At 43.3% G+C, this 72089-nt stretch overlaps 1 protein-coding gene across 1 annotated transcript; it reads left to right on the top strand.

The window, feature by feature from the left end:
- Positions 1 to 37872: 37872 nt before the first annotated feature.
- Positions 37873 to 70997, top strand: LCA5 (lebercilin LCA5). The gene is made up of 8 exons (XM_082251960.1): positions 37873 to 38063; positions 46812 to 47179; positions 51231 to 51760; positions 51904 to 52041; positions 57838 to 57934; positions 62452 to 62585; positions 68816 to 68969; positions 70101 to 70997. The coding sequence occupies exons 2-8, from the start codon at positions 46831 to 46833 to the stop codon at positions 70868 to 70870; spliced, it is 2172 nt and encodes a 723-aa protein (XP_082108086.1). The 5' UTR covers positions 37873 to 38063; positions 46812 to 46830; the 3' UTR covers positions 70871 to 70997.
- Positions 70998 to 72089: the final 1092 nt, after the last annotated feature.

Genomic DNA, 72089 nt, shown 5'->3' with positions numbered 1-72089 from the left:
ATACATACACTTTTTTTGATCATATTTCCTATTCCGCTATTCAATAAAAACCTTTGAGGATCAATTGAATTGCGGGATAGTCTGTGTCGGTACGTGTGAGAGAGATCCACCTTTCCAAGTTGTTGGGGTTCATCTCATACTTCTGAAGGTTTGAGGGTGCTGCCTGTTCCATACTCCCCCTACTCCTCATCTAGCCTTTTAGGGGTACAAACAATAGTAATTGGGGCCCAGTGTGGTTGTGTACGTGTGATATACATACACTTTTTTTGGATCATATTTTCTATTCCGCTATTTAATTTAACTGGGCCTCCATGCGAGACCTGTGTGCCTTGTTGCGCTGTTTTGAGTACTCCACCAACATGGCCAGTGGCAATGACGCCGTTCTCAGCTTAACTATCCCACTTCTATGCCTCCTTGAAAAAACAATTCGGGCGATGATGGAAGAGGATGTGGCACAGGATGAGGAGGAGGAGGAGGATGAAGAGGTAACATTTCCAAGGCTTTCAGGGCAGTCATTCGCAAGGGGCTCCGAGGGTGGGTTCCTGCACACGCAAACGCCAGGGACGCAATTGTCCAGCAGGGGCACAGTTCTGGAGGATGAGGAGGATGAGGAGGAGGAGGAGCTGGAGGAGGAGATGGAACCATGTTCACAGCAGGGTGGCACCCAGGCCAGCTCATGGCCATCACTGGTGCGTGGCTGGGGGGATACAGAGGACACGGACGATACACCTCCCACAGAGGACAGCCTTTCGTTGCCTCTGGGCAGCCTGGCACACATGAGCGATTACATGCTGCAGTGTCTCCACAACGACCGCCGAGTTGCCCACATTCTAACTTGTGCTGATTACTGGGTGGCCACGCTGCTGGATCCCCGTTACAAGGACAACGTACCGTCCTTAATTCACTCACTGGAGCGCGATCGCAAGATGCGCGAGTACAAGCGCACGCTGGTAGACGCCATGCTGCTGGCATTCCCATCTGACAGCGGGGCCACAGTGGAAGCACAAGGCAGAGGAGGAGGAGGTCGCCAACGCAACCAGGGCACCGCCAGCACCTCAGAAGGCAGGGTTAGCATGGCCGAAATGTGGAAAAGCTTTGTCAGCACGCCACAACAAACAGCAGCACCAGCAGCTCAGATGGAACGTCTTAGCAGGAGGCAGCATTTTACCAACATGGTGGAGCAGTATGTGTGCACACGCCTACATGTAGTGAATGACGGGTCTGCCCCCTTCAACTTCTGGGTCTCCAAATTGGGCACATGGCTTGAGCTTGCCCTTTACGCCTTGGAGGTGCTGGCGTGCCCTGCAGCCAGTGTATTATCTGAACGGGTATTTAGCACGGCTGGGGGCGTTATAACAGACAAGCGCAGCCGCCTGTCCAGAGACAATGTGGACAAGCTCACGTTCATTAAAATGAACCAGGCATGGATCCCACGGGACTTTTCCGTACCTTATGCAGAATAGCAATGGATACCGACCTTACCCACCCATTGTTCCATTTTTGCTCTTTCTCACTCTTTTGGGGTGTACCCTCATTTAAAATTTTTGAAAAGAAGCAGTGTTGGCTACCTCGTCCTCCTCCTCAGGGCCAGATTAATGTAGGGGCTATTGGAGCTGCAGCTCCAGGCCCCTACCTTTTATATAGGCCCCGGGTTGGCCATATTCACTGTTACCGCTCTTCTGTCACTTGTAAACACAGAAGTCTGGCTTCTATGCTCGCTTCCCCAGGCAGCACCCTCAGAACCTCCCCACACAGCGTGAAGGCCGGACAAGGAGGGACAGTTGGCGATGCATGGATGTGTTTATGGGCTTCAGAGACAGCATCCCATGTTGAATTAGGCATGCATGGCTGCACCCTTCCTCCTCTGGGTGCATGGCAAGGCACGGCCCTTAAGGCCCTTCAAAATCCTCAGCACCAAGCCCATGATGCTGTTAATCCGGCCCTGGTCCTCCTCCACCGCCGCTTCCACCTACACCGCCCATAGGTGTGCGCAGCCTATTGCATTAAGGTGTGCACCCCAAAGTTGAAATACACATGCATGTGTTTGCCAGCAGGGAGAGTAATGTATCGGGGCCATGTACCTGTAGGCAAGGAGAAATAGAGCAGAGCAGGTCCCAGGGAGATCTTTCCCATCTCCTCACTGGCAATGCTATGTGCCCTAGGTGATTAGGGTGTGCCCAGGCACACCCAGCACACCCTGTGCGCACGCCTATGTCACCGCCACATCCACCACCACCTCAACCTCCCTCCTACTCCATATGGGCCTCGTCCTTCAGAGATGAAGAAGAACATTGTTTTATTTTTCTGTTTTTTTTTTGTTGTTTTAAGTTATTTCCCTATCCACATTTGTTTGCAGAGCACTTGCCATGCTCTTAATTACGTTTTGCTGCCATTTGCAGCACTCTAGCCCTTTCCTTTGGTGTTTTAGAGCCATTTTAGTGCCTTAAAGTTCGGGTCCCCATTGACTTCAATGGGGTTCGGTGTCCGGGAAAAGTTCGGTAAAAGTCCGGGACACGGACCCGGACTTTTTTTTAAAGTTCGGCCGAACCCGTCGAACACGGACATCTAGGTGTTCGCTCAACCCTACTGATGATATTTATTACTTATTTATTTTATAAACCTGTTAGCTCAAGTACAGCTATTGAGTGATACTATTTATATTTGCTCATTTAACACTTAGGTTTATTTTATTTTTACTAAAGTGGTTAAAGCGGAGTTCCAGCCACAAAATTTTTTTTTCAATAAAAATACCCCTGGGACAGTCAGGGGGACATACTAAAAGGAATGACAGAAAGGAATGCCCATAGACTTTAACATGAAGATGGAATGCCCATAGAGAATAATGGAACAAAATGGAATGCCCATAGACAACAATGGTAAAAAAAAATTCAATTAGCGACAGAACCTTTAGACATATCAAATAAATATTTAAGAAACATACTTTTCAATATCAGTAGAGATGTATAATATTCAGATTAGGTGGGATTATTATTGTTTTTTTTTTTTTTAATGACAGGTGAATGACAGAAGGGAATGCCCATAGAGTCAGGGCTAGTACATTCCACAATGGCTAGCCTCTGTACTGTCCCAGGTCACACTTACCTTTTAGAAGAAATACTTACCTTGAAAATTTCTTCTCCAGCGCTGCCATCTCGGATGTGGGCAGCTGAAGCCAATGCGTCCTCTTCTGCGTCCTCTTCTCCCAGGAATCAATACGCCTGCACCGGCCCTGCTCGTCACTTCCGGTGCGGGCACGTCATCCTGCCACAGCTTCTGGGCATGCCCAGAAGCTGTTTAGCAGGGAATGTGGCGCCGCACCGGAAGTGAGGAGCGGGGCCAGTGCAGGCGCATTGATTCCTGGGAGCGATGACGCTCAGCTCCCAGGAATCAATGCAAAGAGGAAGTGACGGCGCGGCCGCAGAGGGAGGAAGCGGAAGAAAAGTGAGTATATTTTTCTTCAATAACAAGGTAAGTAAACAAATCCATTTCTTTTTCAGGTGACCAATAGCAAGCGGATGGCCCAAAATCGATTATGTCGATTTTGTGGCCGGAACTCCACTTTAAGTGCCGGTTCACATTTCTGCGATCACAGAGATCGCATGTAATTCGGAGCGCACTGCTCCTAAAATGACATGCGATCTCTGTGCGGTGCAAATTCAGCCATACAGTTTGTATGGCTGAATTCGCACCACAATCGCACCCGACTCGCACAGGACCCTTTTTTTGGTCCGCAGCAGAATCGGATCGTATGGCGGTTCACACTAGTGTGATCCGATTCTGTGCGAACTTTCAGATCACACTGCGATATGCATCTGATCTAGGGGTTCCGTTAACTTTTAATTGACACCCCCAGCGTATCACATATGGCAGTGTGAACTGCCAGGGGTACAGATGCGATGCGGGAACAAGCTGTATATTCGCAGCGTTCCCGCATTGCAGAAATGTGAACTGGGACTTAAACTCAAACACAAAAACGTAATGCATTGCTGCTTACATATTTTTGCATTTGGTGGCTGGAGTCGTTTTTTCGTTTTTTTTTTTTCAGTCTGGGGGGAGGGTAGTGTTAAGGCCCATACACACGATAAGAAAATTGGAAGTAAAATTTAGTACGACGTACGATCTGCCGATTTTCTGATCATTAGTATGGTGCTTTTGACAGCCAATTCCGACTTTTCGGATGACATAAACTGAAGGTGCAGGCTATAAAATTTTTATCATACGTGAACACAACATCCCATTTTCATTTAATTAGTACAGTTTTAGTCTGAGAAAAATCGTAAGAGCAAGACTACGCATGCTCAGAAATAAAAGACTACATACAAAACAATTCAACACATGACATCACTTCTGAAGTAGTATTCTGTCGTACGAGAATTTTCGTATGTTGAGTAACCTCTTCACTTTCCATATGAGACTAGCATGCAACAAAAAACGGACAAATATTCGTCCAATAATCTGATCGTGCGTGCTAGCTTTAAGACTAGCCGATTTACATAGACTTGGCTAACACATTGAAGCCAAACGCCAATTAACTCTTTATAAGCAGTTACAGTAGCAGTTATTTTCCTTTTAGGATAAAGGTTTAAATAAAAGCTGATCATTGTAAGCACCTTTGTTAGTTTTAAAGCAGTAACAAATCACAGGAAAAAAAAGAAAGCCCCTGCAAGACAATGGCATAATGTGCTAGTATGCATCGCACCGCTGACAGGGCTATCATCATTGCCAGGTCTTCCCTCCAGGTTTGAGTACTCTGGCCATCTGATTGGTCAAGCTGCGATGATGTCTCTCCTGTGCATGCGCACGGGAGTCACAGCGGCAGCATGGAGCTCTGAAGGGATGGCACAGTTATGCCATTCCTTCACAGCGCATGCGCCGGTAATGTCACCAAGTGAATGCAGTGTGAATATCTCCTAAGCAGTGCATGTTTAGGAGATATACACAGTACCTACAGGTAAGCCTATAATAAGACTTAAGTGAAAGAAAAAAAAAAGACTATACTACCACTTCAAATGGTTTGTCCCAACACTGTAACTACTACTTTGTATGAACAGCTTGGTCTGTTAAAGGAAGAAAATAACAGACTTACTGGCCTGATCCCCAGGTAAAAACAAAGGAAAAAAGCCTAAAAGAAGAAAATTATTGCAACCACCACATCTAAGAATTGGTGAGCTGCAATTTAATCAAGTTTTGGTTTTATTACCACTTTAAAAATACCTGCTTACATAGGCTTCAAGGTGGCTTGGGGATTCCTAACATCTCTACATGCTATGCAGCGGCACAAATCTCTTCGCTGGCCATGCCTCACACGGTCTCGGATGTTCCTCTTCGGGCATTTTTCTAATTGCCCAACTGTGATCTGTCTTCAATACAGGCCTTGCTCTGGCTCCCTCATAAGTTACACCCCCCTTTTTAAACCCTCAAGTTCCCAATATATCTGGAGAACTGGAACAAGGTTGGAAAACAGTTACAAAATGCTCCTTTAATACAGATATGCTTGAATCTGCATATAAGGTCCTTTTCAGGTGGTACTGGGTTCCTGCCCAACTTGCTCATGCCTACCTTGGAAGTAGTGACAGATGCTTTGGTAACTGTGGACAGACAAAGGGGGGATGTCCTGCATACCTAGTGGTCCTGTCTCAGACTGGTGGGGTTTTGGTCCCAGGTCTTCGGCCTGCTCCAGACCCTGTTCCATCTAACAGTCCACAGTGACGCAAAGCTGGCACTTTTTGCATTGCCCCATACCTGGCTTATATGTGTCCCAGCAGAGGCTGGCCACTTACCTTTTTAATCTCTACAAAATGGACCATAGCACAGGCCTTGCCTTTCAAGGGGTGAAGTCACGTATGACCGTTTTAATGCTCCACGAGCAGATGTCCTTTACTGTAAATGGCTCACATTCCAAATGTCTCAAGATCTGGGAACCATGGATCTGCTATGAATTTCCCTCTCTCCAACTGACTTGTTCGGCATTTATCTGATTGCTGCTGGCGGAACTTCTGAGTCTGAGTTATCTTCTTTCCTTTTCTTTCCCTTTCTCCCTTCCACTTTCTTTCTAGCTTCTCCTTTTTGTTTATACAAATGCCATCCTCTGGGGTTGGTTGCAGGAGATGGGCCACCCCTAGGACGACTATGAAAAATAGCCTTTTTCATTAGCATTTATTATTCTTTGATACTATCTCAATAGTATAGAGTTGTTTATGGATGGTTGCTATGTTCATAACTCTTATGGGTTCTTCTGTAATACCTAAATGTTTCTTAACCCCCGCGTGGGCGATTTAGGTGCTTGATTTGGATCTTCTACACTGACTCGTAAAACCAATAAATTCATTGAAATAGAAAAATACATGCCTAACCAGTTGCCGATGGCCTTATAGTACATTTACTGCTACAGGGTGGGCTCCCTGTGTGGGATCATGTATGTATACGTCAGGGGCGTACCTTGAGCATTTGGCACCCGGGGCGGATCCTATATCTGGCACCCCCCAACTTTAAAATGTAAAAACACCCACCAAAATTTGTAATGTTTTCAAGAATATTTATTGCACAATTTCACAGGAGGAGATGAGCGGCACCAGTATGGGCTTGACGCCCCCCCCAGTGTGTGGCACCCGGGGTGGCCCACCCCCCCCCCCGCACCCCCCGTTGGTATGCCACTGGTATATGTAATCGATGCTCACTGCATAACCCAGAGCCTGGGGTGTACGTGCCAGTTTGGTTCTGCTGTGATTCGTATCAGCACCAATCAATTAACAGGTCCAGGCCAATAATTTTTGGCCTGGACCTGCTGATCGGTTCTGATGAATCAGCAAACAGCATGTGCCTGTGTTTACAAAATACAGACCCAGGAAGTGATGCAATCTTCTCTCCTGGAGCCCTTTTCGGTTCCAGCATGAAAATCATCAGACTGTCAGTAAAAGCACTACACTGACACCAATTCACAGTTAGGCACGTTTAACCCCCTGATACCCCCCCCCCCCCAGTAAACACTTTCACTCCACTGCCACAGTGTTGTTGAGTACAGTGAATAGATTTTTTGCTGATCACTCTATTAGTGTCACTCGTCATGCTAGATAGCGTTAGCAGCAGTTATAAACAGTCCTAGATAGCATCAGTTTGCCTGAAAGATATTCCCTAATACATTTTTACCCCTGATTGCCCCCAGTTAACCCTTTTACTGCCCTGTTACAGAGTCAGGTGATTTTTTTTTTTCTGATCATTGTAATAGTGTCAAGGGTGATGCTAGATAGTGTTAGTGTCAGCATCAATCCCAAAAAGAGTCAGTTTGCCCGCCACATAGTCACTAATAAATTTTAACCCTTTGACTGCCAGTAACACTCACACATGCACACTATACACCTCCATTAGTCTAGTGTCTGAGCAGATCAATATCTTTGATCAGATCAGAACTTTACTAGTGTCCCCAAAAACGCAGCTTCAGCAGTATCAGCCCCGACACCTGCCAACACCTGCATTTAACCCCACCCAAGAAGTGCAGTGTCAGTAGATCACTGTCACTTCTGATATGCACAAAACCGTAGAGTTATGGCACTTTTCCACTGCAAGTACCGGCTAGTACCGGCTCGACTCTACTCGGCCCTGCTTGGCCCGGTTTGCTTTTCCACTGCGGTACCACATGGTATAGTGTCGGAACGGTTCGGTACGGTACGGTATAGGTTTGCTTTTCCACTAAAGTAGTACTAAAGTTAAGTGGTGGGATAACAACGGGGTGGGTGTGATTCTCTGACCAATCAGTGGCTAGTAGTGACTGCATGCAAAGGATTGTGGGATATGGTACCAGTTTGGTACCTGTTGGAACCACAATCGAGTAGGTACTGTTTTTTCAGAGCCGTACCGTACCGTACCGTTCGGTTCCATGCAGTGGAAAAGCAAACCTATACCGTACCGTACCAAACCGTTCCGACGCTATACCATGCGGTACGGCAGTGGAAAAGCACAAAAGGGTGCCGAACCGGTACGGTTCCATGCAGTGGAAAAGCGCCATTAGAAAGATCAGGCCTGATCTCTGCTAGCACTAGCAGGTACATTTTTCTGTAGCATCATATTAGCAATCCCACATTTGGTATGTAACATAGGGGATAGTGAGACATGCATTGGACACTATGTGAATCCAAACAGAAAACTGTACTGTCTGTAGTGTTAATAAGGTCTGAGTCCCCCACACAGTCAGAAATACCGTAATACCCTTATTCGGTTTAAAGAGGTTGTAAACTCTGAGTTTTTTTTTTTTTTTTTTTACACCCTGCAAAAGAAAGACATAATGAGCTAGTATGCATCGCATATTAGCTCATTATGCAATACTTACCTCAGAACGAGCCCCCGCCGTGCCGCTCACTCACCTCTATGACGGGCGACATGTCTAGTCGCCCGTCTTCCGGGATCGCGGCATCCGGCCATCTGATTGGCCGGAGCCGCGGTGACGTCACTCCCGCGCACGTGCGCTAGAGCCGACAGTCACGGCACGGGGCTCTGAAGGAACGGCACGATCGGCCGTTCCTTCAGAGCGCATGCGCCAGTGACGTCACTGGCGACATGTAAGGTAAATATCTCCTAAACGGTACATGTTTAGGAGATATTTACAGTACCTATAGGTAAGCCTTATCATAGGCTTACCTATAGGTACAAGTTGTAGAGGAGGGTTTACTTCCTCTTTAAAATAAAATCTTTAGTCTGTAGGATCATCATACACCGGGGACACAAATATCTGGAACTCAGTCCCGCTAGACAATTAAAGGGTTGGTTCACCTTTACCACAAAACTGCCTATGCAGCCATGGTGTGCATGTGGATAAAACCAAACTGTGCAGCATGAAACTAAAGTTGGATAATGCGCTTGCTATAGTTGTAGCCCTTTTAAGTACCTCCCAAAGCCTGACTAGAGATGGCATTATCCTGTCCAACCTTGTTGCTAGGATGATACTAAGCCACTTTCAGCCACCCCTACCATTACAAGAGTGAACTCTCAAATACCCCCCCCCCCCCCTCCCCATACATGTATGGTCCACTACAGTTCCTTGAAAAAGTATTCATACCCCTTGAAATTTTCCACATTATTTTATTGGGATTTTATGTGCTAAACCAACACAAAGTGGCACATAATGTGAAGTGTAAGGAAAATGCTAAATGGTTTTCAAGGCACTGTATCTCCTCCATTGCAGCATGTCTGAGTTCAGAGCTACTGTGACAGGGAAGAGAGCCCATGCAAGGGGCTTTGAATCAGCTGGGAGTGTCTTCAATCTAGCAACAAGACAGAACAGGATGATGCCATCTCTCCGAGTTTTTCAGTTAGGTTTCTGGAGTTATGTAAAAGACCTACACCTATACAAAGGTTTTTTTTTTAAATTTTGATCAAAACTGCACAATTAGTTTCTATCTACAGTTGACCCTTACCTGCATAGGAAGTTTTTTGGTAAACAACGACGGATTACAGCGCACGGGATCTGGCAGGCATGTAAACCAAAGGAGGATCCAAAGTCAACAATAAATGACAATGGAATAGTTTATTGGAAAAAAACAGGAAGATAGAAGCACATTACCACACCAGGTCTAGGAGCGGGCAAAGGCACTGATGGAGTTAAAGGTGCCTGGTGAAAGGATCTCAGATCCCAGCGCGTGGTGAAGCTGTAACCGGGTTACCGAGGCAATCGTGCAGTAAAGCGCATGCCCGTGAAATCCATAGTCACGGCAACTGGTTCCTGGCTTTTTTCTGGATGAACGGCCTTCCTTCTGCTTACTGGCGTGGCTAGTCTCCTGATCAACAGGGAAATACTGGACGGCTTTTATAGCGGTTATCCAATCTCCAACATGTATAACTATCATAGCGAGGCACAAGTGTACCTATAGCACAGCGGCTATAGGTACACTTGTGCCTAATGCCTTAACCACTTCTGGACCGGAAGGATATGCCCCCTTAATGACCAGGCCATATTTTGTGATTCGGCACTGCGTTATTTAACGGACAATTGCACGGTTGTGCAACGCTTTACCTAAATAAAATTTATGTCCTTTTTTTCCCACAAATAGAGCTTTCTTTTGGTGGTATTTGATCACCTGTGTGATTTTTATTTTTTGCGCGATAAACAAAAAAATAGTGACATTACTACAGAACTCAGTGCTAAAAATATGCACTTTTGCTGTAATAATGACACTGGCAGGGAAGGGGTTAACAATGTGGGTGATCAAGGGGTTAAATGTGTACCTAGGGGCGTGTTTCTAACTGTGGGGGGGGCGTGGCTTGTGAAATGATCACAGAGACCTGTGTTCCTGTATATAGAAGGATCACAGGAGCTCTGTGATCATTCCAAGGAGAAGAACGGTCAGCTGTGTTTACAACAGCTGACCGTTCTCTCTCAGCGGTGAATGATCATGGGTGTCAGGCAGCAGTCGGAGCCATCTGCCCTGTGCATTGGCTTTCCCGCTGACGAGTGGGGGCGGGAGCATGCCGCCGGTGGTGCACGCTCGCCCCCCAGCTGCCTGCGAGCGACCGACGTATACCTACGGCGGTTCACACAGGAGCGGCTGCGGAAGGCGGTCGTAAAGGGGTTAAGGAAAGGGAAGGGCCCTAAACCTGTTAGTAAAGCCAAGGTATGTGCCATTGTCACATCCCAAAACTGGGATAGTGAGGATGAGGAGATAAAGTTTGATATTTCAGATGATGATCTGCTAGTGGGAAAGAAAACGTGTGCTAGACCTCTCATTACTAAGCATAGGAAAAGGCAACATGAAAGAGAGGATATGGCAGATAGGGAGGTGCATTACAACCCTAGAGAGTTGGAATTTGAAGAATTAGGGGGAGTTTACACAAACCAAACTCCATGCGCTGGCAAGACAATACAAACAGAGGTCCGGGGAAGCCTTATTGAGTTGCCTTCTAGGTTTTTGGGATGAAGGGGTGGACGGTGTTTTTTTGTCAGGCAAGAAAGTAGTGGCTATGGGAGTGTTAACCCATGATACACAATTGCGTCAGGCCATGTAAAAAGCCTGAGAGTTTACTATGAATCTTTCACTGTTAAACCTTGTGAGAGATGGGATAATCTGAGTATACGCTATTCCTAGTGATCTAGAAAATACCTACTCATGGAGAACAATAGGAGAAGGTATTTCCAGGTTACATGAGATGGGTTGTATAACTGGATCAAATACATTTCCAGAATGGATGGGTCCAGATATGAAACCCTTTATGTCTGCTTTGAGCTGTAAGCTAATGAAGTCTGTGCCATTTAATCTCAGGACTCCTTTATTGTTCTTGCTGGGAGGCTTGGGATAAACAGCAAGATTCATGAAGCCACTATCCTTTTAAGCCAGTTGGGTGAGCTAGAGGAGACTAAAACAAAACCCTTCAGGGCATATAAGGGTCAAGGCCAGACAGAAAGAAAACAGGCAGAAAAGAACAGAGAAGAAAGAGAATGTGGGAGTGAAGCAGGCTAGTTATCTCTAGGAAACAAATGTGGATGGATTTATTAAAGGCAAGAGTACCTAAAAATGAGATAGATGGGTATTCTATTGCAGTATTGCTGAAGAGGTGGAATCATTTAGTAAGGAAAACTGTCAGGGTTAGAAACACTACTTCTAGTCAGGATTACACCAGCCTCCGTTTAAAGAAAACAGAACAGACCCCTCCTGTTAGCCCCAAACCAATTCCCAAAACTGCACATAAACCCAAACCCAAATCCCTTTATCCTGCGAGGAGTTAGAGAGACACAGAAAAGGGGATTGGGAGATTCCTTATCCTTTATGAAGGGAAGGTGTGTCTCCTGTAAAAGCAGGAGGGACAATGAGAGCTGGAGACTGACCCCCTTATGCACCTGTCACTGTCTGGTGGGGAAAGTCATCTTCTCCTACACATGTGATGGCTTTAGTTGATACTGGGGCTGAAGTTACACTTTTGCAAGGAAAGTCTTCCCATCACAAAGGAGAAGTGATTCATGTAGAAGGTTTGGGAGAGCAAACCACACCAGCAGTTAGGACACGGGTGAAATTGGCTATTGGCAAGGGACCAGGATTTTGGACAAATGTTTTGGTGTCAGAGTTACCTAAAAATATTCTTGGGATGGATGTACTTCAAGGTCAGTCTATTCAGACTGAATAGGGTCCATTGGACCCTTGTCTAGATTCTTCCACCAGAGAATCTAGTCTGTCTCAAGCAGTACTGGAGGCCACAAAGAAATTGGGGACACTATTAAAGAACTGTTGAGAGTAGGGATCCTTAGACCTGCTGTAAGTCCTTTCTCCTCTCTGGTGTTCCCAGTAGAGAAACCTGATGGGGCATATAGATTGACTGTGGATTACAGAGGTCTAAACAAGGTGGCACCTCCATTTAAGTCAGCTGTACCTGATATTATCTCAATCATTGAGAAAATTGCTAAAGAGGCAGGAGAATATTATGCTGTGATAGACATTGATAGTTTCTTTTCTATTTTGACAGACCCAGAGTGTCAGAACCAGTTTGCCTTTGTGTGGGATGCCCACCAGTACACTTTCACCGTGCTTCCTAAAGACTATTTTCATTCTCCAACAATTTGTGTTGGACTGATTGCCCAAGATTTAAATACCCTGAATGTGAAAGTTGCTGTGTTTCACTACATCAATGAAATCATGATCTCTGGGAGGAAAGAAGATGTAACTGAAGCACTGCATCTGCTAATACATCACAGATGGACTGGGCCACAGAGGAAAATTCCAGAGACAGTTGTGCATACTATCCAGGCACTGTCACCCCCTACTACCAAAAAGGAGGCACAGAAGTTCATTGGAGTTGTGGGATTCTCGAGATCGTTCATTCCACATCTTGGACTGATCCTGAGGCCTATATATAATGTCACCAGAAAAAGATTGCGTTCTTATGGGGTTCAGAGCGACAGACCGCATTCCTTGCTGCTAAAGAAGCCATTTTGCAGCATCAGGGATTGGGACTTGTGAGACGGGTACCATTTAAGCTGGATGTAGCGGAGCAGGATGGTACCATATCTTGGAGTGTGTAGAAGCCAAATGAAAAGAAGGGACTGAGAGCAATACCCATTGGATTTTGGTCCAAGCAACTGACAGGGGCACAAAAGAGATACACGCCCCTAGAGAAGTACCTGTTTGGGGCCTACACAGCACTTCAACATGTAGTGACCATTACAGGAAAGGACACAGTCACCATCCATACTGCATTGCCAATAGCAGGATGGTTGAGAGATAATGGACTGACCACTAGGGCAGCTGTAGCCCAGAACCAGACACTGATGAAATAGAAGTGGTACCTTTAAGAAAGGGGGGGGTATTGCAGCTGGGGATGTCAGAGACATTTCAAAACAGTTGGCAGGGCTTGTTACTTTTACCAGCACGCAGCCAGAAGAATAAATTCCTGTGCTGCAGTCATTCCCTATTAAGGATGCTCCACCCTTTGAGTCTCTGTTGGAAGACATGAAGGAGTCAGCATGGTTCACTGATGGTTCAGCCATAGTCACCTCATCTGGGCGTTAATGGACAGCAGCAGCCTACAACCCAAGTACACACATAGTCCTGCAGGAGCCAGAATTGGAGGGTCCAGTCAGTATGCAGAGTTGAAATCTGTAGTGATGACTGTTCAGGAGGATCCTTCTTCCCGTGTCACTATTTACACTGGGCGGTCTTTAAACGACTGACAACTTGGATGCCCATGTGGAAGTCCAATGAATGGATGATTGAAGGAAAGGAGGTGTGGGGAGGCAAGGAAGTCTGGGACTTCATCTGGAAGGAAGCTCACTCCCGCACCATAAAAGTGGGGCATGTTGACGTACATGTGCCCCTGGTCCCAGACTTTGAGAACTATAACAGGGTGGCAGACGAAATTGCCAAGGTGAATGCAGTTGTACCAGTTGATCCTGTGTTAATGAACTTGGCCAACTGGGCCCATAAGCAATCTGGATATTTGAAGGCAGAAAGCAACATGTGAATGGGAACAGCAGAGAGGGTTGCTCTTTCTAATGGACATGATAAAGACTGTAAAAAGGAACTGTACTGTGTTTGGAGAAGTGTGACAATGGCTATTGCAAAAGTATTCCACTGGGTCCTTTAAGAGGGAAGAGAGGCCTACAGAGATTTGGCAGATTGACTTAATCGATCCCCTGCCCCGGGAAACAATGGACTGAGATATTGTTGCACTGCAGTGGACACCTATTCAGGACTTTTGCTTGTTCATTCTTGCAAACGTGCAGAGCAAGCAGCAACGATTCAACTGCTCCAGAAACTTGTCGTTGCTTATGGTTGCCCCAAACAAGTCCAAAATGATAAGGGCTCACACTTCACTGGATCAACAGTACAGCAATGGGCCAAATATTTTGGAGTGTACTGGTTGTGCCACGACCCATACCAGCCAAAGGCAGCTGGTTTGATTGAAAGATAAAAAAGGACTAGAAGGACCAGATACACAAATTTACACCCACACTTACACTAAGGCGGTGGGATCAGGTCCTCACACGTAATAATTTTGTTAAACTCTAGGCCAATAGCCAAAAGCACACCATATGAGAGGATGGCAAGGGGCTGGGGCACAAATTCCGCAGCTGGTATGTAGAGTTCAGTATTCATGTAAGGTTCCTGAAAGAACAATGGCTTAACAGGTACAAAGTTACTGCTTCCAATGACATAGAAACCAAGAATGACAGTGGCTGGGACTCTGATTGGTTAGTGGATACTTCTAAGCAAGAGTGGAAAGTGAGGCTCTATAACTATAAACCTTGCAAAATAAACAGCAGTGATCTTCTGGGAAATATAAGTATATACGTCCCTATCGATGGGAGGGTCAGAAGTGGATACAGGCAGGTGGCAAAGTGTTGGTCAGAGATCCAGGCAAGAAGCCAGTTAGAGGAGAGATTGTAGCTGAAGGGCCGAGGTCTACTGTTTATGTTGTCAGAACTATTGTTAAGAAATAAATATATTTTCATAATTGAAATATGGATGTTTAGGACTGTACAGGTCCCAGAGACAATAGTCATCTTCAGGACACGAGTCACCTATGTAGTTTTTATCACTCTGATGGATGTCTGTAAACAAGCTGTTTGCAGAACTGGGAATAAAACAATGTGTATGTACTAGGGATAGACCGATATGGTTTTTTCTGGGCCGATACCGATACCAATATTTTGGTCACAACGTATATGTATCGGCCGATATGGGCCGATATTTTGTACATTTAAAGTTTTGAAAATTAAAGACAATTTTTGACACAAATCTGGTACTGAACATGTTAATTTTTGTTTAATTCTTAATGGCTGGCTTGCTGGCACCCTGTGGTGGGTGACTGGCTGGCACCCTGTGGTGGGTGGCTGGCTGTCTGGCACCCTGTGGTGGGTGGCTGGCTGGCACCCTGTGGTGGGTGGGTGGGTGGGTGGCTGGCACCCTGTAGTGGGTGGCTGGCTTGCTGGTACCCTGTGGTGGATGGCTGGCTGGCTGGCTGGCACCCTGTGGTGGGTGGCTGGCTGGCACTCTGTGGTGGGTGGATGGCTGGCTGGCACCCTGTGGTGGATAGCTGGCTTTCTGGCACCTTGTGGTGGGTAGCTGGCTAGCTGGCACCCTGTGGTGGCTTGCCGGCTGGCACCTTGTGGTAGATAACTGGCTGGCACAGGGCCTGTGGGTGGCTGGCTGGTACAGGGCTTGTGGGCGGCTGGCTGGTACAGTGCCTGTGGCTGGTACAGGGCCTGTGGGTGGCTGTCTGTCGGGCACCCTGTCTGTGGGTGGCTGGCTGTCTGGCACCCTGTGGTGGGTGGCTGGCTGGCACAGGGGCTGTGGGTAGCTGGCTGGTACAGATCCTGTGGGTGGCTGGCTGGTACAGTGCCTGTGGCTGGCTGGTACAGGGCCTGTGGATGTGGGTGGCTGGCTGGCACCGGGCTGCTGTGGGTGGGTGTATGGCTGTGATACACTCCCGCGAGACTAGTCCTGACTCCAGACGAGGCTGTCCATGGCGAGGGAGGCGGCCTAAGAAGGCAGAATGACATCACAAAAATATCTGCAATATCGGCCAGTTCCGGGGCCAATATCGATATATCGGGGAAAGTGCATTCCGGCCCCCGATATATCAGCCTTGCCGATGATCGGTATATCCCTAGTATGTACCTTCTTGCTCACTTAAAGCCAAAGAGAAATGTATTTTTATAGTCGCCAAATAGAATTTATTTAAAGATCCTTGGACCAGTAATAAAACCTCGAAAACAGCAAACATCAATTGGCTTTCCAAGCCGAGACTACAACATATTCAATATCAGACATTATTTAAAATATATGGAAACTACACAACGGAAATCCAACTAGGAACATTATCATGTTTATTGATGTACAACCTCAATAATCCATAATATGATAAGATAGAGCTATGGAGTTTTTATTCATGTATCTATGATAATATTCTAATAAGAAGCGCACCATCTCTGCATGTACATAAGAGTGTAGGATTATGACTATCACTTAATTTATCATATGCCCTGAAATGGATTCAAGTCATGATTTTATAGTCGGTTGGTATAATATTCATAATCTCCTTATTATTACTCCTTAGTACCCGTATCTAATCTATGTAGAAATATCCTATATGTAGAAATAGTTTAAATATACAAATTATTGTGTTTAGATATATACAGGGCTTTTTTTCTCAGAAAATAGGTGCAGGAACTACCTCTTTTCTCCACCCCCTACCCACCTCCAAGCACCGTTCCTTGGTTCCATCCCTTACCCACCTCCCCAATACTGCCCTTTAAGACAATACGGAACCAAGTATCATTTTGTAGTGTTAAGTAATGTGTATGGAATTTGGGAATGATAACAAGAAAAGCATTAAAATAAATCCCCTGCAGCCAGCAACAATAGATCCCTCTAACAACAATGGACCACCCGCAACAAAATATCCCCCTCAACAACAATAGACTCCCAGCAGCAACAACAACATATCTCCCTACAGCCAGCATCAATAGGCCCCTTCCTCAACAATAGATCTCTCCCAGCAACATAAGACCCACCCCCAGCATCAATAGATCCCACAGCAGCAACAATAGACCTCAGTAACAACAGACCCCCCCTGCAAAAATATATCCCTTCCATTTAGAATAGATCCCAAAGCAGTTATTATCAATAGACCCTGCAGCACACCCCAGCACCCTTTGCCATTACATACAGTCAGTCCTGGAGGTGCCGGAACTGCGTTCCCCCGCGTTCTCGCTGAAAAAAAGCCCTGGATATATATACTATAACCACATATATTCATAGAGTTCTCTTCCTTTACCTAGATGTATAAATGATCATAATATATATAGGTAAAAAATGTCTTTGTAATCAATATATGATATTTAAAATAGTGCTGTAACAGGAATGTATGCTCATATGTTAGCATTACCAGATATCCCTAACAGTATACATATATATATATATGTGGCCATGTGATATATTGTTTGATAAACAATACAGTCAGGTCCATAAATATTGGGACATCGACACAATTCTAATCTTTTTGGCTCTATACACCACCACAATGGATTTGAAATGAAACAACCAAGATGTGCTTTAACTGCAGACTTTCAGCTTTAATTTGAGGGTATTTACATCCAAATCAGGTGAAAGGTGTAGGAGTTACAACAGTTTGTATATGTGCCTCACACTTTTTAAGGGACCAAAAGTAATGGGACAATTGGCTGCTCAGCTGTTCCATGGTCAGGTGTGTGTTATTCCCTCATTATCCCATTTACAAGGAGCAGATAAAAGGTCCAGAGTTCATTTCAAGTGTGCTATTTGCATTTGGAATCTGTTGCTGTCAACTCTCAATATGAGATCCAAAGAGCTGTCACTATCAGTGAAGCAATCATTAGGCTGAAAACAAAAAACAAAATAAACCCATCAGAGAGATAGCAAAAACATTAGGTGGGGCCAAATCAACTGTTTGGAACATCCTTAAAAAAAAAAAAAGAACGCACCGGTGAGCTCAGCAACACCAAAAGACCCGGAAGACCACAGAAAACAACTGTGGTGGATGACCAAAGAATTCTTTCCCTGGTGAAGAAAACACCCTTCACAACAGTTGGCCAGATCAAGAACACTCTCCAGGAGGTAGGTGTATGTGTGTCAAAGTCAACAATCAAGAGAAGACTTCACCAGAGTGAATACAGAGGGTTCACCACAAGGTGTAAACCATTGTGAGCCTCAAAAACAGGAAGGCCAGATTAGAGTTGGCCAAACAACATCTAAAAAAGCCTTCACAGTTCTGGAACAACATCCTATGGACAGATGAGACCAAGATCAACTTGTACCAGAGTGATGGGAAGAGAAAAGTATGCGGCAAGAAAGGAACTGCTCATCCTCCAAAGCATACCACCTCATCAGTGAAGCATGGTGGTGGTAGTGTCATGGCGTGGACATGTATAGCTGCCAATGGAACTGGTTCTCTTGTATTTATTGATGATGTGACTGCTGACAAAAGCAGCAGGATGAATTCTGAAGTGTTTCTGGCAATATTATCTGCTTATATTCAGCCAAATGCTTCAGAACTCATTGGACGGCGCTTCACAGTGCAGATGGAGAATGACCCAAAGCATACTGCGAAAGCAACAAAAGAGTTTTTTAAGGGAAAGAAGTGGAATGTTATGCAATGGCCAAGTCAATCACCTGACCTGAATCTGATTGAGCATGCATTTCACTTGCTGAAGACAAAACTGAAGAGAAAATGCCCCAAAAACAAGCAGGAACTGAAGACAGTGGCAGTAGAGGGATGACACTTGGTGGCTAAGAGAGGCAATGCCTGAACAAATAACAGAATTAATATTTAGCCACATGAACCAATGAAAAGAAGTTCCACCTACTGGGCTAGGCTTATTAAAATTTATATGAGCCTACTGTCCAGAACGGTATATAGGGCCAGGATAGGAAGCCATTAGGACTTAATTCGACAAACACACTCCACTTCACGTCACACACTTCATACACACTTCATTCGACACGCACACAGACATCTAAAACATACTGGAGAGCCTTTACATCTGATCATCTATCACTCTCACACGATCCAGAGAGACACTCATCATCACGCCTATTCATATGACATAGGCAACTATTTTGGGGGACTCTGGTAATGATCATTGTAAGCCAGCAGCCATTTTGAAAGGGTAGTTATAATACATTGATCTTTTTATGATTCATTGATTATTTGAAAATACCTGTTATTGTTTTATTGTGACATTTAGATTGTTGTTCCTCCGATATAATAACCATTTTAGATTTTTCTTTAATTTTATTTTTGTTTTTCCAACTTTAATCCTTTTTCTTTTGCGGTATAATAGCATACCATTTTACGTAGTTTAACCCTTACTCTTCCTACAGGAGAGTAACTATTGGGCTGCGTAAAACGCAGACTTTTGTCTTAATTATATATACACGGTTATTTTGTCCACGGTGGGTACTTAATCCTTTCGTTCCATTCATATTGCATAGCAAAACCCATTAGCAAGTGTTACATATAATGTTGTTATTTTTTTTGTGTAAGATTGTTGTCTATGTCCATCCACAAATTTAACTATTTATTGTGAATACATGTTTAATGAATAAATATTAATTTAATTAAATATTTAGTCTGTATTCATATTGTTCAACCTGTGTTTTTTTAAAAGAAATTTGATTGGTGAAAATTACTCAATATAATTAATCAGTCAGGCAATTCCTGACGCAAACGCATAACAATGTATTATTAGAAGAAACATATAATCTGTTTTGTTTTCCACTCCACATGCTGTCTCCTATTTGATCCATAGGAAGACCAGAGAAAAGTGGCTTAATGATGGACAGAATAATGAAAGACAGCAAAAGCTATGGAAGCAAGGCTTTTGATATACAGTATTACAAGCCTGGACTTGTTTCTAATGGACTTTCTAAAGAACTTTTGCAATAGATTGAAACACCTTCTCAGTGGCAGGAATATGGGAGGGGGGTTGCATTCAAGGTTAATTATTGTTTAGAATGAGTTACTAGTAATGAAGTGATTTTCTGTGTGGAGTCTGAGAGAAAGAAAAAGTCAAGAGTGGAATGTGTTGCGTTTGATAAACAATACAGTCAGGTCCATAAATATTGGGACATCGACACAATTCTAATGTTTTTGGCTCTATACACCACCACAATGGATTTGAAATTAAACAAATAAGATGTGCTTTAACTGCAGGCTTTCAGCTTTAATTTGAGGGTGTTTATATTCAAATCAGATGAACGTAGTAGGAATTACAACAGTTTGTATATGTGCCTCCCACTTTTTAAGGGACCAAAAGTAATGGGACAGATTAACAATCATAAATCAAACTTTCACTTTTTAATACTTGGTTGCAAATCCTTTGCAGTCAATTACAGCCTGAAGTCTGGAACGCATAGACATCACCAGACGCTGGGTTTCATCCCTGGTGATGCTCTGCCAGGCCTCTACTGCAACTGTCTTCAGTTCCTGCTTGTTCTTGGGGCATTTTCCCTTCAGTTTTGTCTTCAGCAAGTGAAATGCATTCTCAATCGGATTCAGGTCAGGTGATTGACTTGGCCATTGCATATCATTCCACTTTTTTCCCTTAAAAAACTCTTTGGTTGCTTTCGCAGTATGCTTCGGGTCATTGTCCATCTGCACTCTGAAGCGACGTCCAATAAGTTCTGAAGCATTTGGCTGAATATGAGAAGATAATATTGCCCGAAACACTTCAGAATTCATCCTGCTGCTTTTGTCAGCAGTCACATCATCAATAAATACAAGAAAACCAGTTCCATTGGCAGCCATACATGCCCACGCCATGACACTACCACCACCATGCTTCACTGATGAGGTGGTATGCTTTGGATCGTGAGCAGTTCCTTTCCTTCTCCATACTCTTCTCTTCCCATCACTCTGGTACAAGTTGATCTTGGTCTCATCTGTCCATAGGATGTTGTTCCAGAACTGTGAAGGCTTTTTTAGATGTTGTTTGGCAAACTCTAATCCGGCCTTCCTGTTTTTGAGGCTCACCAATGGTTTACATCTTGTGGTGAACCCTCTGTATTCACTCTGGTGAAGTATTCTCTTGATTGTTGACTTTGACACACAAACATCTACCTCCTGGAGAGTGTTCTTGATCTGGCAAACTGTTGTGAAGTAGTACAAAGTACAAAAAATGTGTAGCGCTAAACCCAAAAAGATCACATATCAAAGAAAAATGTGTAAATAAAACAATGATGGCAATTAAATTAATAGTGGTCACCAATAAAAATATGCGAAGTGAATGTGTACACAAAAAACACTCCAAAAACAACAAAAAAAAAGGGAAAAAAATGGTTTTGCAACTAAATATAGTCCCTGCGATTTTAAGTCGCTAAATTGAAAAAAGTCCCACTGTATTTCAAGAGGTGGATGTTGTCTTCTATGGCAGCTTCAAAACACGACTAATGATAACCAAAACTGCCTACCAAATGAAGTTGGTCTACCAAATTAATTTACAGACCTTGGCTCGCTTTTGATACAATGATGACAGGATCCACTTGCTGAGCTTCGCTTTAGTATGAGGGAAGAAAGCTCTCAAAGGCAGATGTTCAAAGGACCATATGGATTGGACAAGAGAAAAAAGCACATAGTGTAACACCGTAGGAATATTGGCAAAAGAAAAGGAAATGTAAGAATAGCACTCACAGAGTATCCTAATGCTTAAGGTGTCTCACAGGTGACCCCAATCAGGGGAAGGAGAGAACCGTAGATCCCAAGAAAATGGCAAACTACCCATGCAAAGCACTTGTGAAAACAAGCGTACACCCGTGAAATGTCACCAAAATAAAGGCAATTTAGTGAGCCTCTTACCAAATGCACATGGTCACCCAATCAAGGGATAGACCTCACCCAGTATGTATAGTTGCTCAAGGGATACCTCAGGTACATGGAGCGATGAATGGACATTCAAATCCCTCCTCCGCAGATGTCAGTCCTCAGAGTGTCCACTCTCTATTATTTCTGTCTGCCCTTCCACAACACAGAGATCCTATTCCTGAGAAGCATAACAATCCTCACCATCTGTACACCACACTGCTTCCGGGTCTCCGGTCACAAAACCAGTGACGTACAGGTCGTCTAATTCTGGTCCACATGAGGACCTGTGGACCATCTGTCCGTTCTCATCCGATCCCATCTGATCTGGTCCAATGGGCGGATGGAAAATAGGGTTTCCATCCGTCCAGATTTGACAGATCGGATGTCAGTGAACATGTCTCAGCTGACATCCGATGCCCCATAGAGATACATGGGGCGTCCGTTAAGATCTGCCAAAAAAACTGACGGGGATCTGAATGGTCCGCCTGTGTGAAAGGGGCCTTAAGCATACTTCTACTGTTTACAGACCATAGTCTCTGCCTATTTGCTAGGAAGTAGGTAACATCTTGCATTGTATTCCTAATAGTGTAATAGTTTTACTATAAAAACGAAACGAAAAGATGGCTGTGACAGTGTTCACCGTCACTGGAATTTAAGGACAGATGGGTGATGGTTTGGATTGCTTCATATTTGTCAGCAATGTCTCCATGTAGAAATATTGAGATTTGTTCCCATTTGCCATGAGGTCTTTGGCCAGGAAGTACAACTCCTAATATGGTTATTGCAGAAAGTTCAATGAGGAGACGGACTGTCTAACAATGTTGCTTTTGTCTGAGGTGGCTTTCCATTCACCTATTGTCGGGTGTGCTAATGAACTTACCTGCTGTCTGCTAAGGGATGTATTGACACTCAGAGTAATGTGTATTGGGGGCTCGATAGGGAACCATTGTTCTGTGTCTGGCTATTGTGTACATTGATTGCCCCCTGGGGATTCTGTCTCATTACACATAACAGTCCTTCTGGTCAAGCTATCCAAGCTGGACCAATCCCTGCTGACTCATTTTCAAGTCCTCATTTGCATGGCTAAAGAGGACCTGAAGGGGAACTGCAGGTACTTTGCAATTGACCAATAGGAGGGCGGTTGTTGGGGGCAGCATGTTCCAAATTCTGTATAAAAGTGTACTATGTTCTTCCAATAAATGGTCTTCCTGTTTGAACTTACATACAGCCTGCTTGGTGTTTGTTTTAATGGATTCGGATCGGCACATAACTGTAGTTCTGATCCCGGATCCTTGGTTGACCGAACCATCAGACGTTGCGATCTGCAAGCTGACTCACTGGTAGCAGAGGAGTGTCGGGAGAGCGGAAGCAAGCGAGCAAGAAAAAAAATGTAAAAAAAAAATAATTAGTGTAATAAAGATCCAAAACAAAATAGAAATCATGTGCTGGTTGTTTTTTGTGCTTCTTAAATATATAAGGAAAAGCATGCGTACATATATGTGTAAGGCATGTGCACATGAACAAGCGCAACTGCAAGTGATGCACATGTGCATGAACCAGCGCAGACGCATGTGTACACAAACATTCACATGAGCACTTAGACATAAGGAATTAATGCGCACACACGTGTGTGTGTGTGTGGGGGGGGGGGCACAAAAATTGAAATGATTACTAAAAGTTAATACATTAAACATAATAATGAAAGCTCAAAAGTCAATGCAACACAAAACTAAAAGGCAAAAATTAATAATAATAATAATAATAAATAAAATACAATAAAATGGAATAAAATGAAATAGAATAAAATAAAATAGTGTAATATACTGATGATGGTGATCATAAAATTTAAAATGAGATTTAATGTACAACTCTGATGTACACTCATCGGAATGAATGAAAAAATGGTGAATCTATGTCAGGCGCCCCAGCCAACTGGATTATTGGCTGTAGTCCCTGAAGAGTTGGCAACTTAGTGTAATAGTTTTGCATGTACAGCATTTTTGTTTAGTAAAAGCACATTCATACACTGCAGAGGTCTGAGCTTTCTTGCTTATACCACAAAGAAACTTTACTAGATGGACGCAAGCAAAATACTCCTGGACAGTAATGTTAAAATCAGCAGTTGCAGCTCTGAAGGTTGATCTCCAGGCCCTGTATTTCTCTGAACAGCCATCGAAGAGACTGATATTATTTAGCTCATGACGTACTGTATATCTGGTGAAGTCAGACAGATCAGATTTCTTACTCTTTGATGCCAAAACAACTTGTGGAACCCCATGGGTTTGTAAGTTGTTTGGTGCATTAAGGTGAGTTATGCCAGGATAAAATGATGTTGCAAGAGCGTTAAGTTGTGGTATAGTCTCTAAAGCTTCTGCTGCCTGTGGCTTTACACTGCCTTATTGATGGAGGTGATGTATTTTGCTGTGTAGACACATCTTTGTGGCAGATTTTAAGTGGCTCCTGCATTTGCAGCTAAGAGGTCTCAGTATTGAGAGTCAGAACAGTGTAGCTATTAGGTGGTACAAGAGACACCTCTGTATCATTGCCAGTATTGGGCTTTAGGTTGTATTCACTGGTGTATTCAGCTGGATCAATTGTTCTGCTGGGATAAAACAATCTAGATTGTTTCTTTCACCCATTGCTTGTTGAAGGACTTCCAACTTTGCCAGGGCAGCTGCTTCTTCCTTTTCCACTTGGAGCATCTTCATTTGACTCTATATCTCTGCTCCCTTTGCTTTCATCTGAGCCTTTATTGCCTCCATCTGAGCTTCCATTTCTGCTTATTTTCTAGCAAGAAGTTTCACACTTTAGTTGCTTCTGCATTTGCATGGGCCTCTATAAGCTTGTCACTTTATGTTCATCTCCTGCAGCAAGAGGATCTAGAAGATAATGCTGGGAACCTAGTTAATGTGGATCTGTGAAATCTGGTTTCCTGCAGATGAACAATGCAGTGTATAGACTGGTGATCTATAGAGTCTCTCATTTCTGCTGCGGCATTGTTAACTGATCACAGAGATGTATAGTAACTAAGTAGAACTACTTCACTACTGTACTTAAGTACCGAAAGGCGGTATCTGTACTTTCCTAGAGTATAATTTTTTTCTCCTACTTCCACTTTTACTTCACTACATTTTTTCAATGATTTCAATACTTCTACTCCAATATTTTTTTTTGTGCTGCATAGTTACTCGTTAACAATTATAAAAATTACCACTGCCAGAACAGTAGATGGCAGGTTTCACGAAGCTCAAAACATGTGTATTATCAGCGCATAAGAAAATAAAAGCTACTGTATGTATAAATAAAAGCTGCATTTAAAATAATAAAAGACAATATGATGTTCAAACTTTTGACTTCTTTCTTGAATAACTACATAACACAGTACTTGTACTTTTACTTTCAGTACTTGAGTAGCAATTTTTTTTTTCAAAACTACTGGTACTTTTACTTTCAGTACTTGAGTAGCAAAATTTAAAAAAAAAAAAACTACTTGCAATACTTAAGTACAAAAAATGTTGAATACTGTAGTACTTCTACTGAAGTCACTTTTTGATCGAGCACTTCCACTTCTACTCAAGTCACTTTTTGATCGAGCACTTGTACTTTTACTCAAGTATGGGTTTCGAGTACTTTATACAACTCTGCCTGTAGATGGACAATGTGGAGTTCTGCCTTTTTCCTTAGCACATTGCACTAACTGATCTCTTTGTTGGTTCAAGGCTTCAGGTTGTAATGTTCTGGTACCTCTGGTACCCTTATTCCACTTTCTAATTCAGTGTATGCGTCCCACCATTCTCTTCTGGTAGGTGCGCATACACCTTTAAGACCGATGCTGTCATCACTGAGCGCCGCAGAGCGGCTATTTCAACCGCCGGCGTTCTCACTCACATGTTCGTTCAACCGTCATGGTTGGATCGTCCCTGTCTGAAGTCGGCATACCAGATGTTACTCGCTCCTGTATCTCGCTACCTGAACTTGTTTCATATCTGATCCTGTGTCTCGCCACCCGATCACTCCCGGCATGCTGCTTTCAACCTTCACTCTTCAACCTGCCTTGAAGCTCATATGCTTACAAGCTTACCTCGCTGTCGGAACCTCGCTACTGATCCCTGTATCCCGCTACCGGATCACTCGCTCATACCGAACCTCTCTACTACTGCTTGCTATTAGTGATAAGTACCCCGCAGGGGAATCCTCCATAACCTTCCTACTATGCTTATACTATCTAGCTCTGCATATTAAGGACTGTTACTATCATCTGCACTATTATTTAGATTGCTAGCTCTTGAGCCTACTAACATCTATCCTTGCACTGGGTTAGTCTCTCCTGTATGTCATCTGCTATCCTACCACCTACTACCATACATGATTGCTAACCTATCTGCATCCTACCTGTTACCATCTATACTCTAATGAACATTTCTCTCAAGTGCTGTTCACCTATTGTCACTGTTCATACCTGTCTCTTCAGCTCATCACCACTATACTGCTATATACATCTATCACTCCAGGAACATCTTATTGAGTGTGTATATTTGTATGCTGAATCAGACAGACCACAGTGATGAGTCTTGGGAGTTGGAATTGGTATTTCAACGTATCTCTACATGACTGCTGAATGGAGTTTTTCTGCAGCTGCAAATCCATCTTGTTTCAGAAAACGCAGGAGCGTTACACAGGTTTGGTTAGCCTGCTTAGGAAGTTCTCTATATTAGTGCCCCTTACATAGGCTGTACATGTTGTAGACAGCCACTGAAATATAGCAGATAGACAATCTATAAAGTCTCCTATTTCTGCTGCTTCATTGTTAGAATGTAAAACAACTGACATACAGTGTGCAGTTATATCCCTTAAGTCTGACAGATTGCTGGAGAACTCATCTTTCGTAGTTTCAAAGTTTTCTCTGAGCTTCTGAGTTGGTTTTATGGTGCGATTGGATTTTACATGATGCTCTGAATTATATGTAGAATCTGCTCTCTGTATGGCTGTGTGTCAGAAACATGATGTACCTACTTTGCTTCAACAATAGAGGAGGTCATGGATCCTTGTGTAGACATTTTATACTTGTTGCTGAAAATGAGTACTGTCTCTTTAAAGTGTTTGTAAAGTCTTGATTTTGTTTTTTTTCTATTAAAATAACAAACATGTAATACTTACCTGCTCTGTGCAGTTGGTTTTGCACAGGGCAGCCTGGATCCTCCTCTTATCGGGTCCCTGGCTGGAGCTCCTGGCCCCTTTCTTCTGTTGATTGTCCCCACAGCAAGTAGTTTGCTATGGGGGCACCTGACCCAAGCTGCAGCTCCGTGTATCTATTCAGACATGGAGCTGCAGTTCAGCCCCGCCCCCTCTCTCTCTCCTGATTGGCTAACTAAGTTTGATTGACAGCAACAGGAGCCAATGGCCCTGCTGCTGTTGTTTCTCTGCCAAGTAGAAGAGAGAGTCCAGGAAGGCTGAGGCACTTGTGGACATCAATGGATAGAGAGGTGGCTCAGGTAAGTATTAGGGGGGCTGAGGGGGGCTGCTGCACACAGAAGGCTTTTTTATCTTAATGCATAGAACACATTAAGATAAAAAACCTTCTGACTTTAAAACCCCTTTTAGAAGATGAACAGCAATTTAGACAGGCAGGGTAGCACAGTTTAATGTAAAGAAACAGTCTCAAACACTCTCGAGGATGCAGACTTGTATAAAGTATTCAAAATTTCTACTTGAGTAAAAGTACAAGTGCTCGATCAAAAAGTGACTTGAGTAGAAGTGGAAGTGCTCGCAGAAAAAGTTACTTAAGTAGAAGTACTAAAGTATTCAACATTTTTTTTACTTAAGTATTGCAAGTAGTTTTTTCAAAAAATTTGCTACTTAAGTACTAAAAGTAAAAAGTACCAGTAGTTTTGAAAAAAAAATTCTACTCAAGTACTGAAAGTAGAAGTACAAGTACTGTGTTATGTAGTTATTAAAGAAAGAAGTCAAAAGTTTGAACATCGTATTGTTTTTTATTATTTCAAATGATTTATTCAAATGATTAACCTAAAGGACAATCACAATTCCTTAGGCTGTAACTTTTTGTAAACAAAAAACGGATAAAGTATGTCCCTCCCTTCCCCTTTTAAAGCATCCACCTTTTAAAGCCAGGGGTGGTCTCCTTCCTGAGCTTCCTCACTCTCACAGCCAGGCAGATCACTTGAAGTTGAAGTGCCAGGGGTGGAACGTGGTGTTTTTGGTTCGTCCATCTTTTCAGCTGATCAAAAGGCAGAACAGGAGCATGCGCAGTCTTCTTAATCGCGGTTTGATTTGATTTGCTCAAATGATGATGATGTGCCAGGCCAGCTTCATCAAACCTACAACACTTAAAGTGAAAAATGCATCAAAAACTACTAACAAAGTGGCTGTGCTAAAAATGCTAATAAAGTGCCTGCAATTTTATATATATATTTGTATTGTATATTTGTATTTGTATATTTGTATTGTATTCAAAATCATCGCCCACAGTATCAAAATTAAAGTGACATGTCTGTGCTAAATGCAGTGCAAATTATTCCCACAATGTAAATTTAATTCATATAAAATATATATGACAATACCACAATAAAATAAGTTGTGATTGTGAATAATTTAGGTGCAAGTTTAAGTGTGTAAACTAAACTTTATAACGAAAAGTCCATAACTGAATTCCAGTGTGCAATCTAAGAAGTGCTTGTCACTTGCTGTCAGATGCTTCCACCTTTCTTCTGTGATCTGCTCAAGTAAAGTGGTGGACTGGATAGCCTCTCTCTCTGCCTCTCACCTTAGTAGCACTGGCACTGCACTGGTTCAAAAAGCTGTCTATATTATTTTCATTATAAGAACTTGTCAGAACATGCTTCCACCACCTGTCCTTCACACCAGTAGTGCTCATTTGCTTTGCTCAAGTCAAGTGCCACTGCCAGTGGCCACTGCAGTGCAGGCACAGCCGCACAGGCAGAGGCAGGCCGCAGGAAGCACAGGCACCACCACAACACAACACTTATGGTCCATGGACCATGGATGGTTGGATAATCATTATAGCCGTCAGTCTCACTCTTCTTGGTTCAAAAAAAGCCACCATGACCCGTGTGTATATAATATATTAATATTTTATATTGATTATTTGTTTCTCAAATGGCACATTGCCATGGCAAGGATTAGGCCCTCTCCACTGTCCACCTTACTCACCTCATAGAGAAGAAGATGAGATGACGAAGAAAATGCTCCGAGTCCTGCTCCCGCGTCCCGCCGCCCGCGTCACAACTCCTCTCAGTAAGGGCCCTAAGGGGTGGAGTCTGAGTGACACACAACACGTTTAGAGGCGGAGACCTCGAGCGGGAAGACGGCAGCATGTCTCCTCCAGTGCGGTCTTAACTTGATGATCATGACAGTGATTCCGCGGGCCGCGGCGCGAGCGAGGCTGTGGGATTGATTGAATTGAGTTGTGCTGCCTACTGCTACACGCTACCTACTACTAAATTGTGAGTCAGTATATTTTATTTCATTTTTATATATAAAAGCGGTATTGTTGAGCACTACTAGCCGCTAGATCTCCTGGCTGTCACTTTGTCACATGTTGGGGAATCACAGCGGCTCGGCTCCAGAAGTGGCGGGTGTCCCCGTCATCCTGCCAGGGCCGCCAAGAAGTTCATCACCTAATCTTAAGTTATTAATATCTTATGAGGAGAGGACCTATGGGATTGAGAATTGAAATAATTAAATATATATGGCTTTTTGAACCAGTGCAGTCAGTGCCAGTGCCACCCAGACGCTATCCACCAGTGCCACCACCATTAAGTGTGTTGGTCGGTCACTCGAGCACTGAAGGAGGTGGAAGCATCTGACAAGTGAAGTGACACTTTAGATTTGCACACTGGAATTCATTTATGGACTTTTCGTTATAGATAGGTTTACACACTTCAACTTGTTGCACGCACCTGACCTAACTTATTTCATAACTTATTTTATTGTGATTTATTGTCATATTTTATATGAATTGAATTTACTGTAACATTGTGGGAATAATTATTTTTACTGCATTTAGGCTTTAGCACATTCATGTCACTTTATTTTTGATACTGTGTGGAGTGTGGGCAGGGCACTGGGGGCAACAATGATATTATATCGATTGCACAGGCACTTTATTCGCACAGCCAAGTTGTGTTTGTTAGTAGTTTCTTGATGCACTTTAAGCGCTGTAGCACCATTTATTTGTTTGTTTCATATTTTCTTTTTATTGGAAAGATTTGGTATAGCAGCTTTTATTATACACAGCCTTTATTTTCATATGCGCTGATTTACAAATGACATTATACACATTTTACCTGCCATCTACTGTTCTGGCAGTGGTAATTTTTTTAAAAGTAACGAGTAACTATGCAGCACAAAAAAAAAATACTTGAGTAGAAGTATCGAAATCATCGAAAAAATGTAGTGAAGTAAAAGTAGAAGTAGGAGAAAAAAATTCTACTCTAGGAAAGTACAGATACCGCATTTCGGTACTTAAGTACAGTACTTAAGTAGTTCTACTTCGTTACTATACATCTCTGCGAGGATGGCACATAGTGTGAGTGCAGATTTTGCAGAAACACATACAGAAGGCTGTTGGAATTCTACACCCTTTTGACTATGCTGAAACCAATTGTTGTACTAGTGACTATACCTTCCTGAGACCTCTATGCATGGCATGAATATAGCAGATACACTCACCACGGACAATCTTCTTCAAATAGTTGAACTCACGAAACATTTGAAATCCACAAATGTCTTAATTGCATGCAGAAAGCTGTGCCAATAAAATGAGATGCTGTAGACCTAGAAGTGTTTTAGGTGGTCATAAGGGAGTATTGCCTTTGCTATCCCCAATGTGTGTGTTGTAAGGGAGGAGGGATGAAAAAATAGCATATAATACAAAAATAGTCACAAGGTGTCAGCATAATAAAAAAAAAAAAATTAACCACAAAACAACAGGCTGTATACACAACTATAACTGTATTTTCTACATACTCATACTGTAGCTCCCAACTGTTCCTGATTTTGGAACAAAGTCCCTCTGTCCCTCTTTCCTCCCAATTTGTCCCTCATTTTGGTCTGATCTATTTAGTTGTATATACAATGCACTTTTTATCTTTCAAAAAGTGTTTTCCAGTACAAAAAATGTCATCCAATTTCTAATGTGCTGCATTTGTAAATTTCAAAAGCCAGTATAAAGGAATAGTAGTGGTTAAAAAAAAAAACACTTGTGGGTTTAACTAATCAAAATTCTCCTTTAAGGGGGCATGGCAAGGGGTATGTCCTTTACCTAAACGCTGTCGCTAATAGGTGCACCTTGTTCCCATCTCAAAAATTTGGGAGGTATGTATACTGCAGAGGCTGCACAGTTGTCACGCACTCCCTTTGGTGCATAGGGACCAGTTAGCTGCAGTAATGTATGGAAATTGGGGAACTGATCAACTAGGCCAAACTACGGCTCAGGGGCCAGATTCGGCCATTTTCTTGCTTTTATCTGGCCCTTGGGACACTATTCTTCCCATTGATACAAATGATGGGGCACTATTCCTTCCACTGACACCAATGGTAGGGCACTATTCCTCGCACTGACACCAATGATGGGGCACTGTTCCTCCCACTGACACCAATAATGGGGCACTGTTCCTCCCACTAACACCAATGAGGGAACATTATTCCTCTCACTGACACCAATGATGGGGCACTATTCTTTGCACTGACATCAATGATGGGGCACTATACCTGGCACTAACACAAATTATGGGGCACCATTTTTTCCTCTGATACCAACAATGTGGCAGTATTCCTTCCACTGACACTAATGATGGGGATACTATTCCTCCCACTGACATCAATGATGAAGCACTATTCCTCCAACTGACTTCAATGATGGAGCACTATTCCTCCCACTGACTTCAATGATGGAGCACTATTCCTCCCACTGACTTCAATGATGGAGCACTATTCCTCCCACTGACTTCAATGATGGAGCACTATTCCTCCCACTGACATCAATGATGGAGCACTATTCCTCCCACTGACATCAATGATGGAGCACTATTCCTCCCACTGACATCAATGATGGAGCACTATTCCTCCCACTGACATCAATGATGAAGCACTATTCCTCCCACTGACATCAATGATGGAGCACTATTCCTCCCACTGACATCAATGATGAAGCACTATTCCTCCCACTGACTTCAATGATCGAGCACTATTCCTCCCAATGACTTCAATGATGGAGCACTATTCCTCCCACTGACTTCAATGATGGAGCACTATTTCTCCCACTGACTTCAATGATGGAGCACTATTCCTCCCACTGACATCAATGATGGAGCACTATTCCTCCCACTGACATCAATGATGGAGCACTATTCCTCCCACTGACATCAATGATGGAGCACTATTCCTCCCACTGACATCAATGATGAAGCACTATTCCTCCCACTGACATTAATGATGAAGCACTATTCCTCCCACTGACATCAATGATGAAGCACTATTCCTCCCACTGACATCAATGATGGAGCACTATTCCTCCCACTGACATCAATGATGAAGCGATATTCCTCCCACTGACTTCAATGATGGAGCACTTTTCCTCCCACTGACATCAATGATGAAGCACTATTCCTCCCACTGACATCAATGATGGAGCACTATTCCTCCCACTGACATCAATGATGAAGCACTATTCCTCCCACTGACTTCAATGATGAAGCACTATTCCTCCCACTGACTTCAATGATGAAGCACTATTCCTCCCACTGACTTCAATGATGAAGCACTATTCCTCCCACTGACTTCAATGATGGAGCACTATTCCTCCCACTGACTTCAATGATGGAGCACTATTCCTCCCACTGACATCAATGATGGAGCACTATTCCTCCCACTGACTTCAATGCTGGAGCACTATTCCTCCCACTGACTTCAATGATGGAGCACTATTCCTCCCACTGACTTCAATGATGGAGCACTATTCCTCCCACTGACATCAATGATGGAGCACTATTCCTCCCACTGACTTCAATGATGGAGCACTATTCCTCCCACTGACTTCAATGATGGAGCACTATTCCTCCCACTGACTTCAATGATGGAGCACTATTCCTCCCACTGACTTCAATGATGGAGCACTATTCCTCCCACTGACATCAATGATGGAGCACTATTCCTCCCACTGACATCAATGATGGAGCACTATTCCTACCACTGACATCAATGATGGAGCACTATTCCTCCCACTGACATCAATGATGGAGCACTATTCCTCCCACTGACATCAATGATGAAGCACTATTCCTCCCACTGACATCAATGATGAAGCACTATTCCTCCCACTGACATCAATGATGGAGCACTATTCCTCCCACTGACATCAATGATGAAGCACTATTCCTCCCACTGACTTCAATGATCGAGCACTATTCCTCCCAATGACTTCAATGATGGAGCACTATTCCTCCCACTGACTTCAATGATGGAGCACTATTTCTCCCACTGACTTCAATGATGGAGCACTATTCCTCCCACTGACATCAATGATGGAGCACTATTCCTCCCACTGACATCAATGATGGAGCACTATTCCTCCCACTGACATCAATGATGGAGCACTATTCCTCCCACTGACATCAATGATGAAGCACTATTCCTCCCACTGACATTAATGATGAAGCACTATTCCTCCCACTGACATCAATGATGAAGCACTATTCCTCCCACTGACATCAATGATGGAGCACTATTCCTCCCACTGACATCAATGATGAAGCGATATTCCTCCCACTGACTTCAATGATGGAGCACTTTTCCTCCCACTGACATCAATGATGAAGCACTATTCCTCCCACTGACATCAATGATGGAGCACTATTCCTCCCACTGACATCAATGATGAAGCACTATTCCTCCCACTGACTTCAATGATGAAGCACTATTCCTCCCACTGACTTCAATGATGAAGCACTATTCCTCCCACTGACTTCAATGATGAAGCACTATTCCTCCCACTGACTTCAATGATGGAGCACTATTCCTCCCACTGACTTCAATGATGGAGCACTATTCCTCCCACTGACATCAATGATGGAGCACTATTCCTCCCACTGACTTCAATGCTGGAGCACTATTCCTCCCACTGACTTCAATGATGGAGCACTATTCCTCCCACTGACTTCAATGATGGAGCACTATTCCTCCCACTGACATCAATGATGGAGCACTATTCCTCCCACTGACTTCAATGATGGAGCACTATTCCTCCCACTGACTTCAATGATGGAGCACTATTCCTCCCACTGACTTCAATGATGGAGCACTATTCCTCCCACTGACTTCAATGATGGAGCACTATTCCTCCCACTGACATCAATGATGGAGCACTATTCCTCCCACTGACATCAATGATGGAGCACTATTCCTACCACTGACATCAATGATGGAGCACTATTCCTCCCACTGACATCAATGATGGAGCACTATTCCTCCCACTGACATCAATGATGAAGCACTATTCCTCCCACTGACATCAATGATGGAGCACTATTCCTCCCACTGACATCAATGATTAAGCGATATTCCTCCCACTGACTTCAATGATGGAGCACTATTCCTCCCACTGACCAATGATGAAGCACTATTCCTCCCACTGACATCAATGATGGGGCACTATTCCTCCCACTGACATCAATGATGGGGCACTATTCCTTGCATTGATACCAATGATGGGGCACCATTTCTTTCCTGATACCAACAATGAGGCACTATTCCTCCCACTGACATCAATGATGGAGCACTATTCCTCCCACTGACATCAATGATGAAGCACTATTCCTCCCACTGACATCAATGATGGAGCACTATTCCTCCCACTGACATCAATGATTAAGCGATATTCCTCCCACTGACTTCAATGATGAAGCACTATTCCTCCCACTGACATCAATGATGAAGCACTATTCCTCCCACTGACATCAATGATGGGGCACTATTCCTCCCACTGACATCAATGATGGGGCACTATTCCTTGCATTGATACCAATGATGGGGCACCATTTCTTTCCTGATACCAACAATGAGGCACTATTCCTCCCACTGACACCAATGATGGGGCACCATTTCTTTCCTGATACCAACAATAGGGCACTATTCCTCCCACTGACACCAATGATGGGGCACCATTTCTTCCCTGATACCAACAACGGGGCACTATTCCTCCCATTGACACCAATGATGGGGCCTTATTCCTTGCACTGACAATAATGATGGGGGACTATTCCTCCCTCTAATGTAAATGATGGGGCATTTTTACTCCCATTGAAACCAGGGCATTTTCTACTCTAACAATGTTCACAGTCCGTCCCCCACAAACTGGCCCTTTGTTTAGAAAGTTTGGAGACCCCTGAACTAGGACACTACAAACTGTAGCCACAACATGTGGACCCATAGTTACAAGTTAAAGTAATATTAAAATCTTGCTTTTTTTAATAAAATAAAAAATAAACATGTTATTCTTACCTCCTCCGTACAGTGGTTTTGCACAAAGCAGCCCAGATCCTCCTCTTTTCGGGTCCCTCTTCGCTGCTCCTGGTCCCTCCCTCCTGCTGTGTGCCCCCATAGCAAGCAGCTTGCTATGGGAGCACCCGAGCCGAGACGCTTCTCTGTGTGTCCATTCAGACACAGAGCTGTGGCTAGGCCCATCCCCTCTCTCCTCATTGGCTCACTGACAATGATTGACAGCAGCAGGAGCCAATGGTGCCTGCTGCTGTCTCAGCCAATGAGGAGGGAGAGTCCTAGACAGCCGAGGCTCTTGTGCAACATCGCTGGATTGAGATGGTGGTATGTTATAAGGGGGCTGCTGCAAACAGAAGGTTTGTTATCATAATGCATAGAATACATTAAGATAAAAAAACCTTCTGCCTTTAGAACCATTTTTAAGGCAAACAATAAATGGAATATTACTACACTAAAACCTAGTTAAGCAACAAAATCCTTTGAAAGCATGTGTAGCACCCTCCTAGGCAGGTGCTAGTGAGAGAGTATAGTTTGAGCTCTGTCTGCTTACCAGAGGGGCTGCAGATAAATCTTTATTGCTTTCTGTCTACCAGAGAGCAACATCTGGTAGTGAGGTCTGCTCGTTGTGCTCAGTATGCGATTCATTCAGTCTAGAGAGTGTTTCATACTGGTCCAATAGGGAGGCATGTTGGACAGTGGAAGGAAACGTGACGAATAGGTGCAAAGGATTTGATACAGTCCTGATGATTGGCAGAGGGCAGGTCCCCTCGGTGCATGCTGAGATACTGTATAAAAGCCAGGAGCACATGTGCTCAGGGTCTTTCGTCGGAGAGCAGAGTCCCGGAGGGAGGGGCCTCCTCTATAGAGGGGCCATGCGGTCGCAGGAGGTCGTCCTGAGGGCCAGAAGAGCAGTTGAGAGGAGCTGAACCCAGAGGTCCAGGGAAGTTGACTGAGAGGGGAGACACTGGAGACCCTGTGGCTGCAGTATCATGAGTACAGGGACTCGTGTCAAGGGGCCTGACCTGAGGGGGACCACACCTGCTCATAGGATGGTCAGCAGACAGGTGTCAGCAGAAAGAGGGTGCTAGGGAGAGTATCCTGAAGATAGAATAAGATATTGTCCACCAAGTCGTATTGAGAGAAAGCAAGAGACTTAATCCCATTCATCTAAAGTGGCAGGATGAATTAACAGCTCGGCTGCTCTATACATATAAATAAAGTAAAGATAGAAGTCCTCAGATATTGTGAATAGTTAGAGTATCCCTCTATTTCCTTCTCCTATCCCCATTACAAAATAAACAACAAAATACCCCTGGACTGTTTATTGAAGTTAGAGCCAAGAGGAATGTAAAAATTGCATTTGCCTAAAGCTGTGTGTTGGTAACCAGGGGGACCCCCAGAATGGATATCCAGCAGTCCTTATGGGGGCAGTGCTACACGTGCAATAAAAGTTGCCCAAACCCGATTGACAAATAGAATGAAATTTCCAAATTGAAGCTTGGAGAAATATTTAGTGAACCGCCCATCCAATCATTTAAATAGACCCACCAAGTCATAAGAACTCCAGTGTTGTTTCCTATGTGCTTGAGAGATACGAGTTAAAGTGGAGCTCCGCCCAAAAGGGGAAGCTTCGCTTGTCTGCCACCCCCCTCCACATTTGGCACCTTGTGGGGGGTCAAAGCCAGGTACCCGCTCCCACTTCCGGTGTAACGTTAGAAAACCATACCTCATTAGAATTCCATACCCACGTCACTTCCTGTCAGAAACAGCTGAGCAGCGTAGGAGTGCGCATGCTCAGAGTCCCGGATACATCATTGAACAGCTGAGAAGCTGACAAGTGCGCATGCTCGGAGGGTATGAAATTATCATGGTAGTGGGTGTAATGTTACCGGAAGTGGAAGTGACCGGAAGTGACGAAGGTATGGTTTTTTCACGGGTATGGTTTTTTCACGGAACACCGCCTCTGTTTGCCCCGGTGAACTGAGCTGGAAGTTTGGCTCCTCTTCCTTCCCCCCAAACTTCGGGGACACTTCACAGGCCCCAGTAGACTGCGACACATGCACAAATTGCAGCGCACTTCGCAAAGTAGTAAACTTGCTGTGGAGCCACAAGACTTCACTGCTCATTTCCCTTACTCAAGATGGCAGCGCCAGCACCTGATAGTCAATTGAAGCCTGGACAGGTAAGGGCCTGATATAAAAAGTCAGTAGTTACAGTATTTGCAGCTGCTGACTTTAAACTTCTTTTTTTTTGGGGGGGGGGGAACCTTTAGCTCCACCCTATAAAGTAAATATTTTCTTCATCACATACAAATGGCAGCTTATTCTCGCACACTGTATAGAAACAATAAAGTATTCATGGCGCGCACAGCTGGAGAGATGGATCATTGACTGCGGCGCAGAACGGTATCCTAGCAACCCGTACACCGTGCAGGAACAAGCAGGCGGGAACTAATCACATAGGGCTTTACTTCCATCCAATGAGGCTGACTCTTCCTCAGATGGTTGCCTGGTACAGGTCACGTGCCGTTGCGATGTGGTTGCGATGGCTATAGGCTCCTCCTCTTCCCTGTTACCGTGGAGCTGCGTCTAAATATACGGCTGATATCCGCTCTGCTTGCGACACTACATTTTACGGAGGCACCGGAGGGGTCTGGTGGCTGCCGGAGACCGTTATCTCCGAGGTGAGGGGACCAACTAACGGGAAGTAGTGGTGTGAGTGCGGCCCAATGACAGATGTCACTCAGTGATGACAGGGGGCGGGAGTGTCTGTCATTCATCTCTTACAAATGTAAACAAATGGAAGCGCCTAGCTATGTTTGATACATTAGAATTGAATTTACCTTTTTGTATGTGCTGAAACACTATATACTTCCTGTTTATAGATTCCTAGGACAGATCCACTTTTTTAGGATTTGTTTATGGTTTCCCAGGATTTATTCATAATTGTTTAGTCTTTCTTTCTGTTTGTTTCCTATGATTGATCAAGTTTTTTGCAGTGTCCATAGTTTGTTTTTGTTTTTTTCAGGATTGATCCAGATTTTTAGAAACCATATTCTAAATATGAACCTTTTTTGTAGCACGAGTGTAATCATTATATATGGTATGAAATTTGAGGCTTCTCCAATGAGTACTGACTCTGGTCTCATGGGATGAAAAGGGTTAATTGTTTTAAAATCATGCAGAAGTACGGCTATAGCAACCAGGTGTGGGGAGTAATGTTTACTTGATTACAGCATGTCGCTGATGTCACAGCTGAGCTGTATGGGTGGACGGAATTTGGAATTGCGTAAAGACTATGTATGGACAGCTTTTTCTTAAAGCTTTAGATATAGTGGTCTAGGGCTAAAACCCCTGCTAGTTTATTTAATATATATATATATATATATATATATATATGTGTGTGTGTGTGTGTGTGTGTATGTGTATATATATATATATATATATATATATATATATATATATATATACACTGCTCAAAAGAATTAAAGGAACACTTTGAAAACAGATCAGATCTCAATAGGGAAAACTATCATGCTGGATATCTATACTGATATGGACTGGGTAATGTGTTAGGAAGGAAAAGATGCCACATCAATTAATGGAAAGGAAAACTTAACCTACAGAGGGCTGAATTCAAACCCCCCCACCCGAAAATCAAAGTGAACAAATGATGCAGCAGACTAGTCTATTTTGCAGGAATTTCATTGCAGCAACTCAAAATGGTACTCACTAGTTTGTAGGACCCCCACCACGTGCTTGTATGCATACCTGACAACGTTGGGGCATGCTCCTAATGAGACGACGGATGGTGTCCTGGGGTATTTCCTCTCAGATCTGGACCAGGGCATCACTGGGCTTCTGAACAGACCGAGGTGCAACCTGGCGGCGTCAGATGGACCAAAGCATAATGTCCCAGAGGTGTTCTATTGGATTTAGGTCAGGCGAGTGCAGGGGCGGGCTGGGCCGGGGGGCAGGGTGGAAATTTCCCCCTGGGCCGATCTGATTCCCCCCCAGAAAAGGCCGCTCAGTTTCTTCCTTAAAGTTCACGATCAGTATGCATTTATTGTGACGGGTATGGCCCCCGGAGACCCGGTTGCTAGATCACCAGCCGCTTGGCGTCTAGCAACCAGTGACGTCACGGACGGTCTCCAGAGGAGGAAAGTGAGGCAGAGTGCAGAGGACCTATCATACAAAGCGGATCATCCTCCGCGCCGATTACTGGCTCCACCTGCCTCTGGCTCCTCCCTCCATCTTCCACTGTCGGGCCGCTGCAGAAGAGGAGAAGAAGAAGAAGAGGTGCGTGCTTACAATGGGAGCTTATTTGCCATTGCCACTGACACTGTGGGAACAGCAGCATTTGTTGCTTCTAACTACATTCACTGGCTGGTGATGTATGTAGTTAGAAGCTCCATTCCTGGTTTCTGTCTCTCCCCCAGTCCCCCTTCCCCCGAAGTGTCCTCCTGCACTCTGATCTCTGTCCCCCCCTCTGATAATCAGTGCCGTGCAATAGGAGGATCGGGAGGCGGAGCACACTGCAGGAAGGGAGAGAGGTCAGCTGAGTTTGTTCTAGGAGAAGTCTGGAGGTAAGCTGCAACATTTCTGCTAGGAGGATTTGTTTTGCAGTGAAGGGTCCTAAGTAAGAAGTAGAAGAGAGAGAGAGAGAGTGTATGTATGTATATGTGTGTGTGTGTATGTCTGTGAGTGTGTGTATGTCTGTGAGTATGTATGTGTGTGTGTGTGTGTCTAAGATAGCAGCCCCCCCCCCCCCCCCCCAGAGCTGACAGACATTTCCCAAACTGACACACAGCCCTATCTATACCAACAAACTCCAATTACTATGTCCAGTAAGGGCTCTTTCACACGGGCGATCCGATCAGATCCGCCTGTCAGTTTTTTAGGCGGATCTGATCGGATCCTCCATGCAGCTCTATGGGGCAGCGGATGTCAGCGGAGACAACTCCTCTGACACCTGCTGCCATCCGCATCCGATCCTGTGCGTGAAATCTGGACGGATTGAAACCCTCTTTTTCCATCCGTTCAGGGATCGGATCGGATGAAAGCGGACAGGCGGTCCGCTCTCATCCGATCCCCCATAGAGAGCAGCGGGGGCTGAGACACCTCCCTCTCCGCTCTGCAAGCGGAGACGGAGCTGTCATCCGCCGGCTCAGCGGGGATCGGCGGATCGATCCCTTCTGAGCAGCACGGATCCGCCTACGGAGGCAGACCGTGTGAAAGAGCCCTTAATGTGGATTTAATTTATGACCATCCTTTTTAACCCTGTGTCAACCAAACTCTGTACAATCAAAAACTCACCACCTAACTAAACACTCTATAGGTCCTTCCACACGGGCGTTTTGTCCGGCGGACTCTGTTTTGCTCAGCGGGGATTGATCCGTTGATCCCTGCTAAGCAAGCGAATGACAGGTCAGTCTCTGCTCACTGTGCAGAGACAGACCTGTCAGATCCCGCTATCCTCTATGGGAGATTGGATGATAATGGACTGCCTGTCCATCTTCATCATATCCAATCCTCCAGACGGATGGAAAATAGGATTTCATGGACCGGATCGGATAGCAGCGGTGTCAGCGGACATGTCACCACTGACATCCACTGCTCCATAGGGGTACATGGAGTGTCCGATTAGGTCCGCCTGAAAAACTGACAGGCGGACCTGATCGGAAAGCCCTATTGTCATACCCTCCACACTTGTCTCCTGTACATACTGCCCACTGTCATACCCTCCACACTCCTCTCCTGTACACACTGCCCACTGTCATACCTTCCACACTCCTCTCCTGTACATATTGCCCACTGTCATACCCTCCACACTCCTCTCCTGTACATACTGCCCACTGTCATACCCTGCACACTCCTCTCCTATACATACTGCCCACTGTCATACCCTGCACACTCCTCTCCTGTACATACCACCCACTGTCATATCCTCCACACTCCTCTCCTGTACATACTGCTCACTGTCATATCCTCCACACTCCTCTCCTGTACATAGTGCTCACTGTCATACCCTCCACACTCCTCTCCTGTACATACCGCTCACTGTCATACCCTCCACACTCCTCTCCTGTACATACCGCTCACTGTCATACCCCCCACACTCCTCTCCTGTACATACCGCTCCCTGTCATACCCTCCACACTCCTCTCCTGTACATACTGCCCACTGTCATATCCTCCACACTCCTCTCCTGTACATACCGCTCACTGTCATACCCTCCACACTCCTCTCCTGTACATACCGCTCACTGTCATACCCCCCACACTCCTCTCCTGTACATACCGCTCCCTGTCATACCCTCCACACTCCTCTCCTGTACATAGTGCCCACTGTCATACCCTCCACACTCCTCTCCTGTACATACTGCTCACTGTCATACCCTCCACACTCCTCTCCTGTACATACCGCTCACTGTCATACCCCCCACACTCCTCTCCTGTACATACCGCTCACTGTCATACCCTCCACACTCCTCTCCTGTACATAGTGCCCACTGTCATACCCTCCACACTCCTCTCCTGTACATACTGCCCCACTGTCATCCCTCCACACTCCTCTCCTTTACATACTGTCCAATGTCATACCCTCCACAATCCTCTCCTGTACATGCTACCTACTGTCATACCCTCCACACTTGTCTCCTGTACATACTGCCCATTGTCATACCCTCCACGCTCCTCTCCTGCACACAATACCCACCAGCATACCCTCCTTAGCATGTGTCCTTAGTCCCTTTCTTTGCATCAAATGTGAGACTTCAGGGATCTGTTTAGACCCCTGTTATCTCATCAAAGCTCCCTGCTCCCACCAGCATTGTGAAAAATGAAGTATAAAATCATTAAATTAAAATGAAAAACTAAAAATGGAAAAAAAATAATTGTAAAAAAAAAAAAAATCACACCAAAATGTGGCATAATTTATCCACACCCACTGTGTGCCGCAATGCACTATGCACACCACAGGTCACCATCTCCCTGCTAAATGTCCCAGGGCAGTACTTTTCCCAGGGGCCCATGATGCTGGTAAGGTGGCACTGACCTCATTTCTTTATTGGGTCACCAGCTTTAAGTCTTCTGCCTGTCTGCACGTTCATGAGCTTCATGCCCTTCCACGTAGGCCTAATGCATTAATGTTGCATCATATTAGCAGCCATCTTTAAACCTGGGGGCCCCATCATCTCCTCTTGCCCGGGGGCCCCATGAGTTGTCAGTTCGCGCCTGCCTGAAGACAAATTCCTTGTTTGGTGAACATGCTGGCCATACATTCCAAAGCTAGAGAATCAATGACCGGCAGCTCTGTGTACAGATCTCAGAGCACCTCCAAGGAAATGTACATCTATGGAGGTTCATTGCACAGATGAGAACACTGGTCTGTCTGCGTTCTGATCCGTACATTGGGGTCACAGATGTACAGTACATTCTGGGAGGTGTTTGGAGTTCCATGCAGGCTGCCGCCTGTCATTGATTTCAGCTGGTGGGCTGCATAGAACATCTGTGCACCCCACGAAGGTGTATGGATTGGATGTATGGATCAGTGTGGAGGGTATGGTGGAGAGTATGGTGCACGGATGTATGGATCGGTGTGGAGGGTATGGTGCATGGATGTATGGATCGGTGTGGATGGTATGGTGGAGAATATGGTGCACGGATGTAAGGATCGGTGTGGAGAGTATTGCGCACGGATGTATGGATCAGTGTGGAGGGTATGAGGGAGAGTATGGTGCACGGATGTATGGATTGGTGTCGAGAGTATGGTGCATGGATGTATGGATCGGTGTGGATTGTATGGTGGAGAGTATGGTGCATGGGTGTATGCATCGGTGTGGAGGGTATGGGGTCGAGTTTGGTGCACGGATGTATGGATTGGTGTCGAGAGTATGGTGCATGGATGTATGGATCGGTGTGGATTGTATGGTGGAGAGTATGGTGCATAGGTGTATGGATCGGTGTGGAGAGTATGATGCATGGGTGTATGGATCGGGTGTGGAGAGTATGGTGCACGGATGTATGGATTGGTGTCGAGAGTATGGTGCATGGATGTATGGATCGGTGTGGATTGTATGGTGGAGAGTATGGTGCATAGGTGTATGGATCGGTGTGGAGAGTATGATGCATGGGTGTATGGATCGGGTGTGGAGAGTATGGTGCACGGATGTATGGATCGGTGTGGAGAGTATGGTACACGGATGTATGGATCGGTGTGGAGAGTATGGTACACGGATGTATGGATCGGTGTGGAGGGTATGGTACATGGATGTGTGGAGGGTATTGTGGAGAGTTTTTTTGTTAAACCTCCTTTGTTGCTATTAAAATAAATTATGATACCACATTGTATCAAATTTGTCTTACTATATAACATCAATATCCGTTTTAAAACAAGGTGGGCATGGATGGTGAGTTAATTCGGTGGTTCAATGGGCCACTTGACTGGACTTGCCCCCCAGGCCTAAGGCTGCCAGCCCTCCCCTGGGCGAGTGTGGGGCCGTTCAATGGTATTAATTCCTTCATCCTCCAGGGCATTGTTTTGCTCCGGGAGGAACCCAGGACCCACTGCACCAGCTAAAGTTCTGACCATGGGTCCAAGGATTATCCAATACCTAATGGTAGTCAGGGTGCCATTGTCTAGCTTGCAGTGGTCTGTGCATCCCACTGTGTTTTATCAAGTCCAAAGTCAGGGCAGCCCTCTACCAGTAAATTCTAGATTACTTCATGCTTCCCTCTGCTGACCAGCTTTATGGAGATGCTGATTTCATTTTCCAGCAGGACTTGGCACCTGCCCACACTGCCAAAAGTACCAATACCTGCTTTAATGATCACTGTACTTGCTTGGCCAGCAAACTCGTCTGAGATGTCAAGAGCCCCCCCCCCCCCCCCACCATCAGAAGTCAAAGAGTCACCCACCCTTCCTTACATCACAATGCACCCCCTTACCTTGTGCTGCTTCCAGGAAAAAGATGCGGGTGGATCTGGGAAGAAGTGCCGGGACTGGAGGAGAACCAGAGGAGGGCTGGAGTCAGCTTCCTGAATGCTGAGACCAGGGGAGGCAGAGACAAGGTGGAGTTGTGGCTGCACGGAGAGGCGCAGGATCTGTTGGAGGAGTTCTGCCCTCCTCTCTGCTGTGGACTGCTGAGGGGGGGAGGGGCAAAGATGAGCTTTTCTGCAGCTGCACAGAGGAGTGCAGGATCTGGCAAAGGAGTTCTGTCCTCTCTGCTGCAAACTACAGAGACAAGGTGGGGGCAGAGACAAGGGGGGTGCTGCAGGAGGGGTGCAAGGGCCACATGAAATGGCCTTGGGGGCCGCATTTGGCCCAAGGGCCCTGTGTTTGACACCTGTGCCATAGATAATCTGTGGGGTATTGTCAAAAGGAAGGTAAGGGACACCTGACCCAACAATGCATACGAGCTGAAGGCCGCTATCAAAGCAAACTGGGCTTCCATAACACCTCGGCAGTGCCACATGCTGATCGCCTCCATGCCATACCACATTGATACAGTAATTCATGCAAAAGGAGCCCCGACCAGGTATTGGTATAGTGCATACTATACTGTACATGGACATACTTTTCAGTAAGCCAACATTTCTGTATTAAAAATCCTTTTTCTTTTTTTTTTTTATTGGTCTTATGCAATATTCTGACATACTGAGTTTTGGATTTTCACTAGCTGTTAGCCATAATCATCAAAATTAAAAGAAAGAAATGCTTGAAATATATTTAATGAATCTCTATAATGTATATGAGTTTCACTTTTTGAGTTTCACTTTTTGAATTAAATTACTGAAATTAAATTTTTGATGATATTCTAATTTTATGAGATGCGTGTGTGTACATACATACATACACTGCTCATAAAAGGTACTTTTAAATCAGAGAATAGCATCAAGTCAGTTAAACTCCTGGGATATTTAGTAGAAAAGTCAGTGGTCTCCCACCTATAAAATCGTTCCTGTTTTGGAGGTCGTCTCATTGTTGCCCATCTAGTGCCCCTGTTGCTAATTTCATTATCACCAAAGTAGCTGAAACTGATTAACAACCCCCTCTGCTACTTAACAACCCCCTCTGCTACTTAAACTCCTGTTAAGTAGCAGAGGGGGTTGTTAATCAGTTTCAGCTACTTTTGGTGTTAATAAAATTAACAACATGGGCACTAGATGGGCAACAATGAGACGACCTCCAAAACAGTAATGAATTTATAGGTGGGAGACCACTGATTTTTTTCCCCCCTACTCCTCTTTTCTGAATGGTGTTTGACTAGTTTTACATTTGGCTAGGGTCAGTGTCACAACTGGTATCACAAGGATACCTGGACCCTATAGAGGTTGCACAGGCAGTCCAACTCCTCCAAGATGGCACATCAATATGTGCCATTTCTAGAAGGTCTCAAAAGCATGGAGGAGATTCCAGGAGACAGGCAGTTACTCTAGGAGAGGTGGACAGGTCCGTAGAAGGTCCTTAACCCATCAGCAGGACTGGTATCTGCTCCTTTGTGCAAGGAGGAACAGGATGAGCACTGCCAGAGCCCTACAAAATGACTTCCAGCAGGCCATTGGTGTGAATGTCTCTGACCAATCAGAAACAGACTTCATGAGGGTGGCCTGAGGGCTTGACGTCCTCTAGAGGGCCCTGTGCTCACTGCCCGCCACTGTGGAGCTCGATTGGCATTTGCCATTGAACACCAGAATTGGCAGGTTTTCCACTGGCGCCCTGTGCTTTTCACAGATGAAAGAGCTTTCATCTAGCTCATTATGTGTTTGTCTTTCAGGTGTACTTTAAAAAAAAAAAAAAAAAAAATTCTGAGGTTTACAACCTCTTTCAATGCCAATGTTAGATGGGGAGCAGCTCCATGTCAAGTTGACCAAGATTTCCCATAGACACTAATGTTAGATGGGGAGCAGTGCTATGTCAAGCTGACCATGATTTCCTGTAGACTCCAATGTTACAAACCGGGAGTAGTGCCATGCCAAGATGTACGTAAAGTGAGTGTACGTAAAACGGGGTATGTCTGTATTAATTTACTCTGGCCACTGCAATGAATAAACACTCAAAAACGGTAAAAACACATCTGGCGTTTAGGCAAGTTTACATGTGTTCAGGCGCGTTTTAGCTTTTCTTTCTGCTGAAACGCTCTTCTCCTGAATGTTTAAGTAATGTGTTTTTTTTTTTTTTTTTTTCTTCTGCCGCTAAACACTTGTAAATGCCTATAGTGTGCATGGGGCGTTTAGAGGCAGAGAAAAAAGTCAAACATCTGAGGAAGTGGCATTTTTGACACCCAGTGTGCATGAGCCCTTAATGAAGGATTGCTATAGGAATGACCACCTATAATCGTAAATGAAATATGAAGTAAGAAAAAATACAGCTTCAAGCCAGGATCTAGTTCACAGGTCATAGGCTGGACAGGATTTGTTTACAGTATCTCATAATATCTCATATATATTATTTTATTTGCAGAAATGAGTAGGCCACTGTCATGAACAACAGGAGCCCCTACTCTCAGTATGATGAAACTGACAGACAGACAAGAAATAGTCCTTCTCCTCCTCTGGAATCTACCAGTTTAAAGACTGACACTAAGAAGAAAAAACAAAGCAAGATGAAGGGCGATCAGGATATGGCAAGGGAAGAATGGGGAGCTACAACGAGCACCCGAGACAGAAGTCCTGACACCGACAAGAATAGCGACTCTTATTATTCTGATGACTATGACAACACAACTTATGGGTCTGAAGGAGCCCCAACACCTAGCTCAAAGTCTATATCTCCTCGTGCCAAGAGAGCAGACTATAAAGTAAGATCTGTTACACCGGTACATACCCGTGGTAAGTTTATTAGTACTTTTTAGAATATTAGGCATTCATTTGTGTAACACTCTTTAGGAAATCTCTGTATATACAGTATATACTGGTGTTTAAACTTAGTGTCATTAAAGCCAAATCATATTAAACTGCCAATACATATATCTCACTTTTCCACTGCATCGTTTTCTGTAGATTGCAAAAAATCTGGTTGATCCTACTGTTCACTGTCTCCTTCCTCCTTGTCTCAGTCACCGCTGCAGCCTGAAATTGTTTAGACCGGCCTTTGCTACATCTACTGAGCATGCTCCAGTTTCAGTTCCCTTCTAAGCTGTTCCTTTCCTCCTTTTTCTTATCTGTGTGTGCAGCCCACCTGACTATAGAATCACACGTGGGCGTATACACAGTGGTAAGTGACCCCACCCCCCCTTCACTATATCCTCGTATTGCTAAACACCATTGAGGTGGATATAGGGTGTTAATTGTGACTGGCAGAACCTCCTGCAAATATCTTAACAGGGTGAACAAGTGAAAGCTATTAGTGGGGGGGAGTACTGCGCTTCAAGGGTGGTAGGTGTGTCGTGAAATAAACTCTTAAATATTCAATAAATATATGCTGATAAATATGTGTACTAATATGAAAATGTATAACAATCAATATGATTAAGAGCCCATTCACACTGCCGCGACTTGTCAGGCGACTTGTCAGCCTGACAAGTCGCGGGCGGTCGCGGTCCATTGAGTAGTACAGGACCCGTTCTAATAGGAGCGACACAAGTCGCTCCGACTTAGAAAAAGGGTCCTGTACTACTTTGGGGCGACCTCGGAGCGACTTGCATAGACTTCCATTATGTGAAGTCCCTGCAAGTCGCGCCGAAGGCGCAGTGCACAGCGGTGCATGCGACTTCACAGGTCGCCCCCCGAAGTCGTGTCACCTCAGTGTGAACCGGCTCTTAGAGTTAGACTGTAAATAAAAATATCAATAGAGGATGTGCAAACTTGATTAAAAAATTTAATGTGTACCGTGATTCATATGTGACAAATCCTGTATCCTAAATAAATATAAAGTGCAAAAGTATTCCTTATAAATAAATAATAAGGTGCTTAAAGTTTAAAACATTGTCAGTAAACCCCCGCTCCATCGCGGTTCAGTTTTTGCGGTCCCGGTATATTGCGTTTTATTTCTGTAATGTTATTTTACTAATTAAATCATTGAAAATGAAATATTTTTGTGTTTTCCATAGCTCTTGCTATGTCTCTTAGTATCTTTTATGTGTTTAAATGAGTTTCTATTGTTTTAAAAGTGTGTTTTAAAGACCTTAAAATGCTTTTACACGTACAGTGACAGTAAAAGAAACATGCCTACAATGTATTTTAATAGGGCTTTTCTATTTTGCGGATTTCCACTTTTCGCGGGTGGGTCCGGAACGTAACCCCCGTAATGGAGGGGGGTTTATTGTTGTAATACCAATATAATATCTATTAATGCAGGTGTCAATAAATTATAGTGTCATCATTCCAAAATAGATACTCTCCACCCCCTTTTTTTTTTTTTTCGACAGCTCAGACAAGCTTTATAAATTCTGGACATTGAACAGATGTAGAGAAGACTGCAGATAAGCAGGTGCAACTTATATAGGAGGATTTTTTTCATCTCATTGGGTATATGTAGGGGTTTACAACCATTTTAACCAGTTGCTAACCACCCGCCGCAGTTTTATTGCAACAAGGTGGCTCGTCTGCGTGAATTGATGTACCTGTACGTCTGTCGCGTGTGGACATAGGGGGTGCGCCCGCCGACCCGGCAGTGATCGGATTCACTCCAGAACCGATCACTCGTTGGGTCCAGGCCAATTATTTATGGCCTGGACCTGCTGATCGGTTCTGGCGACTCACAGAACGTCCTGTGCCTGTGTAATGAAAGCACAGGAAATGATGCAATCTCTTCTCCTGGAGCCTTTTTTGGTTCCAGCGTGAGAAGAGAGAGCATTTACCATGAGTGCACTACACTGACACCAGTACACATAGGCACATTTTGTCATCCCCTGATCACCCCCCAGTTAACACTTTCTCTCTCTGTCACAGTGTCACTATATACAGTGTACAGATAATTTACTGATCACTGTATTAGTGTCACTGGTGACACCAGTTAGTGTGAGCGGCAGTTAGTGTCAGTCCCAGATAGGTTTAGGGTACCTGCCATATATCTCCTAATAAAGATTTAACCCCCTGATCACCCCCAGTTAACCTTTTCACTGCCCTATCCAAGTGTCACTATTACAGTGTACAGATCTTTTTTCCGACCTCTGTATTAGTGTCACGGGTGAAGTCGGTTAACCTTAAGGTTAGTTAGCGTCAATCCAGGATAGCGTCAGATTGCCCATCACATATTTAGTAATACATTTTAACCCTTTGATTGCCAGTGACACACACACACACACACACACACTAAACATCTCCATTACTAGTATAATAAACCCCATTTTTTAAAAGAAAAAAGAGTACCTGTCACTAATTGTTGCTATCATAGGGGATATTTACATTCCCTGTGATAACAATAAAAATAACAAAAAAATAAAAAATGAAAGGGAAGGTGTCAAAATAAAATAAAAAAGAAAAATAAATAATAATAAAAAAAAATTATAGAACTCCAGTCCCCCAGTGTTTGCACGCAAAGGCGAACGCAAGCATCGGTCTCGTGTCCTATGTAAACAGCAATTGCAGCATGCATGTGAGGTATTGCCGTGAACGTCAGGTCGAGGGAAGTAATTCTAGCAGTAGACCTCCTCTGTAAATCTAAAGTGGTAACCTGTAAAGGCTTTTAAAAATGTACGTAGTTTGTCTCCGCTGCATGGGCGTGCACAATTTTTAAGCATGTCATGTTTGGTATCTATCTACTCGGCATAAGATCATTTTTTATATGTTGCCAAACAATTAGGCAATATATAGTGTATTTGTGCATTACAATTCAAAAAAGTGTTTATTTTCTTTTTCCCAAAAAATTGCAATTGGAAAATCTGCGCAAATACTGTGTGACCAAAAAAAAAATTGCAACACCCACCATTTTATTCTGTAGGGCCTCTGCTTTAAAAAATATATAATGTTTTGGGGTTTTAAAGTAGGGATAGACCGATATATCGGGGGCCGATATGTACTTTCCCCGCTAAATCAGTATCGGCCCCGGAACTGGCCGATATTGCAGATATTTTTGTGACGTCATTCTGCCTTCTTAGGCCACCTCCCTCGCCTTGGACAGCCTCGTCTGGAGTCGGGACTAGTCTCGCTGGAGTGTATCACAGCCATACACCCACCCACATCCACAGGCCCTGTACCAGCCAGCCACCCACAGGCCCTGTACCTGCCAGCCACAGGCCCTGTACCTGCCAGCCACAGGCACTGTACCAGCCAGCCATCTACAGCCCCTGTGCCAGAAACCACAGCGTGCCAGCCAGCTACCCACAGACAGGGTGCCAGCCAGCCACCCACAGGCCCTGTGCCAGCCAGCCAGCCACCCACAGGCCCTGTACCAGCCAGCCAGCCACCCACAGGCCCTGTACCAGCCAGCCAGCCACCCACAGGCCCTGTACCAGCCAGCCACCCACAGGCCCTGTACCAGCCAGCCAGCCACCCACAGGCCCTGTACCAGCCAGCCACCCACAGGCCCTGTACCAGCCAGCCACCCACAGACAGGGTGCCAGACAGCCAGCCACCCACAGACAGGGTGCCAGACAGCCAGCCACCCACAGACAGGGTGCCAGACAGCCTGACACCCACAGGCCCTGTACCAGCCGATCGGCGATCCGTGGCCGGACCCGGAAGTGAGGAGAGGATGAATAAAGCAGAAAATAAGGTATTTCCTAGCAAAAAAAAAAAGTTTCCATTGGTAAAAGTAGTTTTAAAGGGGATTACATACATCTAAAGTTACTAAAATGGGTGGAACTCCACTTTAAGGAGTTATCTTTGGCAGGATATTTGGCCCTTTTTTGATGTTCCAATACACAATGGTTCCAAATAAGAACACTGGCAGATGCAGTTTTGTTATTTTAATTACAAATTCACTTTTTCTTATGTCTAGGAATTAAGAAGATAAACTCCAAGTTTCCATCAAGTAAACGGGGACCTAGATGGGGATTTCGCTCCCAGAGTTTAAGCAAGGAGCCTCCTCCAAAAGACATTGATATGGTTACCAAGAGAGTTCTCTCTGCTCGACTTTTGAAAATAAATGAACTAAGAAATGAGGTTGTAGAACTTCAAATGAAACTAGAAGAATATCAAAAAGAAAATAAGACTCTAAAAAGGCTGCAGTTTAGGCAAGAAAAAGCCTTGAATAAGTTTGAAGATACAGAAAATGAGATCTCACAGCTTTTATCGCGACATAATAACGAGGTTCGGATTTTGAGGGAGCGCCTGCGCAAATCTCAGGAAAGGGAAAGAAATATCGAAAAGAAACTGAAGGAAACCGAGGATGAGCTATACAGGACAAATGTTGCCCTAAAAAAGTTAAAGCAGCTTTCAGAAAATAGGCATCTTGCAGAACGGGATGAGCTGACTAGAAAAGTAGAAATGATAGAAAGCAGACTGGATGAACGAGAAAGGCGAGTAAAGGTATTAACTATTTTCCTCATCAGACATAGTTTAATTTCTGTGTTTTGAATGCTACTACTACCCTATATTGTAATACATTTTTGGAGTATATCAGAAAACATATAGGATCTTTACTCATTTGATGCTTTTTTGGTGTCTTCTAGGATCTGGAGAAGAATATTGAACTGACTCAAAGCAGCTTTCAGAGACAACTGATGACTGAGAAAAAGAAAGCCCATGATGCACAAGAAGAAAACAAGTTATTACGGGAAGAGCTCCAGCGCCTAATTCAAAAGTTAAAGGTTTCTATCTCCTGCTTTCCTCTTTACAGTGCCTTGAAAAAGTATTCATACCCCTTGAAATTTTCCACATTTTGTCATGTTACAACTAAAAACATAAATGTATTTTATTGGGATTTTATGTGATAGACCAACACAAAGTGGCACATAATTGTGAAGTGCAAGGAAAATGATAAATGGTTTTCAAATTATTTTACATATAAATATCTGAAAAGTGTGGTGTGCATTTGTATTCAGCTCTCTTTAGGCTCCTTTCACACGGCCGCTCCGCTGCTTAAGTCCGCTGCGGGACTTTTTTTTTTTTTTTTTTTTCACGGAGCGGATGACATTTATGTCATCCGCTCCGTGTGCCCGCATATCATCCCATCCGTTTGCGGATGATATGCGGACATAATGTAAGTATATGGCTTTCGGATGTCAGCGGATGACACCATTGACATCCGATTTTCCTTCCTTTCCGTTTTTTACACGGATGAAAAAATAGGGTTCTGTTCCATTCGAAAAAACGGAACAGAACTGAAAGGAGGAAAATCGGATGTCAGCGGATGGTATTCCGCTGCCATCCGCAATGCCATTCACTTACATTATGTCCGCAAATCATCCGCAAATGGATGGGATGATTTGCGGACACACGGAGCGGCCGTGTGAAAGGACCCTTACTCTGATACCCCTGACTAAAATCTAGTGGAACTAATTTCTTTCAGAAGTCACCTAATTAGTAAATAGAGCCCACCTGTGTGTAATTTAATCTCAGTATAAATATAGCTGTTCTGGCAAGCCCTGAGAGGTTTGTTAAAGAACCTTAGTGAACAAACAGCATCATGAAGGCCAAGGCACACACCAGACAGATCAGGAATAAAGTTCTGGAGAAGTTTAAAGCAGGGTAAGGTCATAAAAAGCTTTGAACATCTCACGGAGCACTGTTCAATCCATCATCCGAAAATGGAAAGAGTAGGGCACAACTGAAAACCTACCAAGACATGGCCTTCCACTTAAACTGACAGGCCAGGCAAGGAGAGCATTAATCAGAGAAGCAGCCAAGAGGCCCATGGTAACTCTGGAGGAGCTGCAGAGATCAGAGGGGAGAATCTGTCTATAGGACAGCTATTAGTCATGAACTCTACAAATCTGGCCTTTATGGAAGAGTGGCAAGAAGAAAACCGTGGTCAAAGCCAGGTCTTCAGCACCTGCTGAAGAAGCTCATAAAGTGGGCATAACGTGTACAGGTGGGAGGAGTCGTTGCCATTGATGTCATTTCATCGATTTCTATCAGTGTGGTGAGCTGATGATATGCCTGTTTTACCTAAGGGAGTTGTAAAAGAAGAAGGTTTTTTATCTTAATGCAATCTATGCATTCTAATAAAAAGCCTTCTATGTATAGCAGCCTCCCCAGCACCCCCTAATACTTACCTGTGCCCCATCTCTGTCCAGCAGTGTCCAGGATTCCCTCGGCCATCCAGGACTCTCCCTATTGATTGGCTCCCACAGCTGTCAATCAAGGTCAGTTAGCCAATCAGGAGAGAGGGAGTGGGGCCGCATGGCAGCTTTGTGTCTGAATGGACACACAGAGCTGCAGCTCGGCTTGAGTGCCCCCATAGCAAGCTGCTTGCTGTGGGGGCACTCGATTGGAGAGAGGGTTCATGAGCAGCAACGAGGAACCTGAGAAGAGGAGGATCCAGGCTGCCCTGTGCTAAACCGACTGGAGGCAAGTATAACGTGTTAATTTATTTTTATTTATTTTTTTACAATCCCTTTCCTTTTTATGTGGGTGTTTTTTATCCCAAGTTCTATTTTAAAAAATACATTTATAGCAGAGTGCTCTATGGTTTCTCCATTTCTGTTTCATGGTATGTGACATGACTATCAAGATTAAGAGGTGGAGAAATAAGATTCAGGAGTGTTACCAGAGGGAGTGTTCCAATATCATCTTAAGTGGAGGACACTAGGGCAGATTTTGTCTGAAAGTGTTGGGCACCGAACACGTTGGATACTACCATTTATTGTAACTATATCTGCACTACGGTGGAATTTTTTGAATGGGACTTTTGGTCATCACAGCAATTAATTAATTAGTTTGATTTGAACTTTGTTATATATATGTTCTGTTATTTAGTGATTGTGCTGCACTTATATGTTGCACTTTATTATGTGGAAGAAGGTGCTCTGGTCAGATAAGACCAAAATGTAACTTTTTGGCCTAAAAGCAAAACACTATGTATGGCAGAAAAACTAACACTGCACATTACCCTGAACACACCATCCCCCACCATTAAACATGGTGGTGGCCGCATCATGTTGTTGGGATGCTTTTCTTCAGCAGGGACAGAGAAGCTGCTCAAAGTTGATGGGAAGATGGATGGAGCCAAATTACAGGGCAATCTTCGAAGAAAACCTGTTAGAGTCTGCAAAAGACTTGAGACTGGAGTGGAGGTTCACCTTCCAGCAGGACAACAACCCTAAACATACAGCCAGAGCTGAAATGGTTTAGATCAAAGCATATTCATGTGTTAGAATGGCTCAGTCTAAGTCCAGACCTAAACCTAATTGAGAATCTGTTGTAAGATTTGAAAACTTCTGTTCTCCATCCAATCTGACAGAGCTTGAGCTATTTTGCTAAGAAGAATGGGCAAAAATTTCACTTTATGTGCAAAGCTGGTAGAGACATACCCAAAAAGATTTGCAGCTGTAATTGCAGCGAAAGGCGGTTATACAAAGTATTGACTCAGGGGGGCTAAATACAAATGCACTCCACACTTTTAAGATATTTATTTGTAAAAACATTTTGAAAACCATTTATCATTCACAATTTTGCGCCACTTTGTGTTGGTCTATCACATAAAATCCTCTTGATTGCTTCTCTGATGAATGCTTTCTTTCCCAGTGTATTTCGCGTTTATCATAACTTAATCCCGAATTTGCTTTGATAACTACATGGTCATCATAATGATGTTTTTTTTTTTTTTTTATATATATTCTGCAACAATCAGGGGCCCTATAGAAACAGGTGTATTTATTATAAAATCATGTAAAATTTAAGTTGCACACTTGTGAATTCATTTAAATATTCTTGTGACTTCTGAAGGCAGTTTTTTTTTTTTTGTTTGTTTTTTTTTTCTTTAAAAAAAAAAATTGAAATATTTGAAGATTTTCTTTCCAGGCTGACATTCTAAACTATGTTGCATACATCAGCAACATAAAATACTACTAAAGTACACTACAGCCAAAATTAATGTGTCCACGGAGAACCATGATTTGTGATTCAGTTTTTCAACCAGCCATTGTAGTTGAAGTCTACCCCAGTCCCTTTTGTGTATAACCCAGTGACCGTGGAATTTTCCTGATTATGATGCTGAACACACACTACAGTTTTTTTTTTTTTTTTTTCTGCCTCTTACATGCTGAAAACCAATGTAAAAAAATACTAGTACTTAGAAGTTTAGCCAGCAACAATTATTAAAACCTGAAAGTTTTTTTTTTTTAAAAATGCAGGAAGCAGAGAGAGGAATTTAAATAGCAGATACTGCACCCCTGCTGATAATTCAAGGAACAGTGTGTTCTTTAAATGCAATGGATTACCCAATGCTCAGATTATGGTAGATTGAGGAAACTATCTCGCTTAAGAATAGCTAATTTGGTCATACCCCTGAAGAATTTCATTTTCAACGCTCGTACCAAAAAAATTAAAACTTGTTTATCAGAGTATTCGATGATACCATTGCAGATTGAACAAATTTTGATCAGCAATTTGTTCGAATACAATGGTATGTGTCAAATTTTACCTTTTTGATTCAACATGTATGGAAGTGACATATGTTAATTTATGTGCATGCCCTCCCCTTCTAGACACTTCCTCTTACAGTATAGATAGCATAAGTAGCTTAGCCGCTTTGTTATATTGACTTTACTGTAAATTACAGCCATGTATTAAAATTACTTCCCTTTTATTTAGATATGTTGGGTCATATGGGGGAATTAGGTAGGAAGCCACTATTAATACATAAATGACGATTTATCAGTAAATTACCACTAATATGAAGTGGGTCTCTTTAACCTCATGTCTGTCCCAGTGCAAGCCATGAAAATACAGCTTACTACAGGTGAACACACTGCAAGAATACACTTTTATGCACTTTGACAAATGACCAGGGGCAAGAAAAATGTAAATGGTGCAGGCCTTATACTCTGCAAATCCTACATTGGTAGAAAGCATCTCAATGACTGGGAACATCTAATGAAATCTTGTCATTACTACACTTTAGAACAAAACATATGAGATTGGCATTATTTGAAATTCACAACAGAATAGGGAAAGAACTGCTGAGTTGGAGAAAAATTCAAAATTAAAATGCTGGAGTGGAAGCAATAAAAATAAAAGGAAAAACACAGGTATTGGAAGACTAATGTGCAGATATTGTACATAGCCTACCTAAAACATTCTACCTGTGAAGAAGACTGCATAGGTTTTCAGTGCATTGCTCCCACACAATAAGTTTCTCAAAAGGCAGCTCTTCTCTTATGGGGTACAATCAGTATTGGTTGTGTTTGGGGGTAACTAGGCTTATCTGGTATCTTGTATGAAGATATCGTTTCTTTTCAGTTTATACGTAACCTCTGAAAGTCCTTTTCTTATCTTGGTCACTATTTGTAGGAACATAAAAATGGTGTCATACATCATTCTTCTTTGTTTTGATAGGGTAAGCTGTGAGAAGCACAAGTCCAGACACCTATACAGTTGTATATTTACTAATGTCAAATTTGAAGAGTTTGTATAATAACAAATGTATAGGTCCTAAATTCACCAAAACTTCTCTGGAAATGCTATAAAAATGGTTCTTCTGCCAAGAGTTTAAAGTTTCCTTACAGTACTTAACATTTTTGGTAAACAAGTAGATATTCTTACGCTTCAGCGGTTATAGCTGGTGGCACTGATCATTCGGCACAAAACGACAGGCTGGTACACAAGTCAATTGATAAATGGACATGTGTACAACCAGCATGCACATACATGGATAGAAATTCGACTGATCCCTACTGCACCTGCCAAATTTCAATCTATGTATGGCGGCCCTTAGGCTCCGTTCACATTTGGCATTTTGGGATCTGCTGTGATTCTGCTAATGATCTCAGATAGCACTGCAATCACTAAATGCATGTTCGGGCATTCATTTTCAATGGCCCCTAAAACGTGGTGCGGTTTCGCTGCGTTTCTTGGCGGCAAACCTAAATGCGCAAAACTTGTCGCCCAAAAGAAGTTCCTGCTCTTTGGACCCTGTTTTAGGTGCCATTGAAAAAGAATGCCACCCGAACATGCGTTTTGCAATTGCACTGTGATTTGAGACCATGGGCAGAATCGCAGCGATTCTGCTCGAGATCCAAAAACGTCAAACTTGAACAGAGACTAAGGGATTTTTTCTGATTGCTCCAGATAACATGCTTCCTCAACTGGTACTGTCTTTGAAATAATGTGCTCTAATACTCTGCACTGTAGAACTATTTACGTGCTTTACTTATTAATAAATCAGTTTATGAAACTCGGATTGATGCTTGACAGACCTATGCATATACTATACAAAAAACAAAGGGACCAGACAAATGAGAATTTGTGGTTTTATTTTTTATTTACTTACAGTTTTGCTGTTTTCAATTTAAAGCTTTACTGTAAAATGTAACTAAAAATACATTTTTATATGTTGTTTACAAGGACTCTGATTGCTGCAGTCACTGATAAAGAGTCCACATCCAGTAATGATCCCAAGTGCTTATATCCGATATATTTCTTTTACAATCTGTTTTACACAGGAGAAAGAAAGGGAACTTGATGCAAAAAATATATATGCTTATCGTCTTTCCAAGCCTTCCCCAAAAAAAGAGACCGAAATAACTCCTAGGAAGAAAGGTAAGCATAATGATTTATATATCTAAAGGTTCTTATAAGGCATAACTAATGTGATGGCAGTCATCATCAGCCCCAGGTTTCACTTTCTAAGGGAGTGACTTGATAAATAGCTTTAGCAAACACAATATCAGAACTACTATGTAAGCATATGCTTGAGTCAGAATCACAAAGTATTTTGCTTTCTGACTATTCCCCCGAATCCGATCCCTAGGAAATTTAAAGGACAACTCTTAAAAAACTATCAAATGTCAAAGCTGTTTAGCTTACCAAATATAAGCTTTTACTTTTGTTCTAATGTGCATATTGTAACCTCGGGAAGAGGTTCAATATGCAAATGAATGTCAAAGCTGGTTCGCTTTCTAAGCTACTTCAATAGGCAATTTAACGGGCCTCAAAATAAATGTACCCATAATAAATTGCTCTCTGTGCCAGCCTTGACCCACTGGGTCATGAAGACAGACACATAAAGACCTTCCTGGAACCTATATTTTCTCTATTGGTTATTGAGGGACACAGCTTGATGATAATTAGGCAATGTAGGGTTATAGGATTTCATGCTGGGTTTCAGGACCAGGGTCACGAGCAGTTTATCAGACCCCGTCTCTGAACACTATCTTGTGAGTATGAGCAGTTGGTTACAGTGGTGCTGTCCTTGTTTGTTGATGCAGGTAGTGGAGCACTGCAGGGGAGAAAGCTTTTTTAGTATTTTCGTATTACTATCTAAACAGGCTGGCACTGTTGGTAGACTTTGGAGGACTAGGGGAAGACCCTCCTCTTTATTGTTCACTTGGATTGTATGTCTGTGCTCCATTTGGTGGCCTGAACCACCATTCTGAAATTTTGAGGTTGTTTTCTAAAGCACGGATGGCTCCTCTCCTTCACTGCTCTGCAACTTTAGCATGTGAATTACAGCACTGAAAACCAAGAACAGAATATTCCAAAATAAACAGACCTTACAGTCACACCAAGAGGCAGATACAATTATTAAAATATTCTGTTAATAAAAACCCGAAGGGGAACTTGTTTTTTGAGATGGAATACCCAACTTTTATCTTGCAAAACAAGTTTTTATTTGAGGGTAATGCTTTTTAGAATATTATTAATTGTTATAAACTTTTTGATTTTAACACAATCTGCCTCTTGGGGTGCCCCGTAAGTTCCGTTCATTTTGGAATATTCTGTTTTTGGTTTACTCTTGATTTTAGGATGTGGTACAATGAGTTGCATTCTTAGCAACTATTTGGAGCACAGTATTCACTCTGCTTTTTTTGCCACTATCTGCAATGACAAGTCCTCTTGCTGCAGCCGCTCCCATCAGAGCTCACTGGATTGCTGGGCTGTGAAGGGGGCTGCTCCAGCAGGAGGACTTGTCATTGCAGGTAGTGGGAAAAAAAAGCAGAGTGAATACTGTGCTCCCGATTCACAGCCCAGCGCTCCAGTGAACTCTGGTGAGGCAGAGCATAGTGACAGTGGCTGATAGTCACCAGCTATCTTCTCAATGAAGACCGAGAACCAAGCGATCAGCGGTCTTTGATCACTTGGTGCTCGGTCTTGGAGGCAGCAGGGGACAGATGTCGCATCCAACTAGGTGAGTATGTATGTTTTTGTTTTTTATTGCCAAACTTCTCTTTTAATTCTATCAAATCCCTTGGCTGCTTCTTTAAGGCAAACTAAATACTTGTTTGTTATTCCAGGAGGTCTCTGGCTTCCAGGTCCACAATTTCTGTGTAGTGGACAGATTTTTCTGCAGGTCTGTCAGTTGCTTAGTAAAGTTCCTTCTTGTTACCATTAAAGCCCACTCCACTAGAGCATAGTACTTCTTGGGCTTTTCATCATCAGGCTTCTGTGACTCTGTAATTGGGATAAACCGATATGGTTTTTTCAGGGCCAATACCGATATTTTGGTCACAAAGTATCGGCCGATATTTTGTACATTTTTAAGGTTTTAAAAAAATAAAGACAATTTTTGACACAAATCTGGTACTGAACATGTTAATGTTGGTTTATTAACATTTTTAACATTAAAGCCTCGTTCTTCACACCTTACCTGCATGAAGTGATAGGAAAACTGCACAGCTTTCACTTGCAGGTACATCAGTTTCACATCATGTGAACGAACGAGTCCTAGAAGAGTAGACAACTGTGAAAAATAAAGTGCTGGGAAAATAATAACTAAAGGCTTCCCAAAACAATATTTACATAAACTGCTGCAGTGGTGCACTCACTGTCTGCAATGATTAAATCTAGTAGCCGCAGTGCAAAAGACTGTGAACTGGACACTAGTACTACTCACTTTCAATACTCCCAGTTAAGTAGAATAATAGTGCAGAAAGCATAATATTTCAGCATGTTCACCAGTTAACCTTCCTAGCGGTATTCCTGAGCGTGACTCGGGGTTAGATTTTAGAGCCAAAAGCGGTAACCCCGAGCCACACTCGGGGTACCTCTAGGAAGATCGCTGGATCCTGGTGGAGGTTTTACTTTTTCTCCGGGATCCAGCGAAGAATGCGGGCGGTATGCAGCGGCGGAGCTTCCTCCCGATCGTCTGCGAGCCCCGGCTTCCATCTCCGGCGACGTGACGTTCGCAAGGGGGTGGAACCGGCGGCAAATTCAAATGTAAAACACACCGATACCATTCAAAATAAAAAAAAAATCGCATTACATTGCCCCCCAGTGCCCTTTCCTGCAGTTTTACTGTACTTTTTATGTATATATATATATATATATATATATATATATATATATAATATGTAATTCTTGTGAATGAGCAGCCCAAACCAACAGTTGGTTTGGGCTGCTCATTCACAAGAATTACATGCAAAATAATGGTACCGCTTTCAGCACCTAAAATCCAAAAGAATCATACCGCCAGGGAGGTTAAACGGCTTGTGTCTTTTTCACATATTGCTGCCATTCACTAAAAACACGCTCACTTGGTACCGAGGAAGGAGGAGCAGAAAGGTATCTTCTAGCATGAGAAGTCTTTTGTAGCATGCCTCATTTTCTTTCCACCGCTGAAGAGGATCACCACTTCTTCTGTCGATTACTGGTTCCTTCAAATAGAGATGAAGTTCATTATCCAGGGTCATTATTGCAGATTCAGAAGAATCCTCCGCATGAGGCCCCAATAAAACACTGAACATGGCATCTATTCGACCACTATGAAGTTTCTCTTCTGTCTGTTGTCTTTTTTGGATATTTTTCTCTTTTTGCAGCATCCTGCTCTTCCAGATGGCTGGCTTGCTAGCACCTTGTGGCGGGTGGCTGGCTTGCTGGCACCCTGTGGCGGGTGGCTGGCTTGCTGGCACGCTGTGGTGGATGGCTGGCTGACTGACACCCTGTAGTGGGTGGCTGGCACCCTGTGGTAGGTGGGTGGCTGGCACCCTGTGGTGGTGGGTGGCTGGCTGGCACCCTGTGGTGGTGGGTGGCTGGCTGGCACCCTGTGGTGGTGGGTGGCTGGCAGGCACACTGTGTGGTGGCTGGCTGGCACCCTGTGGTGAGTGGCAGGCTGGCTGGCACCCTGTGGTGGGTGGCTGGCTGGCACCCTGTGGTGGGTGGGTGGCTGGTACAGGGCCTGTGGGTGTGGGTGACTGGATGGCACCGGGCTGCTGTGGGTGTGGGTGGCTGGATGGCACCGGGCTGCTGTGGGTGGGTATATGGCTGTGTTATACAATCCCGAGAGACTCCCGACGAGGCTGTCCAAGGCGAGGGAGGGGGCCTAAGAAGGCAGAAGGTTAGGCCCAGTGCGCAGAGGCGCATGGCGCAACATACGCATTGACATCACGACAATATCGGTAATATTGGCAAGTTCCGGGGCCGATACCGATATAGCGGGAAAGGTGAATATCGGCCCTCCAATAATCAGCTTTGCTGATAATCGGTCGATCCCTACTCTGTAAGGCTATGATCTGGTCCTCTGCTTACACATTCTTTAAAGCCTTGTACACACAGGCCAAAATCAGCCGGTTTGGTAGAGCCGGCCAACTTTCAGCCATGTGTGCAGCTGTCTGTTCTACAGAAGTTAGTCTGTCTAAACGGGCATGCTGGAAAGCCATCATTTGATCAGTGTGTTCTGATTGGGGGGGGGGGGGGGGGGTCCAGGTCCCCCTGTCAGAACACAAAGGCACAGTGGGGGAGATCACTGCACTAATAATATCATTTGTGTTAGTACACCAATCTCAGGATTTTTTTTTTTCAGCCCACTGCGTTTAACAAAAAAAAAACATCTTTCGGCCCAAACGTTACTTTGTAGTTTCTATTTTCCCACCCCTCTGTTTGGACTGCTTTTGGACATCCCTACATTGCTATAATTCTGATCAAGCTTTGTATAGACAATATAGAAAATTGGAATGTTGCACTTCTTCTGGGCTATCTGTCTGTTTAGGGTTGCTGGCCATACTAAAACAATCTATCTTTGTGTTGCACATCTTTTTAATAAAATCAATCAGGCCTTTTGTGAGGTCCTTCAGATGTAATGAGCTTCCCAACACTGCTCTAAGCTGCTGCTTTTGTTACAGGGACAAACCTTTGCATCAATGTGGGTGTCCAAACAACTGAATCTTTGTCTAGCCCAGACTCAACTTTTCCAGAACCTCCACCCCCTATTTTCATGGATGAAACAATGGAGAACCAGCAAGAGATTCCGGAAATGGTAATGCAATAACATTTTGGTAAAAAGTCTACAGTAAACCTAGAGTGAGAGAAATACAGAGGCTTGGGTTGCTAACAGCATTTTGAAAATGCTAGTTTCCTGGTTGCACTTATTCCACATTTATGTGATGTGTATCTGAGCCTATCAATACAAAAACCATATAGTAAAAAAATATTAATTGTATATATAGTACACCTATTTTGTACAAAGCATAAAATGTCCACATTCAGTGAAAAATATCCAAAGGAAAAATTGAAAAACACTGTCTAAAAACAAAAAAAAAAAAAAAAGTGGTAGTGATCCGGTAATGGGTGAAGATGTTCTATCTACAGACACCTTTCCTCTATTAGTAAATCGTGCTAAAGTGATCCTCAGAAGCTGAATAAATACCACTACCAACCACCAATACGTGAATTGGCTGCTCATATTAAAGTATGACCATACGGTCAAAAAACGCCTTTTGATCTAGATAAGATCTTCAAGTACTGTATAATTCCACCTGCTTCGATCTGTCTCGCCAGAAATCCCCTTGCTAGGACTAGCTGGATCCACTCCTCACGCTTCCAATATATGCAGGGAGGAGAGACTGGATGAGTCCCAACAAACAGCAAGGCAGAACTGTTTTACCTTCATACAGAGACCAGCATCCTACCACCTAAGGCTTCACCCATTACTGAATCACTACCAATATTTTTCTTTGTTTTTTGGACAATGTTTTTTAATTTTTTCTTTGAATATTTTTTACTGAATGTGGACGTTTTTGTTTTCTACAAAATAGGTGCACTATATACACAATCATTTTTTTATGGTTTTTGTATTGATAGGTTTAGATACACATCACATAAATGTTGAATAAGCACACCATTAAGAGCCCATTCACAAAGGGGCGACACAACTTGCCGGGGCGACCTGTGAAGTCGCGGTGCACAGAGTGCACCGCGACCTCGGCGCGACATGCACGGACTTCATATCATTGAAGTCAATGAAAGTCGCCTCCAGGTCGCCCCAAAGTAGTACAGGACCCTTTTTCTAAGTCGGAGCGACTTGTATCGCTCCTATTAGAACGGGTCCTGTGCTAATCAATGGCAGGCGACCCACCGCGACCAAGTCGCCTGACAAGTCGCGCTAGTGTGAATGGGGACTTGCATTTTATTTGTTTGTTTTGCATATATACATTTTGTCAACTCCGTTTCTATTTACTTTTGGCCTGACATCTTCTTCTTTCTTTGGCTGTTGGGTGGCCACTGATGTAACTTTGTAACATGCACACTGGAGATATACAATCTCAGGAGGGCATAATGCACTGTGCATGTGCCAGAGGTATTATATATACAGGGAGTGCAGAATTATTAAGCAAATGAGTATTTTGACCACAGCATCCTCTTTTCCTCTTTATGCATGTTGTCTTACTCCAAGCTGTATAGGCTCGAAAGCCTACTACCAATTAAGCATATTAGGTGATGTGCATCTCTGTAATGAGAAGGGGTGTGGTCTAATGACATCAACACCCTATATCAGGTGTGCATAATTATTAGGCAACTTCCTTTCCTTGGGCAAAATGGGTCAAAAGAAGGACTTGACAGGCTCAGAAAAGTCAAAAATAGTGAGATATCTTGCAGAGGGATGCAGCACTCTTAAAATTGCAAAGCTTCTGAAGCGTGATCATCGAACAATCAAGCATTTCATTCAAAATAGTCAACAGGGTCGCAAGAAGCGTGTGGAAAAACCAAGGCGCAAAATAACAGCCCATGAACTGAGAAAAGTCAAGCGTGCAGCTGCCAAGATGCCACTTGCCACCAGTTTGGCCATATTTCAGAGCTGCAACATCACTGGAGTGCCCAAAAGCACAAGGTGTGCAATACTCAGAGACATGGCCATGGTAAGAGAGGCTGAAAGACGACCACCACTGAACAAGACACACAAGCTGAAACGTCAAGACTGGGCCAAGAAATATCTCAAGACTGATTTTTCAAAGGTTTTATGGACTGATGAAAGGAGAGTGAGTCTTGATGGGCCAGATGGATGGGCCCGTGGCTGGATTGGTAAAGGGCAGAGAGCTCCAGTCCGACTCAGACGCCAGCAAGGTGGAGTACTGGTTTGTGCTGGTATCATCAAAGATGAGCTTGTGGGGCTTTTTCGGGTTGAGGATGGAGTCAAGCTCAACTCGCAGTCCTACTGCCAGTTTCTGGAAGACACCTTCTTCAAGCAGTGGTACAGGAAGAAGTCTGCATCCTTCAAGAAAAACATGATTTTCATGCAGGACAATGCTCCATCACACGCGTCCAAGTACTCCACAGCGTGGCTGGCAAGAAAGGGTATAAAAGAAGAAAAGCTAATGACATGGCCTCCTTGTTCACCTGATCTGAACCCCATTGAGAACCTGTGGTCCAGCATCAAATGTGAGATTTACAAGGAGGGAAAACAGTACACCTCTCTGAACAGTGTCTGGGAGGCTGTGGTTGCTGCTGCACGCAATGTTGATGGTGAACAGATCAAAACACTGACAGAATCCATGGATGGCAGGCTTTTGAGTGTCCTTGCAAAGAAAGGTGGCTATATTGGTCACTGATTTGTTTTTGTTTTGTTTTTAAATGTCAGAAATGTATATTTGTGAATGTTGAGATGTTATATTGGTTTCACTGGTAAAAATAAATAATTGAAATGGGTATACTGTATATTTGATTTTTGTTAAGTTGCCTAATAATTATGCGCAGTAATAGTCACCTGCACACACAGATATCCCCCTAAAATAGCTAAAACTAAAAACAAACTAAAAACTACTTCCAAAAATAGTCAGCTTTGATATTAATGAGTTTTTTGGGTTCATTGAGACATTGTTGTTGTTCAATAATAAAATTAATCCTCAAAAATACTAATTTGCCTAATAATTCTGCACTCCCTGTATATATAATCCCAGGAGGGTATACTGCACTGTGCATGTACCCAGAGGTATTTTATATATATATATATATATATATATATATATATAATCCCAGGAGGGTATACTGCACTGTGCATGTGCCAGAGGTATTAATCTATCTCTTCTTTTATTTTTATTTTTTGACAGAAGAGACAAGCAAAGACCAATTTAAAGCTAAATTTCAGGAATTATTTGTATTGCATACTTACATTGGACCAGCCTGGCACAATGTAGGTATGAATTACTCCAAACTGAGGGAATGCTGGGGAAGATGAACATTAGTGTAAAAGCCAGCATTACTACAGAGACATTTGTGATATTTTGGGTCCTGCTCAGTTTTAATGCAAGTGGCTGCCCCACTGCTCATTGATCACAGGGAGTCGCTATTTATTTATTTTTTTTAAATGATTACAAGGCGTTCTCTGATTAGATGAGATGGAGAGGAGGGTCGCTGAAGTCAGATTCTACTCTATACATCCAATCAAAGAAAGCTTTGTATTTGTTGAAAAGAATATATGGCATTTTATGAATGGCGGCATTGCCAAGCAAGCGATCCTTTGTTGTCAGTGTTTAGTGGAGCAGCTGCTGGCATAGATCCCGAGCAAGACACAAGAAGATTTTGGCTATCATTGTAGTAGAGACAACTACTGCAGTGATTATCAGCTTCCCCAGTGGTCCATCAGGTATGAGTAAGACACACTTACATTTTTATAGGATTTATAAAGAGTCAATAGTTTATGAAACTTTTTACAATATAAGGGGGGACAGTACAGTTAAAATACAATTTAATACAAGAGGGTTAAGAGGCCAAACTAATAGGCAGTGCTAAGCTGGACCAATGTAAGTATACTATATACATAATTCCTGGGGTTCAGCTTTAAGGTGAATTCTTCAGATTCTTTTTTTTTTTTTTTTTCTCTTTATATATATATATATATATATATATATATATATATATATATATATATATATATATATATATGTGTGTGTATATATTCCTGGTATTCTATATGGAGCCCATCTAAATATATAGGAGTATACACTAACACCTAATGGTGATGGTTGCTACAATAGTATCCCTATCATTGATCCTTGGTGTTGAATGCTGTGATAATGAGGTCTAAGCACCCCCCAAACTGAGTCAGGAATACTGGGGTACCCTTATTCTGTTTTGACAGTCCCTGATGCTAGTTAAATTCAAAATTTTGCCTGTAGGATCATCTTACCAGAACCACAGACATCTTTAATTCCATTCCAACAGACAACTTTTCAATTGAAAAAACATTTTACTTCAAAACACCTTTTAGTTAAGCTCAGGATTTGCCATTGGCAACGTTGCAATAAAATGAATTAGAAGAATACGAACAACAAAATATCTGCTAATAAGACCTGTTGTGTATTTCATCACAGCATGTTTATACAGGCCTAAGGTAAAACTAGATCCCCTTTTTAATGGAATTGGAAATGATTTGTGGAAACCAGGCTTAAGTAATTAAATCAGTGCTAGTCCAAACTAAAGTCAGCCATACATGGTTTTTTCCCCTTCCTCTGGATCAACTATGGGTATAGGATTGTGTATATGGGATTGTATAGTTGTGTTTTGTTTTTTTTATATGGTTGAGCTAAATGGACTTTTATTTCAACCTGACTATCTATGTAACAATTGATCGAAGTTCTGCCAGCTCAGCAGGGACCAGCTGAATTTCGATTTATGTATGGGTAGGCTGGTTATACAGAAGTCAATCTACCAACTGACTTTTGTACAAACCAGCTTGTTCGAATCTCTTCGCTTGGTCAGTGCCACCAGCTCCAGCTTGCAGCGCTAATCACTGTATTCTGATGGCAGAGAAATCTCCCTGCTGTCAATACAAAGGCTCAGCATGGTGGATTCCCCCATCCATCTTGATTGTATGGATGGGAGAATCCAGTCTTTTTTTTTTTTTTTTTTTTTTTCAACCTGCTGGTTGAACGAAAAAAATAAATAAAGACTAATGTATGGGCTGCTTAACAACCTATTAGGCCAGGATTTTATTTGTTGTCATAAAATAATTTATCCTGCAGAATACACATTCCTGGCTAAATATCTTTCTTTGCACCGTTCTGCACCAGTTTACCTTTTTAAAATAATTTAAGATGATCAGCTCAAAACCAAAATCTCTAAATCTACTTGCAGGCACAATCTAAAACTAACCTATTTAACCCTGTAAAGCAAAACTCGCTATACATACCTTTTCTGAAGCTGATCCGGTCCGGTCTCCAGCAACAGATGCTGTGGGCAGGAGAACGTCGATAGCGGCTGTGAAATGCCTGGGAAGTGATGTCAACCATAGAGTTGCTATGGGGCTTCTGTTGTTGGCTGCCTCCTCTGCACCCGCCTACACTGAGAAGCTGCTGCTGACAGCTCAGCGTGGGATCGGCTTCAGAAAAGGTATGTATAGCAAGTTTTGCTTTACAGGGTTAGATAGGTTCGCCTTAGATTGTGCCTGCAAGTAGATTTCGAGATTTTAGTTTTAGGCTGGACTTCCCCTTTAAAATGCCAGAATGTAAAGAATCCCTGTCTCTTTGAAGAGCACTACTATATTTGAAATCTCTGAAATATCCCTGTCTGTCAAAGTGTGTATTATAGACATTTTTTAAAAGTCATAATTGTAATCGCAAATATTGTAAACGGTTTGTAGTTCCAATAAAACTCATGGTAGCAGCTGTTTGGTGTGTAACAGGTTAACTGTGTAGTTAACTAAACCCAGTGTTGACCATTCTCAGTCTCCTGGTACCTAGATTGTGGTCCTGTGAACTAGAAAATCTTTGTGCAGAGTGAGGCTGAGAGTGTCCTTGTCACATATTTGGAACAGCGGCGTGAGTTTACCTGTTTTTCACGTATTGGTGGCAGCGTGATGAGATCTGACCTACTTTTGTTACATAGTTGGTAAGGTTGAATAAAGACACCAGTCCATCCAGTTCATCCTGTAGTGTGTGTGTGTCAATAGTAATTCTTATATCCCTGTATGTTGCAATTGTTAAGGTGCCCACCGAATAGTTTTTTTAAACTATCAACGCTCCCTGCTGATACCACTGCTTGTGAAAGGGAGTTTCACATTCTTATGCTCTGACAGTAAAGAACCCTCTACGCAGCTTCAATGGCTAGCCACATGTATTTTTAAACTCCCTCCCACTGAAAAGTTTTTTCCCTATGCTAGGGTCACCAGTAAGGTATTTGTACATCGTATGTGACAGTTGTCACACATAAAGCTTAGAATTTGTTATTCAAGGGAAAATTTTATTTAGGACATTTTGTTCATATTTTCTCAAGGAACGAGATAGTCTTGCAAAGCAGATCAAAGAGGAAGCAGAAAAGCTGAAAAAAGAAAAAGAGCAAGCAGAAAGAAAACGTGATCTAGAAGAAAAGCTCACCAGAGATAAAGAGCAAAAGACTTTGGAGGACAAAGCAAGAAAGCTGCGTGAAGGTAAGAAAAAAGCTTACAAGAAGCAAAGAAAATTTTTGTTTATTAAAGTACTAAATCTTTCTGCCACAGGCAAAAGACAAAAATGTGTCCATAGTTAAATGGCATCAGTTTACATGGTGCTTTTTACTTTTAAAAGAGATACACAGATTTACCTTTACCTAGCCTGTATGAAGACCAATATTTATGAGAATAATGCAAAAACCTAAAAAGTAACCAAAAACCTTTTTCTTTCTCTTAAAGGGTTAGTTCACCTTTACAAAAAAAAATGTTATGCTGATGGGGCCATTTACATACCTCATGAAGCCTTACCTGAAAACTCTCAGGCCATTGCTTTGCAAAGCCTAGCTTTTACTGTTCAACTTCACCATCACAAGAGTGAGCTCTTTCTCTGATTCAAACCCTCCTCACATGCTTTCTCTCCCCTGATGCCGTAGCTCTGAGTTTAGGAGTTTGAGAGTTTGCTCCTTTGATGGTGAAGCTGAACTGTAGGCTCTCCATCCTGAAACATCCCTTTAAGAAGCCAGTGAGAGAAAATAACTTTAAAAAAAAAAGAAGCCAGTGAGAGAGGAGGGGAAGCTGGCGGGAAACCTGGACAGGAGGGGCGGCAGGCAGCATATACTGGAACTGATACCCTTTCCTCCTGCAGCAGCGGAAGAAGAAAAGAAGCCAGCCAACAGCTGCTGCAGGGGGAAAGGGGATTGGTTCCAACTAATGTGCTCCAGCTCCTGCCCAAGTTCCAGCTAATGTGCTCCAGCTCCTGCCCAAGTTCCAGCTAATGTGCTCCAGCTCCTGCCCAAGTTCCAGCTAATGTGCTCCAGCTCCTGCCCAAGTTCCAGCTAATGTGCTCCAGCTCCTGCCCAAGTTCCAGCTAATGTGCTCCAGCTCCTGCCCAAGTTCCAGGGTCAGCTAGGAAGGGATGCGATCTGCAGGTTGCTGACCCCCGCTCTAAATGGTAATGAGTATCTGTATAATGCCAGGGGTAATATGGAGCAGAAGAATATTTTATTGGCAAAATATTGGCTGGAAAGGAGCAATTTTGTTGCAATTGAAACAAATGGTATGGCATTATTTTAATCTTTGCATGACCCATACATAGTTCAGAATGTGTACTTTGTTTTACAATGTTTGTAGAATGGGAAAAGGAAGAGTTGGAAAGAAAAAGGAGAGAAGAGCAAGATAAGCCTCTACAGAAAGAAACTATAAACAAACCTGAAGAAGAAAAACTTAGAAAGGAACTTCTGCTTGCAAAAATGTTTGAAATTGACAGAGAGAACCAGGACCCATTTTACGTTGATTCCACTAAACCTCTTTCTACCGTACCTCTTGGGGATGCATCAGTTAAAACTGACATGACAGATGCAAAACAAAAAGCATACAAGTTCTCTGAGCCAACTGAGAATCTTTTTAATGGACTTCCAGTCCATGGAGGGCGAGAAAAAGATACTCCAAGTCGTAGAAGTGAAATCCCACTTGACAGCACTAGCGATATTACATTTGGGAGCTATACCCCATCTTTTGGGAAAGGAAGATCGCCTGGTAACAGCCAAAAGAAAAATGTGTCTGCAGAGCCTACGATAAGCACCACCAAGCTGGATATAAAGAAGGAAAAGAAATCAAATTTAATGGAACAGCTCTTTGGCGGTAGCTCCACCACTGTACTTCCTTCTGTTTCAAAAGGCATTGATCAAACTGGTTTTACTTCCAGCAGTAATAGAGTTACTGACAATGACACTAGCAACACTCTGACCTGGGAGCAAAACCACAAACTTAAAGGAAAAGGTGACATACCCTTCACTAATGAAGGCAAAACCATGCGACATCGCACACAGCACGCACCTGGAAGGCCAATAGTAAAAGCTATTGATTCCTTTGAGGATGAAATTGAAGAAGTAGCTTTATAGAAATGTGATTTATAGACATGTATGTGCCTGATCACTTACTTTTTAACATTACATGTCAGGGCATTGTATGCTATTTTAACCGGTCATATTTTATGTTAGTGTCAATTAATAAATTATTGCAAATATCTATGATGATTAGTTTAAATGCTATTTAAATGAACAGTGATTATTTAAAGCCAGATACACATTGGGCATTTACCTCTGGCACATGGGGCTCAAACATTTTAGCTGCAGCCGGAGGGCACAGGTGCGCCATCCTCCCCCCCCCCCCCCTGCAGGCGACCTGCAAAACTCTGAGAGACTGACCGCTGCTGCAGCTGGATAGTTTTTTTTTTAGCAATACTAACGTTTAGGGCAATATGCATCCAGGGACAAATGCCCAGAACACCGACTTCTTGTGTTCCCGGCTTACGTCATTGGGTGCATACTGCCCCAAATGTTCATACTGGTAGGTGCACCATCCAGCAGCAGCAGCTGTCTGCTTCTTATAGAGTCTACATGGTGCACTTGTGCCCTCCGCCCACAGCTTAAAGCCACAGCCCCATGCACTGGCAGTAAACACTCCGGGTGCATGGTGCCTAACTCGAAATTGGGTACCATGTAAAACAACCCATTCAGTTTAAAATAGAAATAAAAGGCAAAATATTTGTGTATAGATATAAAGAATATTATAAATACTTTTTTTTTTTTTTTTTTTTTTATAAGTGATCACATTACCTCTGTTCTCAGCTGCATAAGGAGCTCAGAGAGCTGGGGGAGGAGAAACAGCAGGACACTGGTCTTCCCAGTTAAAGGCTGTGTAAGAGAAGTCTAATCATTGGAGGAGAACAGGTTGACAGGTTGAGCTCCAGCACAGCCAAAGAACTGACCACATTGTGCTCTCATGCTTAGTGGGGTCAGTTTTATAAGTAAAGCAGAGTGAATGGCATGAATAACAGGAATTTCACACAAAGGAAGCAATACAAAAAGAACAGGATGCTTTTTCATACAAGTACATGGTACAGCAGGCACATATCAGGTTGCTTTTGCAATAAATCCATGTTGTGAAAAGTTCAATTTTATTGTGTTTAAAATAAGAGGTGTTTGTTTCTCTGGTCCAAATGAAAACTTATTTTACAACCTCTAGTGCCAGAGCTGTTAATATTCTGAGAACTTTAATCTGATATCAATTGTTTATTGGCTATTGAAGCTGGAAGGGCTGATATTCTGCTAATGAACC

The sequence above is a fragment of the Pelophylax lessonae genome, assembly GCF_965119305.1.
Source record: "Pelophylax lessonae genome assembly, chromosome: 3".
In the NCBI taxonomy this organism is placed as follows: Eukaryota; Metazoa; Chordata; class Amphibia; order Anura; family Ranidae; genus Pelophylax; species Pelophylax lessonae.
Note: the sequence above shows the minus strand (reverse complement) of the source record. Positions and strands in the feature narration are given on the sequence as shown.

Excerpts from the sequence above, each read along its gene's own strand:
- LCA5 (XM_082251960.1), top strand. The coding sequence starts at position 46,831 with ATGAACAACAGGAGCCCCTACTCTCAGTATGATGAAACTGACAGACAG. Across the intron at positions 47,180-51,230 it reads TACACCGGTACATACCCGTG|GAATTAAGAAGATAAACTCC; the intron begins GTAAGTTTATTA and ends TCTTATGTCTAG. Across the intron at positions 51,761-51,903 it reads AACGAGAAAGGCGAGTAAAG|GATCTGGAGAAGAATATTGA; the intron begins GTATTAACTATT and ends GGTGTCTTCTAG.